The sequence below is a fragment of the Cucumis melo genome, chromosome 1 (assembly GCF_025177605.1).
Source record: "Cucumis melo cultivar AY chromosome 1, USDA_Cmelo_AY_1.0, whole genome shotgun sequence".
NCBI classification, from domain to species: domain Eukaryota; kingdom Viridiplantae; phylum Streptophyta; class Magnoliopsida; order Cucurbitales; family Cucurbitaceae; genus Cucumis; species Cucumis melo.
Genome location: NC_066857.1, coordinates 19246732 through 19318820, shown reverse-complemented (window position 1 = coordinate 19318820; position 72089 = coordinate 19246732). Strand labels below are relative to the sequence as shown.

Below are 72089 nucleotides of genomic sequence, written 5' to 3'. Positions count from 1 at the left end.
TGTTTTTGTTTACATGATTGTTTAGATTTGACTACTTAGAAATCGCAGCGAAAAAAAGGGAGAGAAAATGAATAAAGACGATAAAAAGAAATTAGATTTAGTTACACAAATCTAAACGACAAAAAAAAAAAAAAAGAGGAAAAGAAGAAAGATGATGGAAAGAAATCGCAACGAAAAAAAGAGAAAAAAAAAGAAAGACAATAGAAAAAAATTGCAAAAGATGGAAGAATAAAGATGGAATGACAAACCTGGAATGTTTAAAAATTGGCTAACTTTATAGGCTTTGTTACATCGACCGTAAATATTTTAGTAGTTTGTTATATTTATGAAAACTTACCATATTTATGAAAACTTACCATTTTCATATGATATTTTGGAAGTGTGTTTCATAATTTATTTTCCATAAATATGATAAAAACTTCAAGTTTAGATTTCTTTTTTTTTAATTACATATTTATCGTAAATAATCAACATCTTTTTTGTAATTATATGTTTACCCTGAATAAGTGAGAGAGAAGTAGTGACCGAATCCGTGACTAAAGTTGTGGAGGTTGATGGAGGTAAGCAGTAAAGAGGTAGAGTAGCTGACGACCATAGATTATCTGAGGGAGTGATAGTTGGTGAAAGAGAGATTTTTGTTTTGAATTTGATGCTACTATGAAGAAGAAGTCACTATTTTTTTTAAAAAAAAATCCAAGTGTATTGTTATAAAGTATATCAATTTAATCAAATGGATCGTTATCAAGATTATCAATAGTGTATCAATCAAGTGTATCAATTGTTGTTGATGCCTTTCTTTATTGGCTAAAAGTATATGGTTAAGTTCCCTAGCCCGTTGTAAAGTTGTTTTCATAGGTGTCCTAGAATAAGTTTCAAAATATTCTTGTCTCAGCATTTGTCATGAAAGTTGCAGATCTTGCAAAATATTTCTTTCCATATTTCCATTATTCTTCAAATCTATCTTGCTGAGTTATTTGCCTTTTCCAAAACTGTGTCGATTTATTTTGAGGATTGTTTCCTTGCTTTATTGTGTTATTTAGACTCAAGTTTCATTTGTTGCTAGGGTTGCTGCACATATTAATTCGTATTGTTCTTCATTGTATATTTTAAGTTTGAGTTTGAATCATTCGTTGGTTTGTGTGTAGCTACTGTTCTGGGAGTAGTTTGTAGAAGATGATGCTCCACACTATTATACTACATTACTTTAGAGGGAGCCTAAAGCCTACTCAATTTAGAAGGGAGTTCTCATTTACTTAGAGGAAGTGTAGCTAAGTTGCTCAAGTGAAAGGACTGAGGATTCACAAGAGAAGAGAAAAGATGACTTCAAGTGAGAGGGAGTCTCACATACTTAGGAGATTCCAAGTCATTCACTACTAATGGTTAGATACTTAGGAGGAGTCTAAGTTCTAAATAGAGGAAGTCTCACATCTAGGGGGAGCCTAGATGCTCATTGATTTAGGGTCTATTTGGATTGAATTAAGAAAAAATTGTTTTTGAAGAAACTCGTTTATATTTAAATTATTTTTCCTAAAAATTGTTTAAAATACACTTAAAAAAATCTATTTTGAGTGGCTGTCAAACACTTTTGTTTTTATCAAAATAACTTATTTTTTAAATTAAACACTTGAAATTGTAATCCAAACACACCATTAGCTTTACGATTGTCACTGTATTTGTAAGAATGTACAGATAAGTACAACGTAGTACTCTACATTTCTTTATTATCTTTTAGTTTTTTAAGTTAGATTTTGATTCTTGACTCAATCATGGGAAGAAAATAATATTAAGTATTGAAATATTTTGATGTCGAGTAAAATAATGATGAAAAGTGAAAAAATGAAGACAAAATTAACTTGATATCTTAAACTAACACTCGAGTTAACACTCAATTACCTTGACTCAATCATAATTGCAATAACAATGAGAGAAACACTCCCCCTTAATCAGAAGTCATCATGCAATAAGTTTACAAGCTTCACTTGATTGTCTCTAATCTCTCTTAAGTAAGAATCTCTTCACTCGTAGAACTTAGTTGTCAATCAAGATAACTCACCGCAATCTCTATCTCTATCACTATGCAAAATTGATGATCATCAACTTCAGAAAAATACTTCTTAATCAATATATTCAACACGGGCAACCCAGACAGAATAAAAAAAACAAACGACAGCCAAACTGAAATCGAAAAAGAAGGACCAAATCCCAACAACCAACCAAAGTTGAAACAGACCAAACAACAATAGATAAATAAATAAAGGAAGTGGGACCATAAGTCTCAACAAAGTCCCCCTTGGGACCAACTTTCTTTATTTGTCCAAGCAAGCACATTAGAAACCACCACTGGACAAACAAGCCCTTAAACCAGAGCAACTCTAGAGCTCACAGAGACAAAATAAAAAGACAAACCAACCAGGTAGAAAATAAGAACTAAACACAACCTAGATAGAAAGCATCCGTCTAACATCATTTAGAGAGAATAAATATATATATCCAAGCAACCCTTCATTCAAAAATAGAGAAAAAAAACACAACTATTAACAGAAGAGCCAATAAAATCCAGAATAAAAAAAAAATAAGCTAGAAGAAGCTAAAACAAATATAGAAAAAGCACTCCAAAACCACTACAAACAACTTCCACTCAAACCCAGAAACTACCACCCCTTACTTTCTGGAAAAATAAAGCTACGACATTCTCATGGTAACATGAGTTTTAAATACAGTTATTGGCCAGTAGTGATGGTCATTTATAATCTTCCATCATGGTTGTGTATGAAAAGAAAATACATGATGCTATGAATGTTAATTTCAAGGCTAAAACAATCGGGGGTTAATATAAGCACATACTTAGCACAACTAATAGAAGACTTGAAACTTTTATGGGAAAATGGTATTGAATGCTATGATGCTTATCGAGAAGAACTATTCAACTTAAGGTCAATTTTGTTATGGATAATCAATGATTTTTCTGCATATGATAACCTTAGTGGATGTATTGTGTTAAAGGGTATAAGGCATGCCTAATTTGTGGAGATAATACAAATTCTATAAGGTTAAGGCATGGAAGAAAATAGCATACCTAGGACATCGAAGATTTCTAGCACACGATCATGCATACTGACGACAAAAAAGTCATTCAATAGTAAAAAAGAACTTGGTACAATTCCAGAACCACTTTTTGGGAAGATCGTGTACTTAAAATTGAAAGATCTTGAATTTCCTAGGGAAAAGAAGAACCATAAGAAGTTGTTGATAAACAAAAGTGAAAAGATTTGTTAGAACATGTTATCTTCCTTTTTTGAGTTGCCATACTGGAAAGATCTTCATGTCAGACATTTTTTAGATGTGATGCACATTAAAAAAATGTTTGCATGAATATCTTAAGTACACTTCTTGATATTCCTGGTAAAAGTAAGGATGAGTTGAATGCTAGACGCGATTTAGTTGATCTAAACTTCAACCAGAGCTTGCCTCTATTAGTAGTTAAAAGAAAATATTCATTCCTCTCTGTGTATACTCTTACAAGGGAAGAAAAATGATGTATTTTGAAGACTTTGCCCGAAATGAAGGTTCCCGAAGGTTACTCTCCCAATAATAGAAACCTTGTGTCAATGACAGATTTAAAACTTAATAGTTTAAAACTCATGATTGTCATGTGCTCATACGATAGTTGTTTCCACTGCGAGAAGATCGGTGCTACCTAAACATGTTTGTTGTAACGCCCCGAAGCTCGAGGTAAAAATTTTCGCATTTTAATTGAATTTTTAATAATATAATATTAATTATATTAGTAGTAATGGATATTTTTGTCATTCAATTTTAATGTTAATATATTTTTTTCCTTTTACTATTTATTTAAAATAAATATTTATATCATTATTTAAAATTATTATATTTATTTAATAATAATATGTTATTATAAATTATATTTACTTTGATTAATATATATTATTATTGATTATTAATAGAATTAATTAATATTAATATTTAATCATTAATTATAATTATTATTATAATATATATATATATATATTATTATTATTATTATTATTATTATTATTATCTAAACTTAATATATTATATATATATATATATTTTTAAAAAAAAAGAGAAGAAGGAGAAACCCTAGCCGCGCCGCCCCCCCCCCCCCATCGATTTTTCTCTCTTCCGTTTTCTCCTCTCCAGCCGCGCGCCGCCCATCCATTTTCTCTTCTTCCTCCATCCTTTCCGTTCCGCCTCCAACCGCCAGCAGCCCATCTCTTCCTCCTCATTCTTTTCTTCTTCCGTCCGTGCGCCTTCGACGACCGCCGTCTCTCTCCATCCGCACTCACCGACGGGAAGCCACAGCGACAGCCGTCCACGACCGTCCTTCTTCTGGGTTCCGCGTGCACGGCCAGCCATCGGCCGTCTCTGCCTCGGTGGTGCGGCGTCGGCTGTCACCATACCAGCATCGACGTGAGGGCAAGCCATCGGCCTTCGTACCGCCGTCGTTCGCCGGAAGAAAGGACCCTCGAAACCGCGGCTACCATTTTCTTCGTCCAACCCGACCCGGCTCCAAGTCGGCTGTCCAAGCCGAGCCGAGATCGCTGCCAAGCCGAGCCGCAATCCCTGTCCAAGCCGAGCCGCGATACTTGTCCGAGCCGAGCCCTAAGCCGAGCGAGCCGCGAGCCGAGCCGCGAGCCGAGTGAGCCGAGCCGAGTTGAGCCGAGCCGAGGCCAAGCCGAGCCGAGCCACAAGCCGAGCCGAGCCGAGACCAAGCCGAGCCGAGCCGAGGTGGAGCCGAGCCGAGCCGAGCCGAGCGCCTTCAAGCCGAGCCGAGCTCCTTGTTTCACCAAGCCACCTAAGCCTTCCTTCCTCCGCTCCGGGTCACGGTGAGTCTTCGGTAAGGATTGTTTTCGATGAATTCTCTAATGTTGCTACACCTGATTAGAGCTTGAATATTGGAATAAGTTATGGCCCTACTTGTCTCCCTTGAAGGTAGTTCAGATTTGACACTTGGATTCTCGGGTCTCGCGGTAGGCCTGGTTGGAGATAGCTTCCTTTCCTTGGGTAAGTCAACGGTTAGCGCTTCTGACCTTTTTAAAACAACTGCTACTAAAGTCATCAGCTAAAACCTCGTGTTTCGTTAGGTGGATCTGTTGAGCGTGGATTTCGATCGAGGGGCATAACCGAGTTTCAGGTAAGGGTTTTCCTACTACTGGACCCCGAGTCCAGGCTAAAACCGTAGTAATCCACAGGGGATTACACGTTAGTGACTGTACTGAATATCTGTATGCGTGTTGACTGTTAAGTACTGATATTATTTTCGGTCTGATGAAAATATACTGTGACTGCTGTTTGTGGATTGAAATTATATGTTGATGGACCTTAAAGTTACGGTTAGTATGTATTAAACATTGGTCTGGATGTGGTTCATGGAGTTTGGACGGGGAAGGACAGTGAGTCCGGTTTTGGTTGGTTAGTCGATTGGGCCTAGGGTTTCCCTATTGGTGTACGAATTGGTAATGCATATAGCAACTGAGGGTGTAGATGTTTAAACCTATACTATCTGACTGACAAAGCCTATGGCGGGACTGTAATATGAATGCCGTTGAGATGTGACTGATGTAGATAGTTTAGTAAGGGCTGAGGGGTAACGGTTAGCTTCATCTATGGGGTAGTGTACCTTACGGATATGTACATCCTTCGGGAGCACTAGACTGATATGTGCATCCTTCGGGAGCACTAGACTGATATGTGCATCCTTCGGGAGCACTAGACTGATGTGTGCATCCTTCGGGAGCACTAGACTGATATGTGCATCCTTCGGGAGCACTAGACTGATATGTGCATCCTTCGGGAGCACTAGACTGATATGTGCATCCTTCGGGAGCACTAGACTGATGTGTGCATCCTTCGGGAGCACTAGACTGATATGTGCATCCTTCGGGAGCACTAGACTGATATGTGCGTTCTACGGAACCACTAGACTGTTATGTAGGGTACCCCCGAATAGGAAGTTAACTGTTGCTCCCTAACGGGCCCAGTAGTGGGTCCCTTACTGGGTATGTTTATATTCACCCTTTCTCTTCTTTAACTTTTCAGGTAGGGGTACAGCGAGGGGCAGACCGACGAGAGGCAGGAAGGATGCGTGAAGGCCATATGGACGCGTCTGGTTTTCTTTTCGCTTCCGCTATGTATTTTGTCAAGATATTTTGACTGTTATTTTGGACTGGTGACTTGACATTTTATTTCGTGATTTTCTTTTTGAATTATTTAAAATAGGGCCCGAAACTGTCTTTTGTAGGGTTTATACTGTTTTAATGAATCGTATCTGGTCCGTTTTAAATTTTACGATGAATGGTCGAGTTTTGGTATTTGGTAGTGACCTCAGCTTAGTCCGGAAAAGTTGGGTCGTTTCAGTTGGTATCAGAGCCTAAGTTTTAGGTTCTGTAGACTGACTTATAATGTGAGTCTGTGTTTTGTGTCCTTATGGCTGAAACGATCCTTGCCGTTCGTCAGGTACGCTCTCATGAAAGTATATGTATAACTCTACATGCATTACCTTACCTAAGTTAAACTGCAAATTCAATTACCAATTGTGACTAAAGGAAATTGTTGGTGGTTGTTAGGAAAATGCCACCAAGGAGAGGTGCACGAAGGGGTGGCCGAGGAGGCCGAGGAAGGGGAGCAGGACGCGTTCAGCCTGAGGTGCAGCCTGTAGCCCAAGCCCCTGACCCGGCTGCGCCAGTTACTCATGCGGACCTAGCCGCCATGGAGCAGAGGTTTAGAGATATGATTATGCAAATGCGGGAGCAGCAGAAGCCTGCCTCGCCAACTCCGGCGCCAGCTCCAGCGCCAGCTCCAGCACCAGTTCCTGCTCCAGCTCCGGCTCCGGTACCAGTTGCACCCCAGTTTGTGCCGGATCAGTTGTCGGCAGAGGCTAAGCACCTGAGGGATTTCAGGAAGTATAATCCCACGACGTTTGATGGGTCTTTGGAGGACCCCACTAGGGCTCAGATGTGGTTATCGTCCTTGGAGACCATATTCCGTTACATGAAATGCCCTGAGGATCAGAAGGTTCAGTGTGCTGTTTTTATGTTGACTGACAGAGGTACTGCATGGTGGGAGACTACAGAGAGGATGCTAGGCGGTGATGTGAGTCAGATCACGTGGCAGCAGTTCAAGGAGAGTTTCTATGCGAAATTCTTCTCTGCCAGTTTGAGAGATGCCAAGCGGCAGGAGTTTCTGAACTTAGAGCAGGGTGACATGACAGTGGAGCAGTATGATGCGGAGTTTGACATGTTATCCCGCTTCGCTCCCGAGATGATAGCGACCGAGGCGGCCAGAGCTGATAAGTTTGTTAGAGGCCTCCGACTGGACATTCAGGGTTTGGTCCGAGCTTTCAGACCCGCTACTCATGTCGATGCACTGCGCCTGGCAGTGGATCTCAGTTTACAGGAGAGGGCCAACTCGTCTAAGACCGCTGGTAGAGGTTCGACGTCGGGACAGAAGAGGAAGGCTGAGCAGCAGCCTGTTCCAGTGCCACAGCGGAATTTCAGACCAGGTGGTGAGTTTCGCAGCTTCCAGCAGAAACCTTTTGAGGCAGGGGAGGCTGCCAGAGGGAAGCCGTTGTGTACCACTTGTGGGAAGCACCATCTGGGCCGTTGCTTATTCGGGACCAGGACCTGCTTTAAGTGCAGGCAAGAGGGTCATACAGCTGATAGATGCCCGTTGAGAGTCACGGGGATCGCGCAGAATCAGGGAGCAGGTGCTCCACATCAGGGTAGAGTCTTTGCTACCAACAGGACTGAGGCTGAGAAGGCAGGCACAGTAGTGACAGGTACGCTCCCAGTGTTGGGGCATTACGCCTTAGTTTTGTTTGATTCGGGTTCGTCACATTCTTTTATCTCTTCCGCATTTGTGTCGCATGCCCGCTTAGAGGTAGAGCCCTTACACCATGTTCTGTCAGTATCTACTCCTTCCGGGGAATGTATGTTGTCGAAGGAAAAGGTGAAGGCATGTCAGATTGAGATAGCAGGCCATGTGATTGAGGTAACGCTGATAGTTCTGGATATGCTGGACTTTGATGTAATTCTGGGTATGGATTGGTTGGCCGCTAACCACGCCAGCATAGATTGTTCACGTAAGGAGGTAACGTTTAACCCTCCCTCGTTGGCCAGTTTTAAATTTAAGGGAGGAGGGTCAAAGTCGTTGCCTCAGGTAATCTCAGCCATTAGGGCCAGTAAACTGCTCAGTCAGGGTACTTGGGGTATCTTAGCGAGCGTGGTGGATACTAGAGAGGCCGATGTATCCCTGTCATCAGAACCAGTGGTGAGGGACTATCCGGACGTTTTTCCTGAGGAACTTCCAGGGTTACCTCCGCACAGGGAGGTTGAGTTTGCCATAGAGTTAGAGCCGGGCACGGTTCCTATATCCAGAGCCCCTTACAGAATGGCCCCCGCAGAATTGAAAGAACTGAAGGTACAGTTACAGGAATTGCTTGATAAGGGATTCATTCGACCGAGCGTGTCACCTTGGGGTGCGCCAGTCTTATTCGTTAAGAAGAAGGACGGATCGATGCGTCTGTGCATAGACTATAGGGAGTTGAACAAAGTAACCGTAAAGAACAGATATCCCTTGCCCAGGATTGACGATCTATTTGACCAGTTACAGGGAGCCACAGTGTTCTCTAAGATTGATCTTCGGTCGGGATACCATCAGCTGAGGATTAAGGATGAGGATATACCGAAGACAGCATTTCGATCCAGATATGGACACTACGAGTTTATTGTGATGTCTTTTGGTTTGACGAATGCTCCGGCAGTGTTTATGGACTTGATGAACAGAGTGTTTAGGGAGTTCCTAGATACTTTCGTGATTGTGTTTATCGACGATATCTTGATATACTCTAAGACGGAGGCCGAACACGAGGAGCACTTACGTATGGTTTTGCAAACACTTCGGGATAATAAGTTGTATGCAAAGTTCTCGAAATGCGAGTTTTGGCTGAAGCAGGTGTCCTTTCTGGGCCACGTGGTTTCCAAGGCAGGAGTCTCTGTGGATCCAGCTAAGATAGAGGCAGTCACCGGTTGGACCCGACCTTCCACAGTCAGTGAGGTTCGTAGTTTTCTGGGTTTAGCGGGCTATTACCGACGATTTGTGGAGAACTTTTCTCGTATAGCTACTCCTCTTACTCAGTTGACCAGAAAGGGAGCTCCTTTTGTTTGGAGCAAGGCATGTGAGGACAGTTTTCAGACCCTTAAACAGAAGCTAGTTACCGCACCGGTTCTTACGATACCTGATGGTTCTGGCAATTTCGTGATTTATAGTGATGCTTCCAAGAAGGGTCTGGGTTGTGTCTTGATGCAGCAGGGTAAGGTGGTCGCTTATGCGTCTCGTCAGTTGAAGAGTCATGAGCAGAACTACCCTACACATGATCTAGAGTTGGCAGCAGTGGTTTTTGCTTTGAAGATATGGAGGCATTATTTATATGGTGAAAAGATACAGATATTCACAGATCATAAGAGCTTGAAATACTTCTTTACTCAGAAAGAATTGAATATGAGACAGCGAAGGTGGCTTGAGTTAGTGAAGGACTACGATTGTGAGATACTGTATCATCCAGGCAAGGTAAATGTGGTAGCTGATGCCCTTAGTAGGAAAGTATCACATTCAGCAGCACTTATTACCCGGCAGGCCCCATTGCATCGGGATCTCGAGCGGGCTGAGATTGCAGTGTCAGTGGGGACAGTTACTATGCAGTTAGCCCAGTTGACGGTACAGCCGACTTTGAGGCAGAGGATCATTGATGCTCAGAGTAACGATCCTTATCTGGTTGAGAAACGTGGCCTAGCAGAGGCAGGGCAAACGGCTGAGTTCTCGTTATCCTCTGATGGTGGACTGTTGTTTGAGAGACGCCTCTGTGTTCCGTCAGATAGTGCGGTTAAGACAGAATTATTGTCTGAGGCGCACAGTTCCCCATTTTCCATGCACCCAGGTAGTACGAAGATGTATTAGGACCTGAAGCGAGTTTATTGGTGGCGTAACATGAAGAGAGAAGTAGCAGAATTTGTTAGTAAATGCTTGGTGTGCCAGCAGGTTAAGGCACCAAGGCAGAAACCAGCGGGTTTATTACAACCCTTGAGCATACCGGAATGGAAGTGGGAGAACGTGTCCATGGATTTCATTACAGGGCTACCGAGAACTCTGAGGGGTTTTACAGTGATCTGGGTTGTGGTGGACAGACTTACTAAATCAGCGCACTTCGTTCCGGGTAAATCCACCTATACTGCTAGTAAGTGGGCACAGTTGTACATGTCTGAGATAGTGAGATTACATGGAGTGCCAGTGTCGATTGTTTCTGATAGAGATGCCCGTTTCACTTCCAAATTTTGGAAGGGTTTGCAGACTGCTATGGGCACGAGGTTGGACTTTAGTACGGCTTTCCATCCACAGACTGACGGTCAGACTGAGCGTCTGAACCAGGTTTTAGAGGATATGTTGCGAGCGTGTGCATTGGAATTTCCAGGTAGCTGGGACTCCCACTTACATTTGATGGAGTTTGCTTATAATAACAGTTATCAGGCTACTATTGGCATGGCACCGTTTGAGGCCCTGTACGGCAGATGTTGTAGATCCCCGGTTTGCTGGGGTGAGGTGGGTGAGCAGAGATTGATGGGTCCTGAGTTAGTTCAGTCTACTAACGAAGCAATTCAGAAGATTAGATCACGCATGCATACCGCTCAGAGTAGACAGAAGAGTTATGCAGATGTGAGGCGGAAGGACCTTGAGTTTGAGATAGGGGATAAGGTGTTCTTAAAGGTAGCACCTATGAAAGGTGTCTTGCGTTTTGAAAGGAGGGGAAAGTTGAGTCCCCGTTTTGTTGGGCCATTTGAGATTCTGGAGCGGATTGGCCCTGTAGCTTATCGCTTGGCGTTACCTCCATCACTCTCGGCAGTCCATGATGTGTTTCACGTTTCTATGTTGAGGAAGTACGTGCCAGATCCATCCCATGTAGTGGATTACGAGCCACTAGAGATTGATGAAAACTTGAGCTACACCGAACAGCCCGTTGAGATACTGGCTAGAGAAGTGAAAACGTTGAGGAATAAGGAAATCCCTCTGGTTAAAGTCTTATGGCGGAATCACCGGATAGAAGAGGCTACGTGGGAGCGAGAAGATGACATGAGGTCCCGTTATCCCGAACTGTTCGAGGGGTAAAACTTTCGAGGACGAAAGTTCCCTAAGGAGGGAAGAATGTAACGCCCCGAAGCTCGAGGTAAAAATTTTCGCATTTTAATTGAATTTTTAATAATATAATATTAATTATATTAGTAGTAATGGATATTTTTGTCATTCAATTTTAATGTTAATATATTTTTTTCCTTTTACTATTTATTTAAAATAAATATTTATATCATTATTTAAAATTATTATATTTATTTAATAATAATATGTTATTATAAATTATATTTACTTTGATTAATATATATTATTATTGATTATTAATAGAATTAATTAATATTAATATTTAATCATTAATTATAATTATTATTATAATATATATATATATTATTATTATTATTATTATTATTATTATTATTATCTAAACTTAATATATTATATATATATATATATTTTTAAAAAAAAAGAGAAGAAGGAGAAACCCTAGCCGCGCCGCCCCCCCCCCCCCCCATCGATTTTTCTCTCTTCCGTTTTCTCCTCTCCAGCCGCGCGCCGCCCATCCATTTTCTCTTCTTCCTCCATCCTTTCCGTTCCGCCTCCAACCGCCAGCAGCCCATCTCTTCCTCCTCATTCTTTTCTTCTTCCGTCCGTGCGCCTTCGACGACCGCCGTCTCTCTCCATCCGCACTCACCGACGGGAAGCCACAGCGACAGCCGTCCACGACCGTCCTTCTTCTGGGTTCCGCGTGCACGGCCAGCCATCGGCCGTCTCTGCCTCGGTGGTGCGGCGTCGGCTGTCACCATACCAGCATCGACGTGAGGGCAAGCCATCGGCCTTCGTACCGCCGTCGTTCGCCGGAAGAAAGGACCCTCGAAACCGCGGCTACCATTTTCTTCGTCCAACCCGACCCGGCTCCAAGTCGGCTGTCCAAGCCGAGCCGAGATCGCTGCCAAGCCGAGCCGCAATCCCTGTCCAAGCCGAGCCGCGATACTTGTCCGAGCCGAGCCCTAAGCCGAGCGAGCCGCGAGCCGAGCCGCGAGCCGAGTGAGCCGAGCCGAGTTGAGCCGAGCCGAGACCAAGCCGAGCCGAGCCACAAGCCGAGCCGAGCCGAGACCAAGCCGAGCCGAGCCGAGGTGGAGCCGAGCCGAGCCGAGCCGAGCGCCTTCAAGCCGAGCCGAGCTCCTTGTTTCACCAAGCCACCTAAGCCTTCCTTCCTCCGCTCCGGGTCACGGTGAGTCTTCGGTAAGGATTGTTTTCGATGAATTCTCTAATGTTGCTACACCTGATTAGAGCTTGAATATTGGAATAAGTTATGGCCCTACTTGTCTCCCTTGAAGGTAGTTCAGATTTGACACTTGGATTCTCGGGTCTCGCGGTAGGCCTGGTTGGAGATAGCTTCCTTTCCTTGGGTAAGTCAACGGTTAGCGCTTCTGACCTTTTTAAAACAACTGCTACTAAAGTCATCAGCTAAAACCTCGTGTTTCGTTAGGTGGATCTGTTGAGCGTGGATTTCGATCGAGGGGCATAACCGAGTTTCAGGTAAGGGTTTTCCTACTACTGGACCCCGAGTCCAGGCTAAAACCGTAGTAATCCACAGGGGATTACACGTTAGTGACTGTACTGAATATCTGTATGCGTGTTGACTGTTAAGTACTGATATTATTTTCGGTCTGATGAAAATATACTGTGACTGCTGTTTGTGGATTGAAATTATATGTTGATGGACCTTAAAGTTACGGTTAGTATGTATTAAACATTGGTCTGGATGTGGTTCATGGAGTTTGGACGGGGAAGGACAGTGAGTCCGGTTTTGGTTGGTTAGTCGATTGGGCCTAGGGTTTCCCTATTGGTGTACGAATCGGTAATGCATATAGCAACTGAGGGTGTAGATGTTTAAACCTATACTATCTGACTGACAAAGCCTATGGCGGGACTGTAATATGAATGCCGTTGAGATGTGACTGATGTAGATAGTTTAGTAAGGGCTGAGGGGTAACGGTTAGCTTCATCTATGGGGTAGTGTACCTTACGGATATGTACATCCTTCGGGAGCACTAGACTGATATGTGCATCCTTCGGGAGCACTAGACTGATATGTGCATCCTTCGGGAGCACTAGACTGATATGTGCATCCTTCGGGAGCACTAGACTGATATGTGCATCCTTCGGGAGCACTAGACTGATGTGTGCATCCTTCGGGAGCACTAGACTGATATGTGCATCCTTCGGGAGCACTAGACTGATATGTGCGTTCTACGGAACCACTAGACTGTTATGTAGGGTACCCCCGAATAGGAAGTTAACTGTTGCTCCCTAACGGGCCCAGTAGTGGGTCCCTTACTGGGTATGTTTATACTCACCCTTTCTCTTCTTTAACTTTTCAGGTAGGGGTACAGCGAGGGGCAGACCGACGAGAGGCAGGAAGGATGCGTGAAGGCCATATGGACGCGTCTGGTTTTCTTTTCGCTTCCGCTATGTATTTTGTCAAGATATTTTGACTGTTATTTTGGACTGGTGCCTTGACATTTTATTTCGTGATTTTCTTTTTGAATTATTTAAAATAGGGCCCGAAACTGTCTTTTGTAGGGTTTATACTGTTTTAATGAATCGTATCTGGTCCGTTTTAAATTTTACGATGAATGGTCGAGTTTTGGTATTTGGTAGTGACCTCAGCTTAGTCCGGAAAAGTTGGGTTGTTTCATTTGTTATGCTATAACTAGGTTGTATATCTTTTTCAATTATGTATGCAACAAGGTATTATAGATGCACAACAATTAGACAAGTTGGAAGAAGATATTGTGGTAACATTGTGTTTATTTGAAAAGTATTTTTCTCCTTTAGTCTTCGCAATCATAATTCATCTCACAGTACACATAGTTAGGGAAGCCAAACTTTGTGGCCCTATATATCTTTGATGGATGTATCCCTTTGCAAGATTCATGAAAGTCGTCAAAAAATCTATGAGGAATAGATATCGTTCAGAAGGTTGTATTGCTGAAAGTTATTTAATAGAACAAGTTGTTGAATTTTGTTCTGATTTCTTATCTAGAGTAGATCCTATTGGGCTTGGGACTCGCAAGTCAAAAGACCATTTAGACACTTCAAATATTGGTAGATCGTTGTCCATGGGAGTCTCCTTCAAACCTGAACAAGAACTTCTACATCAATCTCGTCGATATGTCTTGAAAAATACAATTAATGTTCAACCATATATGGAGTAAGTTTATTCATTGCTTTCTTGATTGTTTTATTGACTTTTATTTAATTAATCTAACTATATTACAATGTTTGAATGATGACTACAAAGAAAACATATGAAGGCTTTGCAACTACAATATTATAATAAGTTTAAAAATCAGAAATGGCTTCAAGAGGAACATAATCGAACTTTCATACATTGGCTATGAGAAGAGGTATAGTGTTGAACCTAGTAATTTAGTTACACATGTTATGTGTTGAACTTGAAATAAGAATTATCGTGGTAGATATCAACTGAGCTTGAAGTTGTTAGTACAAGAGTTTTAGATAACTTCAGGTGGATTGCTCATGACCCTCATCCTTTTGTTATTATATATAGTAGTTATACAATAAATAGATGTTGCTATCACAAAAAATCTTGTTATTACATATACTAGTTATGCAATAAATAGTGGAGTTAGCTTAGTTGCAAAAATAATGCAAGTGTCTAGTTTTAAAGATAAAAATCTCATTATTGGAGATATGTCATTCTATGGAGTGATACAAGAGATATGGGAACTCAACTATAATACGTTTAATGTTTATGTGCTTAAATACGATTAGGTTCAGAATAGTGGTGGTTTTCAGATTGATGAACTTGGTTCTGCTTTAGTTGATTTAAATAGAGTAGGACACAAGTCAGACTCTTTCATACTAGCATGACAAGCAAAATAAGTGTTTTATGTTAAGGATCCAAGTGATGCTAGATGGTCAGTTGTACTTACTCCACCATAAAGAGACTTTGAAGATAGATATAATGACGACGAACTTGGTGATACAATGCTACAATGTGAAGGAATACCCATTGATATGTCAAATGTCGATTTAGATAATGACTGGAATGACAACATCTCAACATAAGATCAGATTGTGAAGGCACATGGATACCTACAAAATATTTAATGGTGTGTTTTCAAAATTTTAGATAATTAGTACCATAAGTTTCTCATGTTCATTCATCTCATTTCATTATTTATTGTTTAAAACTTGTATATCATGCTAATTATTTCTTGATTTTGATTGACAACCTTTGCATACCATGGATACCCATATCGACGATTGTAATGAAGAACTTGGTGTTGGTGAGTCGAATGCAATATTTGGTATTGAGGATGAGGAAAAAGAGATTGGTCCTGGAAATAAAACCCCAAAACAGATGAGAGGCCACGAGGAGATTGGTCCTGAAAATAAAACCCCAAAATAGATCAGAGGCCACGAGGATCTACTATTATGTTTGATGTAACTCGAAATAGAAGTTTGGGAGAGAAGAAGGTGGTGAGGTACAATGAAGACACAGTACTTATTGGTGAGAATGGAGACAAGTTAAAGTCTTTCATAGGGTCTGCGACACATTATCATGTCCCTATCACATGTACGTCTTGAAAAAGTGTGCCTGTCGAATCGAAAGATAAGATATTCACTATAATTGAGGTATAGTTGTTGATATGCTTATATTGATAATGTTGTTGATGTACGAACACTTTACTAAGTACTTTTAAATATTTAGGCCTCATTCTTCATTGATCTAGGAAAAACATTCTCCAAAGTACAGGCATTTTTTTCATCAGTTTAAGAACTGGCTAACAACAAAATACATTATGCAACAAAAAGATGAACTGCAACTCCTACAAGTTGCACTAGAAAAGTATTCATTCATTGATCAAAATCATTGGAAAAAATTTGTAAGGTCAAGATTATGCGTAATTTCAGGTATGAATAATTTTTATTGATCAAAAGCATTAGGAAGAATATTTGTTACTTTCTCACTAACAATTACATTTGAATATAGGAAACAAGACAATTGCAACAACATTAACAATCTAAGAACAAATACGACCATAGAATCTCGAGAAAAGGTTATGTCAATCTTAAGGAGAAAATGGTGAGAATTAATTTATATTCTTACAATTATTAAGTTTATCAAAGGTTATGTCAACCTTACTAAGATATTAGAATGTAGAATGAGGGTTCAAAAGAAGTCGACAACTCGAGTTAACAAACAAGGAGAGTATGATAATGATGATGTTCAGCAAGTCGTCCATAAAATAGTAAGACATTACTTGTAGATTACACATTTGAATTTTACATACATAAGCATTTATATAACTTAGATTATTTTTGCTATCTTTTTAGGATGAGATCTCAATAAATATAGATTTATCGTCCCTGAAAGGATGCTCTATTAATGATGTCTTAACCCAAGCATTGGGTACGAAAAGTACAATGGTCGTGTGCGTGGAGTCGATGGATATGTTACTCCTACAACTTACTTTCATAACGTCAAGAAAACATTAAATGTGAGGAGGAAATTCTATTGAGAATAAGAACTTCGAAGGCGAGTTAGTGAATTAGAGGCACGTATTCATGCAAATTTGTCTGCACATGAGAGTTGTTCAAAACCAAATTTCTTAGAGGTGATTGAGTTGAAAAAGCTTATGAAAAAGAAGAGTAAGAGAATAGATGTGGGATAGATGGAGAAACCAAAAGAGAATGAATCTAAAGGGAAGGAGGTGGAGCAGATCAACATAAATGACAATGAAGCAGAGTTCGATATCTTCAAGGTACATGATCCACTATTAAACTAACATGTTTAATATGTAGGTCTTATTGAATGTGAATGTTTTTGAATTAGGAGAGAGCCTTAATAAAAATGCCTATGGAAAGAGAAGTTGTGTGTGAATTGATATCGATTTTGCCAATAGCTTTGAACTCGATTCTCAGATATGCTACGAAGGTAATGGAGCAGGATTCTAGTATCACTATTCATTTTTTATGAGAAATCGATTTTGCCAATACCTGCTGGCATTTTTGGTATCACTTGCAAGAGTTCTATGCTTTGAGAGCACATCATTGACCTTTGTAATGTGAACGAAGTCAAAACATTTACATTGGTGGCCTATATGACGTAAGTCAATTTCATTTTTTTGCACCTAAATTTATGTATCTCGTTTACGAGTTTATAATATTTTGTAGGTACTTATATTCATTTGTTCTTGGTTCGAAGGAAAATGTGCAATACGTCTTTGTATATCCGTTCCTCATCTCTTCCAAAAACACACAAGAATCTTGAATTTGAAACTTGTGTAGTAGATTGATTGTATCAAAAGAAAACTAAATAGTTCTTGCTCCTTTTAATCCTGGGGTAAGTTAAGTTATTTTATCAGTTGCATTAAGAATAAAATAGTACTTATATTTTGTATAATTAGGGGTTATTGGGCACTGCTTGCCATAAATGCATATGATGATACAATATTTTACCTTGACTCACTAAGGATATCATCAAAATGAACTACAAGATATGTAACCGACACATAAGTTAATCTTCTATGTCATGTAGTACTGTTGATTCTAATGCGTGTACAATATTTTAAAATTTGAGCAATCTTATCTTGCCAAACTAGAGCAATAACGATGCTTCAGTCACAAAAGAACATTAATAAAAGTCGGAAACAAACTTTATGGTGAATAGTAAAGGCAAGTATAAACATTTAAATTCATTGTATTTTGTAGACTACTAGCAATTAGGATTCATTCGTTATTTTAAGTTGTTGTTTTAGTTTCCTCTACAAGTCAGGAGCACCGAGTATGGATACTACGTCATGAGGTTTATGAGAGAAATTGTGTCTAGGAAAAACATTGTCATATTGGATTCGGTATGTTATATATCAAACTAATTTTCTTTTGTAATTATCTAATTTTTTTATGCTTGAATTAGTTAGTTTGTTTTAAATTTGGCATGTTTATAGATTGATACATGAAGATCATACTCACTGGCTGAGTTAAATGAGGTGTGAATTGAGTTAGCTGACTTTCTAGGTTCGTAGATGTAATTGCGACTTATTTGTGATTTTGAAGTAGGAATTTTTTTTTTTTTTTTTTTGTGGTTGCCATTATGAAACTTTATGTATATAGATAATATAGACGGATTTTTTGAATTGCTCATATGGAGGGGGAAGGGGGTGGAGTTGATGGGTACAATTAAGAACACTGCCATATTGTTGATTGGTATACTTTTGAGATTAGATTTATTATAGCTATTGGGCTAATTTAGTTGATTGGAGGATGTTGAGTTGAATTCTTGGCAATCTGATGGAATTATTTATATTGGGATTGTAAATGATCTGCAACATTCATATATGTAATGTTTTTGAAATTATATGGTGAAAGATTTTATTTATATCGAGTTTTGAAATTATATTTGATGAATATTGTTGTTTATATATATTTATGAAACTATTGTTGGACCACTATACAGGACAATGGAAGCACACAATATAGGAATAAAAATATAATTGAATTAAAATTTTTTAAAAAGAATTCATAACATGCTTGACAGTATTAAAATGTCATAAAAAATTACATTCTTGATAGTTTTATAATGTCATAAATAAGTGCATTCTTAACACTTTTTCAATGTCATAAACAAACAATTTCTTGACATTATTAAATGTCATGAAAACTCATACTCTTAACGGTTTCTAAACGTCATAAACACCCATATTCTTGATAGTTTTTGTCATGGATACTCATACTTTTGATGATTTTAAACTGTAATGAACACTTATACTCTTGACAGTTTTAAACTGTCATGAAAATTTGAATACTTTCTGTTTATAAAATGTCAACGTTCACTATTCTTGACACTTTATCAACCGTCATGAACTTCAACTTTCTTGACACTGGCTTTAAGGATGGTTTTAAAATCGTCAAGAATGATAACTCTTGACAGTTTATAAACATCAAAAGAGTCTGTTTGTGTAGTAGTGTAGGGGAAGATGGGAATTAGATCTTCTTCACTCAACTTCAAGCTTTCACTCATTGACTGACTGGAGAAGATGATGAAAAACTTTATACATGGTGGAAAGGATATTCCTTCCCTCCACTCTCTAAGGTTCAGCCCATTTAGGCTGTGACACTTTTCTTGATGGTGGCGGATTTCTTTATATAGGTAGATTTCGATGGGAAATCTAATCTTCTGAACATGTTAGCGTCAAGAGTTGCCTCTGTGTAAAGACATATCAACTTCAACTACCACTTTTTTCTTCAAGCGAACCTCTTCTCCCCTTTTTATGTGGTCTTCTCGTCTAGTCTTTGCATGAGTTCCTTTGCGATATTCTAGCTTCTTCTTTTGTTCATAATCCTGCGTTAAGATACTAGAAATAGGGTGAAACAGGCTTGGGTGCTTATGTAAAGTGTATTTCCAAATATTTATGAATTTACAATATTAGTTACGCGTTTTGACACTTTTCTTATTTGTTTTGGTCACATTATTCTATCTAAAAGGCTATAATAACTTGTATTTCTACAAGTTATCAGTTGGCGTAGTTACAACCATCTTGAACAGGGGGTTTTGTAGTTGAACTTCCTTCATGGATGGGTTACATATCACAAACACATTTTGCTACCTACTCTAGTACCAAGTGAAAAAATGAGACTCAATTAACTTGATGACTTAAGTTAACACTCGAGTTAATAACCGAGGAAACAAATAGTAAGAATAACAATCAGAACAATAAACAATGGTAACCCAATTCAATGACATAACATCTACATATTTGAGGAGTCCTTGACCTATGGTAAAAGATCATATATTACTTTTTGATATAATTCATGAGTACAAAGTTATGATGCACAGTACATACATCATCACATATACTCAACATGTTGTACATAGTGACACTAATATATTGATATATAAATTAGAACAATGATCACTCATAATCACCATAATAACAAAGAGAGAAACACTCCCCTTTATCAAAAGTCGTCATGTAATAAGTCTATCAAGCTTCACTTGATTGTCTATGATCTCTCATAACTAAGAATCTTTTCACTCGTATAACTTAGTTGTTAGTTAAGTTAACTCATCACAATCTCTATCTCTTTGATCGTGCAAAACTGACAATCATCAACTTCAGAGAAATGCTCCTTAATCTGAATATCAACCATGGGAAACCTTGAACATAATAAGAGCTAAACAAACAACAATCCAACCAAAATTGAAAAAGGACCAAATCCCAACAAACAAGCAAAGTCGAAATAATCCAAACTAAAATAGATGGATAAATAAATAAATAAAGGGAGTGGGACCATAATTCTCAACAAAAAGTATGAGAAAGAGAAGAAAATAAGTGAAAAGATTGAATCTTTCTTAGTTCTTATTGGAGTTTTGATCTTCCGAACTATTGCATTAGAACTATTGTTATTAATAAGATTTGTAGTGCATAATTTGATTTAAGAATTTTTTTGTTAGTTAGCATGAAACTACCGGAATTGAAAAAAGTTAAAATTTTATTTTGATTGATTTTGTTGATGAATGAGTGGTTAGACTAATATGTGGTTTGTAAGGGTGGGAAAGTGGGAAATTCATATGCATATTTCAATGGTTTTTGTTTTTTAATGTCTTTGATTTTGTTGCATTATGCTATGCCTATATCCACCCTGTTTATATTTTGCGGTGCGAATAGTTGATTGTTGCAAGACCCTAAGGAACTTGATCTAAAAAATTTAAGGAACTTACTATGGATATTACATTAAGTGAAATTGGAAGTTATGAAATTTATTTGGTGTTAGATTAATTAGAATTCGAAGTTAAGGAATGTATTTGGTGTATTATGTTGGATTAATTAAATATATATACATGGGTGTGTATGTTTAATTAAAAAATATGGAGTTTGATAGAAATTGTTATTAATTAAGACATCAGAGCCCAAATTCCCGAGTTGTTTGAAGATTAAAACTTTCGATGATGAAAATTTCTTAAAAGAGAGAAGATTGTAATGCCCCCAAAATTAAGATAATTTTGAAGTTAATTATCTTAGTTTTGTTTAATTAAATTTAATTTATTAGGAGTTATTTTGAATTCATTTAATAAAAATTATTTGTTTTTGTGGAAATTGGAATTAATTAAATAATTTTTGGATGAATATTTAATTAACTAAAGGTTTTGGTGTGGTGTTTGTTGAGATTTTGATTAATTGTATGTTATGAGGGTTGAGTAAAAGTTGGGGTTTTCTTTTGTGACGTTGAAATTGAGTTAAAGTAAATAACTATGGATCTTATTTAATTAAACTGTAGATGGAAAATTTTGTTAGACATTTAATAATTTTATGTATACGTGAATATATATATATATATATATATATATATATATATATATATATATATATAATTATTATAGGAAATGAAAGATAATTATATTTGTTGAAATATAACAATTTAAAGAAGATGATATGTATTTTGGAGAAGGATATTTATTAAGGGAGAAAAAAGAAAATATTTATATTTTGGAAAAATATAATTATTTGTAAAAGGAAAATTATTTGAGAAACTTACATACATCTAACAAAATACAAAACTATTTACGACCCATGTAACAAAACCCATAAAGTTAGCCATTTTTTAAATATTTCAGGTTTGTCCATCCATTTTTCTTCTCTTCCTTGTAACGAAATCGTCTTCTTCCTCTTGCGATTTCTTTTATCATCTTCTTCCTACGACTCCTTTCATCGTCTTTCTTATTTTTCTCTTCTTTTTTTTCTACGATTTCTTTCCATAACCTTTCTTATTTTTCAATTTTTTTTACATCGTTAAATCTTTCCATTGTCTTTCTTCTTTTCCTCTTTTTTTCTCTGCGATTTCTTTCTATTAACTTTCTTTTTTTCTAATTTTGCAATTGTTGAATAAGAAATTTTGGAACCAATCACGAATTGCCACATCATTTACTAAGATAATTATATTTGGGATTAACTAAAAATTTGCATGTGTCTCAAATTAAATTTAAAGACAAATTGGACAATTCTAATGATGTCACGTGTCTTTATTATGACAATTAGGTCAAATTAATTATTTTGGTTCAATTAAATATTATTTAGTTAGGCTAAAATTCAATTGAGCCCAAAAATAAGTTTAATTTAGCCTAAAATAAAATATGACCCAAATCCATGTGATTGAGCCCATGGTATAGTCCATGGACCAGAACAGGCTCAAGTCCATAAAAGCCCACAGGGAACTCTATATATAGAGGAGTTCTCTTCATTTGTAAGGGTTGGAAATTTTTTACTCTAGAAGGTCTAGAGAGAATTCTCCCAAGAAATAGAAGCCTCCTCAACTCTTGAAGTCGACAACCCTCGAAGATTGAAGCTTCTTCGAAGATACAAGCTTTCTTCGAAAACTCCAACTTAAAGAACACCCTCAAATATTGAAGCTCCTTTGAAGATCCAAGCTTTCTTCGAAGACTCCAACTTCAAGAAAACCCTCAAAAATTCTACCCATTTCCTGATTCAGATATTGCTGACATGCTAGAGCAACTATTAGAGAAGCAGCTGATCAAACTGCCGGAATGTAAGCAACCTGAGCAAGCAGGAAAGGTGGATAATCCCAATTACTATAAATATCATCGAGTCATCAGTCACCCGGTAGAGAAATGTTTTATGTTGAAAGAGCTAATCTAAGGTTAGCTCGTGAGAAAAAGATCGAGCTAGACCTGAAGGAGGTAGCCCAAACAAACCATGCTGTAGCAATGATAATGTCAGAGGCTCTTTCGCCAAGATTGATTTTTGAGCAAAGGGAAAGCTTGGTCCAGTTCGGAACCTTCGAGCCTGTAGTGGTCCGATTCTATCAGAAAGTTGCACCCGAGGATTCTCAAGAAAAAGAAAGATTAATCGAAGAAGACAATGAAGGGTGGACTATTGTGACCCGCCGAAAGAAAAGAAAGTCAACTCCGAGCCAAAAAGAGCCTCGCTTCTCCAGAAATTATAGAAGAGGGACTAAGGCTCAAAAGAATAAGAAAAAGAAGAAGACTTGAAAGCTTAAGCTCATGCACGAGGAAGATAAGGATTTCCCTCGAACTCAGCGCTTAGTAACCTTGGCAGACTTCTTTCCAACAAGATTCCTTGGTGATCATCAGGATGAAAACCCAGGAGTTGTTGCATGTCATGCTATTAATGCAACCGAGGAAGAAAGCATCCCGCTAAGATCATTAGAGGAGGAAGGAGTGTCAAAAGACCTATCAAGGTTCAATGTGGATGATTTGTTATCACTTTTTCAAGAAACCAAAACCATCCTCATTAATGCATTATTGAATTCGGCACCATCAAGTTCGAGTGCTCCAACTGCGACATACGAGAGAACTCCTTACTGCATGTCTATAAACTGTAACGCTCCGAAAATTTAAGGTAAAAATTTTTCTCGTTTTATGTAAAGTGCAAGTTGATATAATAATAATATAATATTAATTATATTATTATTATTAATATTTATTTTATTTGTTATAATATTAATATTATAATTATTATTATTAATTAATATTATAGAAATATTATTATTTCTAAAACAATAAACATTATTATTACATAATAATAAATTATTATTTATTTAATATTAATATTATTAATATATTATTGTTATTACTTTATTATTATTATTATTATTTATATTTAAAATATATATTATTATTTAATTTAAATTATTAATATTATATATTTATTAAGAATTATATATATATATATATATATAATAAATTTTTTTTTAAAAACAAACCCTAGCCGCGCGCGTCCACCGCCCCTCCCCCCGACATCTTCTTCTTCTTCCTCCGTTCTTCGCCTTGACTGAAGTCGACGCCGCCACCTCTCAATCCATTTCCCGTCATCACGTGTCTCCGCCTCCGTCCCCATCTCCGTCGTGATCTCCGTCTCCGAAAAACGAACAGCCGCCGCGACCTCAGCTTTTCTTCTCCTTCTTCTCCTTCTTCTCCGGTGAACCCGAGCCCACAGTCGCAGCCGTGAAGCTTAACAGATCTCCGTTTCGCACCCAGCCAACGCCGCCGCCGCCTGCCCATTTGTTTCCACCGTCGGACGCCTCCCAGCGTCGTTTCGCCACCGCCGCCATCGCCGGAAGAGAGAAAGCCCTCCAAAAAAACCGTGCGTTCCGGTTCCAAGCTGACCCGACCCGAAACCACTTCCAGCCGAGCCGAGCGAGCCGAGCCAAGCCAAGCGAGCCGAACCAAGCCGAGCCGCGAGCCGAGTGAGCCGAGCCGCGAGCCGAACCAAGCCGAGCCGCGAGCCGAGTGAGCCGAGCCGCGAGCCGAGTGAGCCGAGCCGCGAGCCGAACCAAGCCGAGCCGCGAGCCGAACCAAGCCGAGCCGAGCCGAGCCGAGCCGAGCCGAGCCGAGTCGAGCCGAGAACCAAGCCGAGCCGAGCCGAGCCACCTAAGCCTTCCTTCCTCCATTTCGGTTCACGGTGAGTCTTCGGTAAGAATTGTTTTGATGAATTCCCTAATGTTACCTCGTCCGATTCGAGTTTGAATGTTGGATTAAGATATGGCCCTACTTTTCTCCCTTGAAGGTAGTTCAGAGTTGACACTTGAGTTCTCGGGTCTCGCGGTGGGCCTGGTTGGAGATAGCTTCCTTTCCTTGGGTGAGTCAACGGGTGACCTTTTAAAACAACTGCTACTAACGTCATCAACTAAAACCGTTGTGTTTTCGTTTAGGTTGATCTGTTGAGCGTGGATTCAATCGAGGGGCATAACCGAGTATCAGGTAAGGGTTTTCCTACTACTGGACCCCGAGTCCAGGCTGAGAACGTAGCAATCCACAGGGGATTGCACGTTAGTGACTGTACTGAATAACTGCATGCGTGTTGACTGTTAAGTACTGATATTATATTTTGTCTGATGAAAATATTCTGTGACTGCTATTTGTGGATTGAAATTTTATGTTGGTGGACCTTAAAGTTACGGTTCAGTATGTAGTAAAACACTGGTCTGGATGTGGTTCATGGAATTTGGACGGGGATGGACAGTGAGTCCGGTTTTGGTTGGTTAGTCGATTGGACCTAGGGTTTTCTCTATTGGTGTGCGAACCGGAAATGCATATACCAACTGAGGAGGTAGATGTTTAAACCTATACTATCTGACTGACAAAGCCTATGGCGGAATTGTGATATGAATGCCGTTTGGATGTGACTGATGTAGACAGTTTAGTTTGGACTGAGGGGTAACGGTTAGCTTCATCTATGGGGTAGTGTGCCTTACGGATATGTGCGTCCCTCGGGAGCACTAGACTGATATGTGCATCCTTCGGGAGCACTAGACTGATATGTGCGTCCTTCGGGAGCACTAGACTGATATGTGCATCCTTCGGGAGCACTAGACTGATATGTGCATCCTTCGGGAGCACTAGACTGATATGTGCATCCTTCGGGAGCACTAGAGTGATATGTGCATCCTTCGGGAGCACTAGACTGATATGTGCATCCTTCGGGAGCACTAGACTGTTATGTAGGGTACCCCCGAATAGGAAGTTAACTGTTGTCCCCTAACGGGCCCAGTAGTGGGTCCCTTACTGGGTATGTTTATACTCACCCTTTTCCCTTCTTTAACTTTTCAGGTAGGGGTACAGCGAGGGGCAGACCGACGAGAGGCAGGAAGGATGCGTGAAGGCCATATGGACGCGTCTGGTTTTCTTATCGCTTCCGCTATGTATTTTGTCAGAATATTTTGGCTTGTGATTTTGGTACTGGTGACTTGATATTCTTATTTTGTGATTTTTTTTATTTATTTAAAATAGGGCCCGAAACTGTCTTTTGTAAGGTTTCTAATGTTTTAATGAATTGTATCTGGTCCGTTTTAAATTTTATGTTGACCTCAGCTTAGTCCGGAAAAGTTGGGTCGTTACATAAACTTCTTAGATGAGGATTTACTATTGGGATCTAACTTCATAATAGACCCTTGTATGTTTCTGGATATGTTCGAGAACAGAGAGTCGACCGAATTCTCGTCGATAATGGATCGGCTGTCAACATAATGCCAAAATCGACTATGAGGCAATTAGGCATCTTAATGGAGGAACTCTTAAATAGTAAACTGATAATTCAAGGTTTCAATCAAGGCAGCCAAAGAGTAATAGGTATGATACGGTTAGAACTCATAATTGGTGACCTGAAGGCTAGTGCATTGTTTCGTGTCATAGATTCGAGGACCACTTATAAGTTGTTACTCGGTTGTCCTTGGATTCATGGAAATAAGGTAGTAACATCGACACTGCATCAGTGCTTTAAATTTTATCAAGATGGTGTAAAGAAGGTTGAAGCCGACTCTAACCCATTCTCAGATGCTGAATCTCACTTTACAGATGCAAAGTTTTATTTAAAGAATGACAGTAGCCCAGAAGCCGTGTTTGTAGAAGTTCCTCTTGTAAACAGAGAAGATAATTTACAGCTGAAATCACTTGCAAGCAAGGAACCACATAAAAGTATAGGAACCTTCCATTCTGGAAAGAGTGAGTCGTCCACAAGCACCACAAAAAGTGTGATCTTGATGGATGAAAAGACTTCAAACCCACCGATTTTTCACTATGTCTCCCTGTCGAGGCGCAAGAAAGGCGAATCACCATTTGTGGAGTCCCCACAAGGCTTGAAAGTTGATGACATTGAAGTCCTAAAAGAAAGCTTCACTACACCGCTTACCAAAATAACTAAGCAAGAAATAAAGATAGACCTAACAGAAGCAAGCTTGCCTCAGAGGCGGATGAAAGACGGGTTCGACCCCAAGGCTTACAAATTGATGGCGAAAGCTGGTTATGACTTCACAACTCACACCGAGTTTAAAAGTTTGAAAATTCACGAACAACCTAAGCTTTCCTCAACCCAAAAGAAGCTGTTACGGAAAGGACATGCTATACCCATGTCAAGAAAATGACTCGGATACAAGTCGCTAGAGTCAATTCGTATAACTAGAAAGGGGAAGGAAAAAGTGGTTGACAGCAATCATATAACTGTAAAGGAGGTCGATAGCATGGAAGAAAAAGAAGGTGACAGTCAAAGAACCTCAACATTTGACCGAATTAGTCCACATGTTGCACGCGCCCTAGTATTTGAAAGACTAAGCGTGACAGAGGAAGAAAGAAAAGATCATCAATCAACATCTAACCTTGATCGACGATCGCCCTTTGAAAGGTTAAGCATAACTAAAAAGAAAAATGAAACACCTCGTGCTCCAATCATTAATTGACTTGGGGATGGAGGCTTACATGTCCAGACTGATTTTAGCATAGACACAAAGAAGAAGGAATCAACATCTCGCGTGTCAGTTTGGCGCCGAATTAAGCATATAAACGTCGAGAGTCACCATGGTAAGGAGTTTCCTTGTGAGGTAAAGGGAGAAAGAGAAATTCGTAGCAATATTCCTTCCCGAATGAAAAGAAAAACTTTTGTTACTCTCAATACAAGTCAAGGTTCCTTGAAAGTGAAAAGACATGATGTTATATTAACTAATCCTGAAAAGGAAGACTCAGAACAAGGAGAAGGTGAAATCTCATGTCATCACATCACCATTCTTGAGGAATTAGAGATTGAAACTCCTGAAGAAGATGCGAAAGATGCCCCCACAGAGTCTAGAGGATGGTGGCCAATCTACCATAGACGAGCTAAAAGAGGTAAACCTTGGTACAATAGAAGAACCACGCCCAACTTTCATTAGTGCATCTCTCTCTAGTGAAGAGGAGGGTAAGTACATGAGTTTGCTTACAGAGTATAAGGACATTTTTGCTTGGTCGTACAAAGAGATGTCAGGACTTGATCCAAAGGTAGCAGTCCATCATCTTGCAATTAAACCAGGGTATCGACCGATTAAGCAAGCACAACGACGTTTTCGACCAGAGCTTATTCCCCAGATCGAGGTTGAAGTCAACAAGTTGATTGAAGCAGGATTCATTCGCGAAGTCAAATACCCCACATGGATAGCAAATATTGTCCCTGTCAGAAAAAAGAACGGGCAACTTCGTGTTTGTGTAGACTTTTATGACCTGAATAATGCGTTCCCTAAATATGATTTTCCTTTGCCCATCACAGAAATCATGGTTGATGCAACTACTGGACACGAGGCACTATCCTTTATGGATGGGTCGTCTGGATATAATCAAATACGAATGACACTTTCAGATGAAGAAATGACAGCCTTCAGGACCCCAAAGGGAATATATTGTTACAAGGTGATGCCCTTTGGATTAAAAAATACCGGTGCCACTTATGAACGTGCTATGCAAAAAGTGTTTAACGATATGCTACATAAGTATGTCGAGTGCTACGTTGATGACCTTGTGGTCAAATCCAAGAGACGACAAGACCATTTGAAGGATCTAAAAGTTGTGTTCGACCGCTTGCGAAAATATCAGTTGAGGATGAACCCTCTCAAATGCGCGTTCGGTGTAACTTCAGGAAAGTTTCTTGGCTTTATTGTAAGGCATCGAGGGATTGAGATAGACCAGTCCAAGATTGATGTCATTCAGAAGATGCCAAGGCCAAAGAGTTTTCATGACCTAAGAAGTCTCCAGGGACGATTGACTTACATTCGAAGGTTCATCTCCAACCTGGCTGGTCGGTGCCAACCTTTTCAAAAGTTAATGAGAAAAGGAGAAAATTTTGTGTGGGATGAGGCTTGTCAGAATGCTTTTTATAGCATAAAGAAATACTTGCTCAATCCCCCAGTATTAGGAGCTCATGTACCTGGCGAGCCATTAATATTGTACATTGTTGCACAAGAAAGGTCTCTAGGTGCATTGTTGGCGCAAGAGAAGGAGAAAGGAAAGGAATGTGCTCTCTACTATCTAAGCAGAACTTTAGTTGGGGCTGAAGTTAACTATTCTCCCATTAAGAAAATGTGCCTTGCACTTTTCTTTGCCATCGATAAGTTGAGGCATTATATGCAGGCCTTCACGGTTCATCTAATAGCAAAGGCAGACTCTATAAAGTATGTTCTGTCTAGGCCGATTATCTCTGGACGCTTAGCCAAATGGGCGGTTATACTCCAGCAATATGACATTGTCTATATTTCCCAAAAGGCGATAAAAGGACAAGCGTTGGCAGATTTTCTGACGAACCACCCAATTCCTTCAGACTGGAAGTTATGTGAGGATTTGCCAGATGATGAAGTTTTCTTCACGAAAATGGTGGAACCTTGGACTATGTATTTTGATGGCGCAGCGCGAAGGAGTGGTGCGGGGGCAGGCATCGTCCTCATTTTTCCTGAAAAACATATGTTGCCTTATAGCTTTGCGCTTGCTGAATTGTGCTCAAACAATGTGGCTGAATATCAAGCCTTGATAATTGGCTTTCAAATGGCATTAGAAATCAGAGTATCATTCATAGAAATTTACGGCGATTCAAAGTTGATAATCAATCAACTCTTGCTTCAGTATGACGTGAAACATGAAGACTTGAAGCCATACTTCACTTATGCTAGACAAATGATGGAAAGGTTTGACAGTGTGATGCTGAAGCATGTCCCTAGAATAGAAAACAAAAGAGCAGACGCATTGGCAAATTTAGCCACTGCCTTGATGATGCCGAATAACGTAGCTCTAAATATACCACTTTGTCAACGATGGATTATGCCTCCACTTTTGCCTGAATGTCAGGAAGCGAACGTAACGACATCTCATTTGATTAATGAAGAAGATTGGCATCAACCCATCATAGAGTATCTTGAGCACGGAAAACTTCCGAAGGATTCTCGTCATAAAACTGAGGTACGAAAAAGGGCTGCACACTTTATTTATTACAAAGGAACTTTATATCGCCGTTCTCTTGAAGGACTCTTTCTTAGATGTCTTGGAAAGGAAGAGTCGATAAAAGCTCTAGAGGAAGCACATGCAGGTGTCTGTGGAGCAAATCAATCGGGACCAAAGCTTCAATTTCAGTTGAGAAGAATGGGCTATTATTGGTCTAAGATGGTTCAAGATTCAATGGACTATGCAAAGAAGTGTGAAGCTTGTCAATACCATGCAAACTTCATACATCAACCTCCAGAGCCTCTACATCCAACTGTGGCTTCTTGGCCGTTTGAGGCTTGGGGACTCGATCTGGTTGGTCCTATTACACCAAAATCATTAGCAGGACATTCTTATATCCTTGCAGCAATAGATTATTTCTCAAAATTGGCTGAGGTCATTCCTTTGAGAGAGGCCAAGAAGGAGAACGTGGCAAACTTTATTCGTACCCATATCATCTATCTATACGGTATTCCTCACCGGATTGTGACAGATAATGGAAGACAATTCTCCAATAGCATGATAGATAAATTATGTGAAAAATTCAAGTTCAAACAAAGCAAGTCATCTATGTACAATGCAGCTGCGAATGGCCTAGCAGAAGCATTCAATAAGACGTTATGCAATCTTCTAAAGAAAATTGTCTCCAAGTCGAAGAGGGATTGGCAAGAAAGAATCGGTGAAGCATTGTGGGCTTATCGAACCACTCATCGCACTCCTTCCCCTTGAAAGAGAAATTCCATCATTAAGAATGGCAGTGCAAGAAGGGTTGACTACCGAAGACAATGTCAAGTTACATCTTCAAGAGTTAGAAGCACTTGATGAAAAACGATTAGAAGCTCAGCAAGCATTGGAATGTTACCAAGCCCGAATGTCTAAAGCTTTTGACAAACATGTAAAGCCCCGATCATGTCAAGTTGGTGATTTAGTGCTTACAGTAAGAAGACCTATCATCACAACAAGGCATACGGGAAATAAATTTACACCTAAATGGGATGGACCCTATATTGTCAAAGAAGTCTACACAAATGGTGCATACAAGATTGTTGATCAAGATGGATTAAAAATTGGCCCAATCAACGGCAAGTTTCTTAAGAAATTTTATGCTTAACGTCATTATGTAAAAAAAAAAAAACAATTGAACTACGTTATGACTTGATCCCTAATATTTTAATTTCTAAAATGAAATTAAAATTCAATTATCTTATGTTAAAATTGGTCATTCCAAATTGTTAAAATCAAATCAAACCATCATCAAACTTAAATTTTATCCTCAAATTAAAGTAAATTCTGGATAAAACCTTAAATTTTTCTAAATTAAGGATTGGCCATATCCCAACTATTATTTCAAATTTAAATCAAACTCATGTACTAAATTCATAGTTTGATTAATTGGATATGTCAAATTGAGCAAAAAAAAAAAGCTCATATTTGGACTTTAAATTTATCTTTTCGAGATTGACCCACTCATACACGTTCATAAATCTCGAAAGGGGACATTTGTTGAATAAGAAATTTTGGAACCAATCACAAATTGCCACATCATTTACTAAAATAATTATATTTGGGATTAATTAAAAATTGGCATGTGTCAAAAAATAAATTTAAAGACAAATTGGACAATTCTAATGATGTCACGTGTCTTTATTATGACAATTGGGTCAAATTAATTATTTTGGTTCAATTAAATATTATTTAGTTAGGCTAAAATTCAATTGAACCCAAAAATAAGCTTAATTTAACTTAAAATAAAATATGCCCAAATTCATGTGATTGAGCTCATGGGTATGGGCCATGGACCAGAACAGACTCAAGTCCATAAAAGCCCACCAGGGAACTCTATAAATAGAGGAGTTCTCTTCATTTGTGGGGGTTGGAAATTTTTGACTCCTGCAGGTCTAGAGAGAATTCTCCCAAGAAATAGAAGCCTCATCAACTCCTGAAGTCGACCACCCTCGAAGATTGAAGCTTCTTCGAAGATACAAGCTTTCTTCGAAAACTCCAACTTTAAGAACACCCTCAAAGATTGAAACTCCTTTGAAGATCCAAGCTTTCTTCGAAGACTCCAACTTTAAGAACACCCTCAAAGATTGAAGCTCCTTTGAAGATCTAAGCTTTCTTCGAAGACTCCAACTTCAAGAACACCCTCAAAGTTTGAAGCTCCTTTCAAGATCCAAGCTTTCTTCGAAGACTCCAACTCCAAGAACATCACGTGCTTCGCTTCCTCAAATCAAGCGTAAGCATCCAGTCGATAGAGAATCAAAAGATCAAATTCTAGAGATCGGACCACATCGCATCAAATCAACGTAAATACAACATCAATACAAGTTCAACTCCAAGAATCAAATTTCTTCCGAAATCTCGTGTGAACAGCGATTTCTCTCAATCGTCTTTTCTTATTTTTTGATTCTTTTTTACATTGTTTAATATTTTCATCGTCTTTCTTCTTTTTTGATTCTTTTTTACGTCGTTTAATCTTTCCATCGTCTTTCTTCTTTTCCTTTTTTTTTTGCTATGATTTTTTTCCATTGTCTTTCTTCTTTTCCTCTTCTTTTTTTACATTGTTTAAATTTGGATAACCAAATCTAAACGACCGTGTACAAAAAAATTGTAAAATCTAAAAATCGTATATAAACAATCTTGAAAAAAATCATTTAGATTGGAGTAGCCAAATGTAAACGATCGTGCAGAAAAAATAAATCATTGGTAGACAAATCTAAACAATCGTGTATCAAAAGAATTAAAAAAATTGTTTAGCCAAATTTAAACGACCGTATAGACAAATCTAAACCATCGTGTAGCAAAAGAATTTAAAAAAATTGTTTAGCAAAAAATTAAAAAAATCGTTTAGCCAAATCTAAACAACCGTGTAGACAAATCTAAACGATAAATCTAAACGACCATGTAGACAAATATAAACGATCGTATAAAAAAAAATAAACGATCGTGTAGCAAAAGAATTTAAAAAAATCGTTTAGTTAAATCTAAACGATCGTGTACCAAGTTTTTGAAAAAAAAATCGTTTAGATTTGGGTCCCCAAATCTAAAATATCAACTCTAAACGATCGTGTAACCAAATTAAACGATCGTGTAACAAAATTAAAGGATAGAATTGAAAAAAAAATTGTAGCCATATCTATACGATCGTGTACCAAACAATAGCCAAATCCAAATATAAACGATCGTGTAACCAAATATAAATGTAACCAAATTAAACGATCGTGTAACCAAATTAAACGATAGAATTGAAAAAATAAATTGTAGTCATATCTAAACGATCGTGTACCAAATAATAGCCAAATCTAAACGATCACAAATATATTACACGCGCGTTGTTAGCGGCGTAGTTGACGGGGCATTTTTTGTATTTTACATGGTGGGCCTCTGGACTTTTTCCGTTTTCAGAATTGTTCTATACAGTGTAAATTACTTTGCGGCTTTTTTATATTTTTGAAAAGACCCCTAATTATTTTGGAGAAAGATAAATAATAATTAAATATTGTGAATAATAATTAATTATTGTGGAAGATAATTAATTATTTTGGAGAAAGATAAATAATAATTAATTATTGTGGAAGATAATTAATTATTTTTTAGAAAGATAATATAACGCCCCAAAATGAGGTAATTTTAATTTTAATTATCTTAAGTTTAATTTTGACCATGTTGAAATTTTTTGTTGTTACTAGAATTAATAATTGAAATTATTTGATTTTGTAGAAATTAGAATTAATTAGATATTTTGGAAAAATATTTAACTAATTATTTGAAATTTGGAACTCTTGGTGGAAAATTGTTGATTTAGGTGAATTTTATTGGTTGATTTAATTTTGGTGGATTTGGGGTAATTATATATATATATATAATATTAAGGGAATGATGGATAATTATATTAGCTATAATATAATTATTAAAGATCGGTATATTATTTTGGAAAGATAAAAGTGATGTGAGTGAGGAGAGAGAAATAATTGATGTTATTTTTTGGATTAAAAAAAAAAGATAAAAAGGGGATTGGATTGGTATTAAATGAAGAGAGAAGATTGGATTTTGTTTTGAAATATGGAAAAATAAGAAAAGAAAATAATAGTAATAATTTTAATTACTATTATTTTCATTAAATAGGCTACTGGGCAAGCGTGCATTATTCTTCATCTTCTTCCTCACTCACAAAACCCTAACCCTAGCCGCTGCCCCATACTCCGCTGCCCGTCGTTCAACCGCCGCCTTGCTTGATCTCTTTCTCCATTGTTGTGTCTCATCAGCTCTGCCTCTTGTTTCGGTCGTAAACCAGCGTGAAAGCCGGTCGTTGATCTCTTTGTTTGCAAGATCGTGGCCTTCTTCGTCTTCGTTCATAACCATCACCGACAGTGTCGTCATTAGCTCCAATTTTTGATCGTCGCATGTTGTCAGTCGTTTTAGTTGCGTCTTTGCATAAGCTGACCTACACGCACGCCCTACCCGAGCCCAACCTGAGTCGCACGCGTCTCTTCGAAGCTGCCTCTTAACTGTGTTGTAAGCCGCTTGATCCATCTCTCATTTTTGCGCGAGCTAAACACTCCTACTCGAGCCGAGAGTGAGTTATCAAGTCAGTTTCCCCTTTAGCTGAGCCACCAAGCTTATTTTAGCATTCTACCACCTATTTTGATGAGTTTTGGTAAGTTTTGATTGGGTTTTGGTATGCCAATCAAATATTAATTATTTGAATCCTAAATATTTAATTTTGGATTAATTTGGTTAGATTTAACTAAAAGTTTTGAGTTGTGAAATTTTTCCAACCAAGGATAAATTGGATTCGACCTCAACTTTGGGTAAGTTGAATTAAATGGTTTTTTTTTTTTGGGTGTGTAAGCAACCATTAAATTTAATATCTTAGTTATTTTTCCTTACTGTCTAGGATATTTAATCTTGGGAAGCTGACTGCTACTATTAGAAATAATTTCATTAAGCTAATCTCTAGGTAAGAGATTCTTCTAGTAGACCCTCATACTGAAGTAAGAGTTTGCATGTGATATTCTTATTATGCATTGATGTAGCCAAAGTTCATAATGTATTGATGTTGATGATGAATGATAGTTATGACTGAGTTTATGTTGATGATGATGATTGATAGTTATGACTAAGTTATGTAGATGATGATGATTGATGATGTTAATGTTAATGCATGAAATAGTAATCTCATGATTAAGAATACTATGATTAATATTCATGTCATCCTTATCATGTTATGTTATGCTACATGCTATGGATAGGGTGTCTAGTTAACTTTATCTATTAGAGTCGTACCCACATGGATGTCCCTTGGGATCACCACCCTTTTATGATTGTGTAGTCCGACGGGATCACCAGTCCAGTATGAGATGATATGTATATGAGTGACTTGACGGGACCATTCACAGCCCGATTGTCTTAGTATTTCCTTCGGGTCCATTAAAGACCAGTTTATCCTAGTTGTTCCTTTGTGTTCACCGAAGACCAATTTTGTTCTAGGTGTTCCTTTGGGGTCACCGAAGACCAATTTTATTCTAGGTGTTCCTTTGGGGTCACTGAAGACCAGATATGTTCCTATAGGATCACAATTTGTGCATGTTCAAGAACGTGCCAGTTTAGGGGACTACTTTATAGAACTTTAATAGGAAGTTAACAGACACCTAGCAGGACTAGTTGTACGTCCCTTACGAGTATATATTTGTACTCACTCGTTAAATGTTTAACTTTTCAAGCAAAGGTATAGGTAGAGGTAGAGAAAAGCTAGCGGATGACAAAAAGTGACCGTGACATGCCATATGGAAACGTTTTGCTTTCGTTGTTAAGTTATTAGTTTTGATTTCAGTATTTATGTACTTTTTTTATCACTCGTTTAAAACTAGATAGAGCTTGAGCTAGGATTTTATTTTTGAGATTTATTCCTACTTACATTAATTTATTTATGTGTACTTGAAGTTTTGATTATGAAAATTTTAGTTTATTTTTCATTTTTTTAAGAAAGTTTTTATTTCTTTTAAGTAGTAATGACCTCTGCTTAGTATAAAAAATTGGGTCGTTACAGATAAATATTGACTTCAGAAAGAAGTTGATATGATTGGGTAAATAAAAAAAGAGAAGGAATTGGATTTATTAAAGAGGAAAGTTGATAATTATATATTGAAATATAATTATTTGGAAAAGGAATGTACCATCCCAAATTTTTAAGGAGTTTTTATTAATTATGTTAAATTATTTCGGTCTTGTATTAAGGATTGGAATTAAAAATTGTTGGGTTAAGATAATTCATGTTGGAATTTATGAGTGATTTATTGGAGAAGATTTGGTTGATTAAAAGAATTGAGGATTTAAGCTAATTTGAGATCTCAGAGGGAAAAATTTGGTTTTGGTGGAATTGGATTTAATTGAGTATATACATACCCCATGTATATATATATTAAATTAGTAATTTGGATTTTTGGTGGAATATGATATTAATTATTTGGTTTTGTTTAAATAATCAATATGAAAAAATAATGTTAATTATTTGACGGAATATAATTATAATTATTTGGAAAAGAAGATAATTCATGAGGAGAGAGATGGTTGATTTGATCGGATGAGAAAAAATGATATATTTATTCAGAAGAGAGAATAATGGTTTAAATAAATATATATGTTTACTATATATTTTGGTGAGAGAATAATAATAATTATAAAGAAGTATTGTTATTATTATTAATGATTATAAATGCCTAAGATTTTGTGCATTTAAGAAATTTATTTAGGAAAGATAATGAGAATATATATATATATATATATATATATATATATAATAAAAGGAAAAGGAAATAATAATAATAAATGTTATTGTTATTATTTGAGTTTATAAATAGCATTGGAATGCTTAAGTTAGAAAAAAAAAAGAAAAAGAAAACGGTTTTTAATATTCTTCATTAAGATAACCCTCTACCGCTGTCGCATCGTCATCCATGCGTTGAAAAAAACCATCCCCGTCATGTTGGTGACGCGTCAGGAATCTGTCATGAATCTGTCTCCCAATATATTTCTTCCGACGGTCTTCCCGACATCTCTTTCAGTGTCGGTAACTTAATTTATGACGTTATTTACACTTCTTCTGACGTGTTTGTGCGTCGTGAGTGGCTCTACTTCTTGAAGTGTATTATTATAATTTCAATAAAGTGTTATTGATTATATGATTAGTTTTGTTTTAATAACCGAAATCCAATAAACTAACATCTTAAGTTGTTTAATGAGCCTTGAGTTGTATGTAGAGACATATAGGGATCGATGTTGGAGATACAGTTTAAATAGTGTATAGTATAGAGATAAGGCTTATTACCTTATATATCTTAATAACACTATGAATATAATCCACTTTGTATTTGATACAAATGCAATGATCCAATTCTTTCATGCGTAGGTGATATTCGAGTGGGGGTATCCTATGTTATGAGTTTACAAAAGATCAGATCGTGAAATAGTAACCACTAAACATAACTTCATTAACTAGTTAGGTTTTTATTTCATTATGATGACTTAAGTAACTTAGTATTAATCCTGAGTGTATTATTAACTTTTGTTCACCCAAGGGATTGTTTTTTGACTTGTATGGATGAGAGTGGCCAAATTGCTAAGTCAATAAGCTTATCATTTTGGGGACAAGACTGGGTGGCAAACTGGAAACTTAATCACACAAGATAGAATTCACTCATTCCTGACTTTAAGGTAAGTAAATGAGTGTTCCCCTAAATACTGTCTTCGAGACTTAGAAAAATAATCCAACTATCTCTATGGCACGAGAGAGATTTCTGTTTACTGGTTGGATCATAAATTGGTTGTTCACTAGAGGAGCATTGGTATTTATGGACTAGAAGTAACCTTGGGTAAAATGGTAATTTGACCTAGCAGGTGTTACGGACATTTGCGAAAGACTAACTTACTATTATTGGTCTATATCCATGCACACAGATATATATCTACAATGAGAAGACTTCAGCTGTGAGTCTTTAGTGGAGTATACACACAGCTAACGAATATTGATTAATGTGGTTAATGAGTTTAGTCACTTAATCTCACATCGTTATAATTTCTGATCTATAAGTCAATTAGGTCCTCTTCATATAGCACATAAAGAATAATGAGGTTAATATGCATTGATTGTAACATAAAATGTTAAATTGAATTAGGGATTTAATATAATATATGGATATATACGTACATTATACGTACATTATAATATAAAAAATTTATTATATAAATTTAATTTTAGATATGATTCAAAATTAATTTATAAGAATAAAATATGTGAATGAGTTCAAATATTAATTTAATGTAAACTAAATTCATATTAAAGCTATAAATTAGAATTTAATGTGTATGTAATACAGATCAAGACTATAAGTTATGAGAGAAATTTATAGTTGAATATGATTCATATTTGGATTAAATTAAATATAAGTTACGTAAAGATATTTAATTTATCAATTAATTAATTGGAGAATTAATTTATAGTTTAGTTTAATTTGATTAAATTAAATTACTTAAATTAAAAACATAGATTAGGCAAGAGATATTCTTTTAAATATGATTTAAATGAATTATTAACTAAATATGATTTAATTAATTGATTAATTATTAATTAATTTATTTTAAATTAAAGTAAATTAATAACTTCCTTACATAGGAGTTATTTAGAAGATGCGGAATACTTTCCACGTATCCCGATCTCTCTTTTCCTTTTCATCTTTAAGAAAAGAGAAGTTAGTAACGAAAGAGTGAGACTGAGCAATTCTCGAATGAACTCAAACTCTTAACATAATATCTCAGAAAGAAAAACATTTTTTCTTCCTTCCCAAACCTAGATTTGGTTCCCACAAGCCATTAACCTCAATCACTTAGTGGATATATAAGTGGGTCTCCAAATGGTTGTGTTCATGTTCTTCAATTTGGCATTTAGTAGAATTCACAAACGACAACATAAGTAAGGTTTCCTTTTCTTTATAATTTCTATTTTATGCCAAGCATGATTAGCCAATTAATAATATTTTCCAGTAAGTTTGTTTCTGTATATTTGTTGATGTACTAGTTTTCCTAATTTCTAACTAAATTCAGAAAAGATTCTATTAAACATTTAATATAAGTTACATAAAAACTTTTTACTGGTGGACGAATGTAGTTAAAAAGACACCTAACATTTTTTTCTTAAATCAAAGTCCGTTATTCATTTTGCATCTTTTAAGAAAAATAAATAAAGTGAAAATCACACAAAAGTGTCATTTTCCCCCTCAAAGTACAAACATATTAAACAACTATCTTACTCCGTAAATCAAGAAAATCCATTTCTAAAAAAAGATTCCTAAATTTGAGATCTATAAAATAAAGAGAGCGTCAACAACAGTAAAAATGGATGTACCTTCAATTAATCGAGAGTAGGAACGATTATACATGCAGATAAGTAGAAATAGTAAGAACACAAACATTATTAACCCAGTTCAATGACATTGCATCTACGTCTGGGAGGTCTTTGACTTCTTGTGGAGATTTTATTACTTTGAAATATAAATCATAAGTACAATCTTATGATGTTAAGTATAGACTGTTTACATTCAAAACTTCACTCTATACTTTCAATTATACAATTTTACTAAAATAAAATCTATGACTATCATGACTCAAAGATGGTCAAGATATAATCTCCCCCTTAATCTTTTATCTCATAAATCAACTGATTAAGAATTTGTTGGTGGAGATCTCCACCTTAATTGTGTATCTCATCAAGCATCTTGATTAAGATATAAATCTTCTCTATCACAATGAAGTTCTTTGATTTTCGTACTGATGATTACCTCAAATGTTCTTCCCAGAACATCACAAATATATATCAAGCAAGAATCACACACTTGTTGATGTTACTTGCTTGCTTGACAAGTATTTTGTTTGCAATACCTCCCTTTGTTGGTTTTCTCTCTTTTTTTGTATCTCTTTCATCAATTAAAGTTGTATATATAAAAAACACTAAAGATCTTTGCTAGTTCTGAAGATAAAGGAAATATAGGATATTCCAATATCATTTAATAATATCTCACGATAAGATAACTAATTAAAATAATATTTTATATTAAATATCTTTTAATAAAATATTCTCTTCAACTATGCAGGGCTTATTAAATAATAATCTTCTGAACAAATATCTTCTTAAAAACTAAAGATGGGTCCATAGCAAATCTAGCAATCTCCCTCTTAAGACCGGCTTCCTTTATTTGTTTAGAGATGCACACTTAGAATTGCTTATTACCAATATCATTTCATAGAGTAGAAAATGATTGCAGAACACACCCAATCACAAGATAGCCACACTAGAAAAGCAAAATATCATCCAGCCAAGCTTTTCACAAATAAATAAATAAATAAATACAAGAAAGATATATCAAAATCTAACAAAAGTCAAGTAGCACTTTTTACCCATCACAAAACTATCATATTAGTGGTCTTCAATTTAAATCTCGGTTCTTCCCCTTGCATGTGGACAAATAACTAGGAAGTGGGAGAAGACTCAGAATAGAGTCAATAGCAACTTGTCGACTAATGAGATTACCCATCACCTCATTCATACCTTGAATAGTAATACTGAGAGATCGTGATTCATTAGACAAAAGATGAACCATGCGAGAAGCTAACTCATGAGAGAAATGTAAACCAGAAGAGGGAATATTTAGATTTGTAGCTGAAGACTGAGAACCAAGTCGAGGAGGACTAAAGGTTGGTGGAAGATCTTGAACGTGAATCCCTTGAAATAGCTTATAGTTAAGCATTATCGTTTTAGAAGAAAGTTCTCTCACATCAGATTTAGTTAGTATATCAGAGTGTTGAGAGAGCAGAAAAGTTAACAACAATCTAGGAAAGCATATGAGAATGTTTATCCCAAAAGTATCCACATGTCTCAATGATACACAAGGTCGCCAACATCAACTTGTGAACTTGTTTCCTACCAAATATAAAAGATTTGTTAGTGTAATGGAGACAATAGATAAGTGAGAAGTAGGATGCCAATTACTATTACCAATTCTATGGAGAATGGTATACTTAAGACTGAGCTTCATAACCGAAAATTGCCAATCAGAAAGACACTGTCGAGTAGATTCACCTGAAAGCTCTAGAGGCAGCTATTATAAGGTTTGAAGAATAGCCAAAAACCCAGAAGAAAGTGTATTCTTCAAAAATGAATTTATAAGAGCTGGATAAATAGTAAAGCATTTACCTCTAACATGAACTTTCTGGTATTCAGGTGTCCTATGATCATTAAAATCCGTAGGTAGATTTACAATAAAGTCTCTGATCAACTTTGGATAAAATGGACCAACACCAGTGATAGTAGGAAATAGGCCAACATCAGAGATGATATCAAGTATTGCAGAAGACAAACAATGTTGATTAGAAATAACTGCCTCATCAGCAATATGTCTTTAGACCATATACTTTAATTTGTGCACTCAGTCTTCAGAGTGGAAAGAGATACCTTCAATAGGTATAGCAGGCACATTTAGAAGAAGTTTACGTCTCAATTCTTTGGTAGTCACTATTTTCTATCCTCTTGCAAGTATTCTAAATTGCTTATTAGACATCATTAGAACTGGTTCAGAAGCAGTAGGTAGAACATCAGAAGCAATGTTTTTACCTGAAGTTGATTGATCAAGAACAGAAGATTGATCTTGTGGAGCATTAGAGGCAGTGGACGGTGGTGGTGGAACTAAGTCAAGATCGGGTTCATTCTGAAATGAATCTTTTGGTACATTGGAGTCAGGACTATCAGAAGCATGGTAAAACTCAGCAAATAAGTCTTCAATGTCTCATCATTAGACCGAGCAGGTTTAGATGACAAAGGAGCAGATGTATTCTATGTTTTGCTAGTAGAAAAAGCTTTATGACTTGGGGGAGGAAAGTTAAATAATTCTTAATATAGTTCATCTATGTTAGATGATCTTCCAACCTTAGGCTTCTTATTAGATAGATCAGAAACATCTTCTTTACACATAGGAGCTTTACCAGAAGCTTTCATCTTCAAAACATCAGATAATACTACATTGTCCTCATCAGATGACTCCAAGTCAATAGCAATGGTCTCTATAGACTTAGAATCAGAAATAAGAACCTTAGGCCTTTTTTTATGAGAAAAATTACCAAACCTGGAAGAATAACTCTGAGTATCAGTGACAGTCGATGGCTTAAATGGAGATTTTGTTGTTTCTTTGCTCGAAGCAGCCACAAATTCTGCATGTAGAGACTTAGTAAACTCAGATGAAGAAGACGATTTTGTAATCTCACTTACACGACGCAATCTTTTATACTAGATGATGCGCAGGAATCTTCTTGATTCTTTTAGGTTTTGAACCAGGTGCAACAAGGGAGGAAGGTGTCAACATTGGAGAAAATATGGAACGATGCTGCATTTTTTGTGTGGATACCATTAAAAAAATCTGCTCTTCCTATAAAGCACAAGAGAAGAACACAAAACATCTAACGATGTTGAGTAAGAAAGCAAAGAGGAAGCAACGATCATAATTAGTTATTCAAATTCAAATAACATCCTTGTGAGCTAGGTAATTCTGACCAAGCCCAATAACAATAATCAGTCGAACCATATACCATTATCATTAATTGCTATTGTTGAAATTGACACACTCCAAGTCCAACTCTAGAATTTTCAAATAAACCTACTTCTAATGATTTTGTTAGAATAGATGCTAGCTGAACAGAGCTACGAACATGCATGCTCAAGAGAGATTTCCTTAAATTCAACTACTCTCGAATAAAATAGTGTTGAATATCAAAATGTTTGATTAAACTATGTCGAACTGGCTTTTTAGAAATATTAATCACACTCATATTATTGCAATACAGAAGCATTGTCTCTTGAGAAATATTATATTCAGATAGCATCTATTTCATCCATAACAACTGGGTACAACTACTACCAGAAACTATATATTTGGCCTCAGTTGTAGACAGAGAAATACAATTTTGTTTCTTCCTAAACCAAGCAATAAGATTATTTCCTAGAAAGAAACATCCTCCAAAAGTACTCTTCCGATCTTCAGCACATCCAGCCCAGTCAGCATCACAATACCCTACTAGAACTGAAGTTCTATCGAAGGAATACCAGAGATCGAGCTCCATTATTTATGATACATATTTTAGAAAGCTTTTAGCATACCATAGATGTGACTCTCAAGGATCTACTTGATATCTGACACATACTTCAACTGCAAATGCTATATTAGGATGACTAGCCATTAAATACAACAGGCTCCCGATGATACCACGATAAAAACTTTCAACAACTTTCTTTCCATAACTATCTTGAGATACTTTGAGTTGTGTTGCCGCAAGAGTTCTTTTTTTTTTTTTCTTTTTCTTTCTTTCTTTTTTTTTTTTTTTTTTTTTTTTTTTTTGTTGCTTTGTGAGAGCATACTTCTTGATTACATTTTGAGCATAATATTCTTGAGAGATAAAAATTCCAATATTGCACTACCTAATTTGAAAACCCAAGAAAAATTACAATTCTCCCACCATGATCATTTCGAATTCAGTCTTCATAGCTCTACAAATGTTGCTATTATAGACTAAGGTTGGCCTCCAAAGATTATATCATTTACATAAACTTGAACAACTCTTGAGCCTTCTTCTTAATAACATAGTCTTGGCATTACCACCACATGAAAAACCTTGAATTAATTGAAAGGTGGAAAGTCTATCATATGAAGCTCAAGGCGCTTGTTTAAGCCCATATAGTGCTTTGCACACATAATCTGGGTTAATAAGATCAGATAAATCCTTAGGTTGAGCTACAAATACATCCTCTAAGATATATCCATTAAGGAATGCGGTCTTGACATCCATATGGAATAACGTGATCTGTGTCACACACGCAAGACTGAGTAATAATCGAATAGCTTCCAACCGTGCAACAGGGGCAAAGGTCTCTCCGAAATCAACTCCCTCAATCTAAGCATATCCCTGACCACAAGACAAGCTTTATTTTTAATGACATTTCCTTTCTCATCATTCTTATTTTTAAAAATCCGCTTTGTACCAATAATATTAGCGTTTGATGGTCTTGGTATTAATTCCCAGACTTGATTTTGTTCAAACTGAACTAGTTCCTCTTGCATAGATTTTATCCATTGTTCATCCTTCATAGCTCCAGTAACATTTGTAGGTTCTACTGTAGAAGTAAAATAAACATTTGCACTCATCTTGGCATAGTTAGGTCTGCTCTTCTTTCTTGCAGTAATCCCACTGCTGATATCTCCTATAATGCTACTAGTTGGATGATTTTTCTTGATGCGAGCTGAGGGCACAAAACTTTATTCTTCAGTAGATTTGGTTTCAACATAGTTAATATCTGAAATTATGGGAGAAGCTTTTGGTTTATTTTCAGTAGGACATTTTGAGTAAAAAATATTATAGTTCTGTTTTGGCAAGGGCACTCCATGAATAGCTTCTACATTAATCATCTTGCATATTTTTTATATGCTTATATGCCCAAGACGTTTATGCCATAACATAGTTTCATTAGATTTTGACCGATTGCACTTGAGGTTGTTATCCGAATGATAATAATTATCAGAAAGTCGCGTTCCAGTCAATACTGTATTCTTGTCAGAATCTAATACTTCACATTTGTCTTTTGAAAACTGTACTCTGAACCTCTTATCATAAGGTTAACTAATACTAATAAGATTTGTGGATAATTCCTCTAAGTAGTCTAACATCATGGAGATTTAGAGTACCAAGCCAATCAATATAACTCTTACTGATAAATTTTCCTTGAATAACATCGCCAAAAGTAACTTCTCCAGTTTTACTTTCCTTTAAATCTGTGGAAAAGAGAGAGTTTCCTATTATGTGCCTTGAGCATCCACTAATCAAAGTACCAATCTTCAGAGTTGGTGGTACAGATAGAGGTGGAAACCACATTACCAGCAAGTTGTTTGCTTGACTCTTTCACTCTCCATATCTGTTTGATGGGAGTGCTTAAAGATGAATCACTTCTTCTATACTAATTGTTTTCGATCTTGCTAAACGCATGTAACTTGTAACAGTATCGTCTAATATGCCCAGGTTTATTACAAAAGTGACAGACCCATTTAATTGTTGCCTTAGTCCTCTTCTTAGCACGAGTAGCCTTAGGTTATACGTTTTTAGGAATATGATCTTGATCAGTGTCTTGTGCAGTTTGAATAAAAACAGTGGATTTTCCCTTAGTTGAAGAACTATTTTTAGAAAAACCTATACCCTTTTTGTCATTCTTTATTTTTTTCCTACTCAGAATGTCATTAAGACTATCATTTCTTGAGGACAAAAGCATCATTGATTTTTTTAATGCTTCATAGTCGCTTTAAACATTTTCCAGTTCCAGTTTTAGAGTAGCAATAGTCGACATCAATCTATAATTATCTTCACATAAGTTTAAAATATGATCATGTTAAAGTTTCAACACTTCTTAATCTTCCTTCCATAAAAATATAATTCTCCAAATTTGAAGAGGAAACCATAGCTACTTTTTCAAGAGAAATAGGTAACACTTCGCTATCCAATTCACACTTTTCTGCAGAAATAGAGGACAGTTTACTATCTGTCATTATTATTTTTTCTTCTTGCTCACAGCTGATTAGAGCTCTTCCAAAATCTTTATAGTCATTATCAGTAGATGTCTTTTTATCATATAAAGTAATAACAAGCCCTTTTTTCTTTCTTTTTAGATAAGTAGCACACTCTGCTTGATAGTGCTTGAAGCCTTCACATTCATGACATCTGACACTATTACCAATCTGACTAGTACTTCAATCACTACCCTTCCATCGGAACACATCAAATAAGCTTGATGATCACGTGCCAAAAGTTTTGGAATTTGAAGATATATTAATCAGTTTGAACACATTCTGATCTACACCATTAAAGTTTCCAATAGACACGCTTCATTTTCTTCTTTAGACCAAGTTATCTCTGATTTAAAAGTAACTTTCCCAACAGTATCCTGAGTGGAAGGATGTTCCCACTAATAATCACAGCTTTCTAACACTTATTGTCAATAGATGTTATGAATGCAATCATCCAAGCTTTCCAGTAGCCATAGTTCGCTCCAATCAGAATAGGTAGTCTTGTTGTTGAGGATCCTTCACGAAGAGACTCCATGGAGTGTAGAAAACTTTGCTCTTATACCAAATGATAAAATAAGGAGAGCTTAAACAACAGTAAATATGAATGTATACCTTCAGTTAATCAACAGTAGGAACAACTATACGTGCAGATAAGTAGAGACAGTAAGAATATATACATTGATAACCCAGTTCGATGACACTGCATCTATGTATGGAGGGGTCTTTGACCCACGAGAGAGTTTATTACTTTGAAATATAAATCATAAGTGCAATCTTATGATGTTAAGTATAGAGTTTCTGAATTCAAAACTTCACTCTATACTTTCAATAATATAATCTTACTGAAATAAAATCTATCACTATCATGATTTAAAGATGGTCAAGATAGAATCGCCCCCTTAATCTTTTATCTCATCAATCAACTGATTAAGGAGTTGTTGGTGCCCCTTAATTGTATATCTCATCAAGCATCTTGATTAAGATATAAAACTTCTCTATCACAATGAAGTTCTTTGATTTTCGTACTGATGATTACATCAAATGTTCTTCATAGAACATCACAAATATATATCAAGCAAGAATCATATACTTACTGGTTGATGGTACTTGCTTGCTTGATAAGTATTTTGTTAACAATACTTCCCTTTATATATTGGTTCTCTCTTTTTCCGTATCTCTTTCATCAATTAAAGCTATATAATATTTTATATTAAATATCTTTTAATAAAATACTCGCTTCAACTACCGAAGCATTCTTGAATAATAATCTTCTAAACAAATAAACCGAAGACAGGTCCGCAGCAAATCTAACAAGATCTACATCACGAAAATGCCCAATTTGCAAAAATCTCATTAGCAAGTCTATTGACTAATTTATTAAAAGAAGTCCTGTGCAAAATTTTTCATTATTAGAGTTTTAATTTGGTACCTAGAAGTGAGATTCTTCTCTCCGTTAAATTATACCTACACTGTCGTCTATCAATATATACCTACACTGTCGTCTATCAATATATACCTACTAGATATAAATTAATTACACATGCTATTTCTGTTCGATAATCATTCTTAAACTTATAAAATATAAATTGTTTTCTCTTATTTTTAATATGATTGAGTTCTTATGTACACCTGGAGAATGTGCAAAACTATTGTATATGAAAACTACCCTTTTAACATTAATATTTGTAAATTGTTTAGCTATTTAGTTGACTACTCACTAATTCTGTATATATTAAAATAAAACTTGTGATATGCATGGAATATTAAATTTATCAGCTAACGTGGTTTTAATAATATTTTTTATACCCAATAGATCTAATATAATGTATATTTTAAAGTGTTTTAATTCTCTAGATTAAATTCATCGACTTTCAAATTAGCTAGATTGAAACATCAAATTAAAATGATTTTTTATGTATGTATATATGAAATTTAAATGTGTGGTTTCTTCGCTTATATCTTTATTTTAGTCAAATTACAACTAAATTGAGTTAAAATTTGATAAATGTTTCAATTTTTGTATTTTTTAGAGTTATTAAGTTGCTAACCTATAAATATCAACTTGGTTCTTCATTTATAGCATCTCATCCGTATAGAAGAGTTCTCTCATTTCTTTGGTTCTTTCTTTAATTAAATTTTGTTCATGTCTTGAGTTGAGAACAAGTATTCAAGAGTTATATTAGATTCAAGTAGTTTGAACGAGGTTGAAGTTCTATTAGAGTTAATCAATGTATCTTGTTGAGATGAACATTGTAGTCTACTTGCAAGTTCGTACAGAGTGACTAATTCTCTTCAAGACAATGCTTTTGAATCTACAAAGGTTTTGATGTTTTTTCAAGTCTTTAATTACTTTCATATATAAGCCTGACCATAAGATCATATGGCTCATTGTGGAGTCTGTAATCAATTTATGTGTGTATTTAATTTATACACATATTCAATTTTTCAACAGCGTAGTCTAACCGATAGTAATAGATTGGTGTTAACTTGTGATATCAGATTATGAAAAGTAGATCTTATTCTTATATCATAATCAATTGATAAGATGGTATTCATCCATGTAACTTGAAGGAAATATTGATCCTATCCGCCAAACACTTGGAGGTTGTTTGGGAAGTTGAAGTAGTGCTATTATAGTCTGTAATGTTAAAATAATCCATATTTGTGTTGTGCATATATTATTTTAGTCTAGGTTATAAATAGTTTGTGTTTGTGGTGCATCTTATTTTAATTTTGGAATTACAAATGAGGAAGCCAGGGAAATGATTACAAAATAATAAACAATTTAAACAATGAGAGTTTCAAGAAGCTTGCCATAAGAAGAGATAGGGGAAGGTAAGACGGAGAAGGAGGCTAAGATCAAGTTGAACCTACTAAAAACTACAAAAAGGAAGAATATTACTGTCTAAATAGTTTTATGGTAGCTAATTGTGGATTATAATAATTGAAAACATCAAGATTATATAGAATACCACTCTTCCCAAGGTAAGTTTAGGGCTAAATGTCCTCTTAGAGTCTATCACTTTTATATGTATAAGTCAACACAAGAGCTAAATATGAATAAAAGATTAAGATAATGAGAGAATAGAAGTTAATATATTATTGAAAGAGTGATCACGATAGAAGTAAAATTAAAGAAAATTTAAAATATAAAAGAAACAACCTACTATGTTTACACTATGTTTATAATATTGATTATATTTGCAAATATTTTACGAAATTTGATCATTTTCTATTCACACATTTTCTTTTAAGGTTGCACCGCCTCGTTAGTGTTCCCATAAAGAGAGTAGTTGGTTGAGAGTAGCTAAAAAGTGTAGGTTTGAGAAAGATTTAAGGTTATGGTAATTAATGTTGTGGCTTTTGGACGTAGGTACTTACATAGATTAGTCAAAATTATTTAATAGGAAAACTATAATAAGGAAATAAGGGTTTCTTTTTTTAAAAAAAATATAACACTTTAAAATATTTATATTCTATAGAACAATTTTGAAAACGAAACAAAACTCACAAGCACACAATGAAAAATACAAAAAATATCTCAATCAACATTATGATTAATTGGCCACACGCACGCATGAGTAATATTCTTTTAAACGATCATATATTGTAGTATAAACGAACGATCTACGATCGTTTATGTTACGATACACGATCGTGTAGTTCTTTTTAACGATAGGAAAAAGGGCTTTAATTTTAAACTGTAACGCCCTGAATTTTCGAGGTAAATTTTTTATCATTTTATGTAATCTTTCGGAAATTTAAAATTTTGTAAAATGATAAAATAATAATATAATATTAATTATATTATTATTATTAAGTATTATTATCATTATAATTTAATATTAATACTTTTATTATTATTTAATATTAATATTAATATTATCATTTAATATTATTATAATTATTTAATATTAATATTTTATTATAAATTATTATTATTTTTATTTAATATATATATAATAATATTTTTTTTATTTTTTAAAAACCCTAAAGAATCGCGCGCCCCCCCCCCCTCTCTTTCGAATTCTTCTTCTTCTTCATCGTCTTCCGCTTGCGAACGCCGCCGCCGTCTCTCCAGCTTTTTCTCTTCCGCTCGCGTTCCGTCGTCGTCCCATCTCTGTCTCCGTCCGCTGTCACCGTCCTCTGTCCCCATCTCCATCTCCGTCGGTGTTCTTAGCTCCACCGTTCGTTCGCCGCATCCACCATCCGCACGTTGCGCCGTCTGCCGTCCATCTGCAGCCGACGACTCTCTCTCTCTTCGTCTCTGCCACCGCCGGCGGCTTCTCCCTTCTCATCTCGTGTTCCCGACGCAAACAGAACACCGAGGGTAGCGCCGTCGTTGCCGGAAGGAGGAAGGAGTAAACCGAGCCGCGAAATGAAGCCGACCCGAGCCACGAATCCGAACCGAACCGAGCCGCGAGTCGAGCCGCAAACCGAGTTGAGCCGAGCCGCGAGCCGAGCCGCAAGCCGAGTTGAGCCGAGCCGTGAGCCGAGCCGCAAGCCGAGTTGAGCCAAGCCGCGAGCCGAGCCGCAAGCCGAGTTGAGCCGAGCCGCAAGCCGAGTTGAGCCGAGCCGTGAGCCGAGCCGCAATCCGAGTTGAGCCGAGCCGTAAGCCGAGCCGTGGACTGATCCATGTCGAGCCGAGCCACGAGCTGGCCAACCCAAGCCGCGAGCCGAGCCGAGCCGAGCCGAACACCTCCAAGCCGAGCCGAGCTCCCTGTTCACCGAGTCACCTAAGCCTTCCTTCCTCCACTTCGGGTCACGGTGAGTCTTCGGTAAGGATTATTTTGATGAATTTTCTAATGTTGCTACATCCGATTCGAATTTGAATATTGGAATAAGATTTGGTCCTACCTTTCATCCCTTGAAGGTATTAAGGAGTTGACGTTTAAGTTCTCGGGTTCTGCGGCAGGCTTGTTTTGAGATAGCTTTCCTTTCCTTGGGTAAGTCAACGGATGTTGCTTAGGACCATTTAAAATGACTCCTACTAGTATCATCGATTAAAACCTTCGTGTTTTCGTTTAGGTGGATCCGTTGAGCGTGGACTCGATCGAGGGGCATAACCGAGAATCAGGTAAGGGTTTTCCTACTACTGGACCTCGGATCGAGGCTGGAAACGTAGTAATCCACAGGGGATTACACGTTAATAACTGTACTGAATAAATGCATGTGTGTTTGACTTTAAGTATCGTTGCTATGTTCTTGTCTGATGTAAAGGTAACGCGACCGTTAGTTGTAGCTTGGGTGCCATCAGGTGTAAGGAATAGCGTACGGATAGGCATCGATGCCGGATGATCGGTATATTGTAGTTATATTAATGGGCTACGTTGTAGAATGGAATTGTATGTCGATGGACCTTAAAGTTTTACGGTTAGGTACGTGGTAGCCTTCGGTCGAGACATTGATCATGGAGTTTGGTCGGTGAAGGACGGTGAGTCCGATTTTCATTGATTAGTTGACTGGGTCTAGGGGTTATCACAATGGTGTGCGAATTTGAAATGCGTATAGCATCTGAGGATGTAGTTGTTTAAACCTATACTTTCTGACAGGCAAAGCCTATGGCGGAATTGTAATACGAATGTTGTTGGGGTATGACTGTTGTAGACGGTTTAGTATGAACTGAGGGGTAACGGTTAGCTTCATCTATGCGGTAGTGTATCTTACGGAAATTTGCATCCTTCGGGAGCACTAGACTGATATGTGCATCCTTCGGGAGCACTAGACTGATATGTGTATCCTTCGGGAGCACTAGACTGATGTGTGCATCCTTCGAGAGCACTAGACTGATATGTGCATCCCTCGGGATCACTAGACTGATAGGTGTATCCTTCGGGATCACGAGACTGATATGTGCGTTCTACGAAACCACTAGACTGTTATGTAGGGTACCCCTGAATAGGAAGTTAACTGTTGTTCCCTATCGGGCCCAGTAGTGGGTCCCTTACTGGGTATATTTATACTCACTCCTTTTCTCTTCTTTAACTTTTCAGGTAAGGGTACAGCGAGGGGCAGACCGACGAGAGGCAGGAAGGATGCGTGAAGGCCATATAGACGTGTCTGGTTTTCTTATTGCTTCCGCTGATGTATTTTGTTAGAATATTTGGTTTTGTGATTTTGAGTTGATGACCTGAGTTTTTATTTGAAACTTTTGTGAGTGTGATTTAAAATAAGGCCCAAAACTGTTTTTGTAATATTTCCAACGTTTTAAGGAATCGTAACCGGTCCGTTATGAATTTTGTGTTGTGTGGTCGAGTCTTAGTACTGAGTAGTGACCTCAGCTTAGTCCGGAAAGTTGGGTGGTTACATAAACGATCATGTTGACCATCCTAAACGATCGTGTTGACTATGGTAAACAATTGTTTAAATCATATTCACATGATCATGTAGCTCTTTTTAAACGATGGGAAAAGGGCTTCAAATTTAAACGATCATGTTGACCATGTTAAACGATCACGTTGACTATGGTAAGTGATCGTTTAGATCATATTAACACGATCATGTAGTTATTTTTAAGTGATCGGAAAAGGATTTCAATTTAAACAATCATGTTGGCTATAGTAAAGGATCGTGTTGACAATGATAAACGATTGTTTAGATCATGTCAAAATGATATTTAAACGATCTTGATATTCTCGAAAATATGAGGAAGATGAGGTAGCTTCCAAGTATCTTGATGAAAACGGTGAAGATGAAATAGGAGATTTAAACAAAAGAATAAATCATTTAAAAATAGAAGAAAGACAATGTGGAAGAGAAAATGAAGAAATCAATCTTAAAGAAAAAGAAAAAAAATGCCACAATATTCAAGAGCAAATTTGGAAATTATAAAAATATTATAGTGACTTGATGGGCTTTTGCTTTCTGTTACAAGGGCGGTGAATATTTTTATGTTTTGTTACGTTTATAAAAATCAACCCGAAACTATTTTTGTAATATTTCCAACGTTTTAAGGAATCGTAACCGGTCCGTTATGAATTTTGTGTTGTGTGGTCGAGTCTTAGTACTGAGTAGTGACCTCAGCTTAGTCCGGAAATTGGGTCGTTACAGTTGGTATCAGAGCCTAAGTTTTAGGTTCTGTAGACTGACTTATGATGTGAGTCTGTATTTTGTGTCCTTATGGCTAAAACGATCCTTGCCACTCGTCAGGTACGCTCTCATGAAATTATATGTATAACTCTATATGCATGACCTGACCTAAATTAAACTGTGAAGTAAATTATCACTTATGACTAAAGGGATCATTGGTGGTTGTTAGGGGAAATGCCGCCAAGGAGGGGTGCACGTAGGGGTGGTCGAGGAGGCCGAGGGAGGGGAGCAGAACGTGTTCAACCTGAGGTGCAGCCTGTAGCCCAAGCCACTGACCCGGCTGCGCCAGTTACTCATGCGGACCTAGCTGCCATGGAGCAGAGGTTTAGGGAGTTGATTATGTAGATGCTGGAGCAGCAGCAGCCTACCCCGCCAGCTCCAGCACCAGCTCCTGCTCCAGCTCCGGCTCCAGTACCAGTTGCGCCTCAGGTTGTGCCGGATCAGTTGTCAGTAGAGGCCAAGCACCTGAGGGATTTCAGGAAGTATAATCCCACGACATTCGATGGGTCTTTGGAGGACCCCACCAGGGCTCAGCTGTGGTTATCATCTTTGGAGACCATATTCCGATACATGAAGTGCCCTGAGGATCAGAAAGTTTAGTGTGCTGTTTTCATGTTGACAGACAGAGGTACTGCATGGTGGGAGACTACAGAGAGAATGCTAGGTGGTGATGTGAGTCAGATCACGTGGCAACAGTTCAAGGAGAGTTTCTATGTGAAATTCTTCTCTGCTAGTTTGAGAGATGCCAAGCGGCAGGAGTTCCTGAACTTAGAGCAGGGTGACATGACAGTGGAGCAGTATGATGCGGAGTTTGACATGTTATCCCGCTTCGCTCCCGAGATGATAGCGACCGAGGCGGCCAGAGCTGATAAGTTTGTTAGAGGCCTCCGACTGGACATTCAGGGTTTGGTTCGAGCTTTCCGACCCGCTACTCATGCCGATGCATTGCGCCTGGCAGTGGATCTCAGTTTACAGGAGAGGACTAACTCGTCTAAGGCCGCTGGTAGAGGTTTAACCTCGGGACAGAAGAGGAAGGCTGAGCAGCAGCCTGTTTCAGTGCCACAGCGGAACTTCAGATCAGGTGGTGAGTTTCGCCGCTTCCAGCAGAAACCTTTTGAGGCGGGGGAAGCTACCAAAGGGAAGCCGTTGTGTACCACTTGTGGAAAGCACCATCTGGGCCGTTGTTTATTCGAGACCAGGACTTGTTTTAAGTGTAGGTAAGAGGGTCATACAGCTGACAGATGCCCGTTGAGACTTACAGGGAATGCACAGAATTAGGGAGCAGGTGCTCCACATCAGGGTAAGGTCTTTGCTACCAACAAGACTGAGGCTGAGAGGGCAGGCACGGTGGTGACAGGTACGCTTCCAGTATTGGGGCATTACGCCTTAGTTTTGTTTGATTCGGGTTCGTCACATTCTTTTATCTCTTCCGCATTTGTGTTGCATGCCCGCTTAGAGGTAGAGCCCTTACACCATGTTCTATCAGTATCTACTCCTTCCGGGGAGTGTATGTTGTCGAAGGAAAAGGTGAAAGCATGCCAGATTGAGATAGCAGGCCATGTGATTGAAGTAACGCTGTTAGTCCTGGACATGCTCGACTTTGATGTAATCCTGGGTATGGATTGGTTGGCCGCTAACCACGCCAGCATAGATTGTTCCCGTAAGGAGGTAGCGTTTAACCCTCCCTCGATGGCCAGTTTTAAATTTAAGGGAGGAGGGTCAAGGTCGTTGCTTCATGTAATCTCAGCCATCAGGGCCAGTAAACTGCTCAGTCAGGGTACTTGGGGTATCTTAGCAAGCGTGGTGGATACTAGAGAGGTCGATGTATCCCTGTCATCAGAACCGGTGGTGAGGGACTATCCGGATGTCTTTCCTGAAGAACTTCCAGGGTTACCTCCTCACAGAAAGGTTGAGTTTGCCATAGAGTTGGAGCCGGGCACGGTTCCTATATCCAGAGCCCCTTACAGAATGGACCCCGCAGAGCTGAAAGAACTGAAGGTGCAGTTACAAGAATTGCTTGATAAGGGATTCATTCGACCGAGCGTGTCACCTTGGGGTGCGCCAGTTTTATTTGTTAAGAAGAAGGATGGATCGATGCGTCTATGCATTGACTATAGGGAGTTGAACAAGGTAACCGTTAAGAACAGATATCCCTTGCCCAGGATCGACGATCTATTTGACCAGTTACAGGGAGCCACAGTGTTCTCTAAGATTGATCTTCGGTCGGGATATCATCAGCTGAGGATTAAGGATGGTGATGTACCGAAGACAGCATTTCGTTCCAGATATGGACACTACGAGTTTATTGTGATGTCTTTTGGTTTGACGAATGCTCCGGCAGTGTTTATGGACTTGATGAACAGAGTGTTTAGGGAGTTCCTAGATACTTTTGTGATCGTGTTTATTGATGATATCTTGATATACTCCAAGACGGAGGCCGAACATGAGGAGCATTTACGTATAGTTTTGCAAACACTTCGGGATAATAAGTTGTATGCAAAGTTCTCGAAATGCGAGTTTTGGCTGAAGCAGATGTCCTTTCTGGGCCACGTGGTTTCTAAGGCTGGAGTCTCTGTGGATCCAGCTAAGATAGAGGCAGTCACCGGTTGGACCCGACCTTCCACAGTCAGTGAGGTTCGTAGCTTTCTGGGTTTAGCAGGTTATTATCGACGGTTTGTGGAGAACTTTTCTCGTATAGCTACTCCTCTTACTCAGTTGACCAGGAAGGGAGCTCCTTTTGTTTAGAGCAAGGCATGTGAGGACAGTTTCAAGAACCTTAAACAGAAGCTAGTTACCGCACCGGTTCTTACTGTACCTGATGGTTCTGGCAGTTTTGTGATTTATAGTGATGCTTCCAAGAAGGATTTGGGTTGTGTTTTGATGCAACAAGGTAAGGTGGTCGCTTATGCTTCTCGTCAGTTGAAGAGTCATGAGCAAAACTACCCTACACATGATTTAGAGTTGGCAGCAGTGGTTTTTGCTTTGAAAATATGGAGGCAGTACTTATATGGTGAAAAGATACAGATCTTCACGGATCATAAGAGCTTGAAATACTTCTTTACTCAGAAGGAATTGAATATGAGACAGCGAAGATGGCTTGAGTTAGTGAAGGATTACGATTGTGAGATACTGTATCATCCAAGCAAGGCAAATGTGGTAGCTGATGCTCTTAGTAGAAAGGTATCACATTCAGCAGCACTTATTACCCGACAGGCCCCATTGCTTCGAGATCTTGAGCGGGCTGAGATTGCAGTGTCAGTGGGGGCAGTCACTATACAGTTAGCCCAGTTGACGGTACAACCGACTTTGAGGCAAAGGATCATTGATGCTCAGAGTAACGATCCTTATTTGGTTGAGAAACGTGGCCTAGCAGAGGCAGGGCAAGCGGTTGAGTTCTCCATATCCTCTGATGGTGGACTTTTGTTTGAGAGACGCCTCTGTGTGCCGTCAGATAGTGCGGTTAAGGCAGAATTATTATCTGAGGCTCACAGTTCCCAATTTTCCATGCACCCAGGTAGTACGAAGATGTATCAGGACCTGAAGCAGGTTTATTGGTGGCGTAACATGAAGAGGGAGGTAGCAGAATTTGTTAGTAGATGCTTGGTGTGTCAGCAGGTTAAGGCACCAAGGCAGAAACCAGCGGGTTTATTACAACCCTTGAGCATACCGGAATGGAAGTGGGAAAATGTGTCCATGGATTTCATTACAGGACTGCCGAGAACTCTGAGGGGTTTACAGTGATTTGGGTTGTGGTGGACAGACTTACCAAATCAACGCACTTCGTTCCGGGTAAATCCACCTATACTGCTAGTAAGTGGGCACAGTTGTACATGTCTGAGATAGTGAGATTACACGGAGTGCTAGTGTCGATTGTTTCTGATAGAGATGCCCGTTTCACTTCCAAATTCTGGAAGGGTTTGCAGACTGCTATGGGCACGAGGTTAGACTTTAGTACAGCTTTTCATCCACAGACTGACGGTCAGACTGAGCGTTTGAACCAAGTTTTAGAGGATATGTTGCGGGCGTGTGCATTGGAATTTCCAGGTAGCTGGGACTCCCACTTACATTTGATGGAATTTGCTTATAATAACAGTTATCAGGCTACTATTGGCATGACACCATTTGAGGCCTTGTACGGCAAATGTTGTAGATCCCCGGTTTGCTGGGGTGAGGTGGGTGAGCAGAGATTGATGGGTCCTGAGTTAGTTCAGCCTACTAACGAAGCGATACAGAAGATTAGATCACGCATGCATACCGCTCAGAGTAGGCAGAAGAGTTATGCAGATGTGAGGCGGAAGGATCTTGAGTTTGAGGTAGGGGACAAGGTGTTCTTAAAGGTAGCACCTATGAGAGGTGTCTTACGATTTGAAAGGAGGGGAAAGCTGAGTCCCCATTTTTTTGGGTCGTTTGAGATTCTGGAGTGGATTGGCCCTGTAGCTTATCGTTTGGCGTTGCCACTATCACTCTTGATAGTTCATGATGTGTTTCATGTTTCTATGTTGAGAAAGTACGTGCCAGATCCATCCCATGTAGTGGATTACGAGCCACTAGAGATTGACGAAAACTTGAGCTATACTGAACAACCCGTTGAGGTGCTGGCTAGAGAGGTGAAAATGTTGAGGAATAGAGAAATTCCTTTGGTTAAAGTCTTATGGCGGAATCACCGGGTGGAAGAGGCTACATGGGAGCGAGAAGATGACATGAGGTCCCGTTACCCCGAACTATTCGAGGAATAAAACTTTCGAGGACGAAAGTTCCCTAAGGAGGGAAGAATGTAACGCCCTGAATTTTCGAGGTAAATTTTTTATCATTTTATGTAATCTTTCGGAAATTTAAAATTTTGTAAAATGATAAAATAATAATATAATATTAATTATATTATTATTATTAGGTATTATTATCATTATAATTTAATATTAATACTTTTATTATTATTTAATATTAATATTAATATTATCATTTAATATTATTATAATTATTTAATATTAATATTTTATTATAAATTATTATTATTTTTATTTAATATATATATATATAATAATATTTTTTTATTTTTTAAAAACCCTAAAGAATCGCGCGCGCCCCCCCCGCTCTTTCGAATTCTTCTTCTTCTTCATCGTCTTCCGCTTGCGAACGCCGTCGCCATCTCTCCAGCTTTCTCTCTTCCGCTCGCGTTCCGTCGTCGTCCCATCTCTGTCTCCGTCTCCGTCACCGTCCTCTGTCCCCGTCTCCATCTCCGTCGGTGTTCTTAGCTCCACCGTTCGTCCGCCGCAGCCACCATCCGCACGTTGCGCCGTCTGCCGTCCATCTGCAGCCGACGTCTCCCTCTCTCTTCGTCTCTGCCACCGCTGGCGGCTTCTCCCTTCTCATCTCGTGTTCCCGACGCAGACAGAACACCGAGGGGAGCGCCGTCGTTGCCGGAAGGAGGAAGGAGTAAACCGAGCCGCGAAGTGAAGCCGACCCGAGCCACGAATCCGAACCGAACCGAGCCGCGAGTCAAGCAGCAAGCCGAGTTGAGCCGAGCCGCGAGCCGAGCCGCAATCCAAGTTGAGCCGAGCCGTAAGCCGAGCCATGGACTGATCCAAGCCGAGCCGAGCCGCGAGCTGGCCAACTCAAGCCGCGAGCCGAGCCGAACACCTCCAAGCGGAGCCGAGCTCCCTGTTCACCGAGCCACCTAAGCCTTTCTTCCTCCACTTCGGGTCACGGTGAGTCTTCGGTAAGGATTATTTTGATGAATTTCCTAATGTTGCTACATCCGATTCGAATTTGAATATTGGAATAAGATTTGGTCCTACCTTTCATCCCTTGAAGGTATTAAGGAGTTGACGTTTAAGTTCTCGGGTTCTGCGGCAGGCTTGTTTTGAGATAGCTTTCCTTTCCTTGGGTAAGTCAACGGATGTTGCTTAGGACCATTTAAAATGACTCCTACTAGTATCATCGATTAAAACCTTCGTGTTTTCGTTTATGTGGATCCGTTGAGCGTGGACTCGATCGAGGGGCATAACCGAGAATCAGGTAAGGGTTTTCCTACTACTGGACCTCGGATCAAGGCTGGAAACGTAGTAATCCACAGGGGATTACACGTTAATAACTGTACTGAATAAATGCATGTGTGTTTGACTTTAAGTATCGTTGCTATATTCTTGTCTGATGTAAAGGTAACGCGACCGTTAGTTGTAGCTTGGGTGCCATCGGGTGTAAGGAATAGCGTACGGATAGGCACCGATGTCGGATGTTCGGTATATTGTAGTTATATTAATGGGCTACGTTGTAGAATGGAATTGTATGTCGATGGACCTTAAAGTTTTACGATTAGGTACGTGGTAAGACTTCGGTCGGGACATTGATCATGGAGTTTGGTCGATGAAGGACGGTGAGTCCGATTTTGATTGATTAGTTGACTGGGTCTAAGGGTTATCACAATGGTGTGCGAATTGGAAATGCGTATAGCATCTGAGGATGTAGTTGTTTAAACCTATACTTTCTGACAGGCAAAGCCTATGGCAGAATTGTAATACGAATGTTGTTGGGGTATGACTGTTGTAGACGGTTTAGTATGAACTGAGGGGTAACGGTTAGCTTCATCTATGGGGTAGTGTACCTTACGGAAATGTGCATCCTTCGGGAGCACTAGACTGATATGTGCATCCTTCGGGAGCACTAGACTGATATGTGCATCCCTCGGGATCACTAGACTGATAGGTGTATCCTTCGGGATCACTAGACTGATAGGTGTATCCTTCGGGATCACGAGACTGATATGTGCGTTCTACGGGACCACTAGACTGTTATGTAGGGTACCCCTGAATAGGAAGTTAACTGTTGTTCCCTATCGGGCCCAGTAGTGGGTCCCTTACTGGGTATATTTATACTCACTCCTTTTCTCTTCTTTAACTTTTCAGGTAAGGGTACAGCGAGGGGCAGACCGACGAGAGGCAGGAAGGATGCGTGAAGGCCATATAGACGTGTCTGGTTTTCTTATTGCTTCCGCTGATGTATTTTGTTAGAATATTTGGTTTTGTGATTTTGAGTTGATGACCTGAGTTTTTATTTGAAACTTTTGTGACTGTGATTTAAAATAGGGCCCGAAACTGTTTTTGTAATATTTCCAACGTTTTAAGGAATCGTAACCGGTCCGTTATGAATTTTGTGTTGTGTGGTCGAGTCTTAGTACTGAGTAGTGACCTCAGCTTAGTCCGGAAAGTTCGGTCGTTACATAAACGATCATGTTGACGATGCTAAACGATCGTGTTGACTATGGTAAACAATCGTTTAAATCATATTCACATGATCATGTAGCTCTTTTTAAACGATGGGAAAAGGGCTTCAAATTTAAACGATCATGTTGACCATGTTAAACGATCACGTTGACTATGGTAAGTGATCGTTTAGATCATATTAACACGATCATGTAGTTATTTTTAAGTGATCGGAAAAGGATTTCAATTTAAACAATCATGTTGGCTATAGTAAAGGATCGTGTTGAAAATGATAAACGATTGTTTAGATCATGTCAAAATGATATTTAAACGATCTTGATATTCTCGAAAATATGAGGAAGATGAGGTAGCTTCCAAGTATCTTGACGAAAACGGTGAAGATGAAATAGGAGATTTAAACAAAAGAATAAATCATTTAAAAATAGAAGAAAGACAATGTGGAAGAGAAAATGAAGAAATCAATCTTAAAGAAAAAGAAAAAAAATGCCACAATATTCAAGAGCAAATTTGGAAATTATAAAAATATTATAGTGACTTGATGGACTTTTGCTTTCTGTTACAAGGGCGGTGAATATTTTTATGTTTTGTTACGTTTATAAAAATCAACCCGAAAGTAAAAAAGAAAATGTTAAGAATTAAATTGGAAAATGTTTGATCTAGGGTGGGCGCATTACATCTTTATCCCTCACTAAAAGGAAAAAGAGTATTGAATAAATGAAAACGAAAAGAATTTGTTAGACATCAAAATTATGAAACAAGCACGGATGCTACTCCAAGACAGCATATATTTTTCAAAACATAATGTCCCACCAAATCTCATTACCAAAAAAAAATAAACCAAATCTCATTACCAAAAATATAATCGGCAATGAAAAAAACAATGGGGCAATAAAATAAATAATAAATACACTATAAATCTCACCGTTGTTGTATTTCAATATCCAATCTTTCAATTTTCAAAAGAAAATTTCGTCAACCAATCTCCCTTTTCATCTCTCCCAAAATGGGTAGCCGGAAAGATGAGATCTCTCCAACTTCCGGCCTCCAAATTCCGTTAATTAATCCCCACAACCGCAAAACCAACCATTTTCCTTTTCTCTGTTCACTCATCGCTTCCATGGCTTCCATTTTGGCTGGTTACGGTCAGAAATTCTTACCTCCCATTTCTACAAATCTCTTCAATTCTGTTCTCATCTTCTTTGTTTCTCCACAATTTTGTTCTTCCAAACAGATATCGGTGTCATGAGTGGAGCTGCAATCTTCATCAAAGACGACTTCAAAATCTCCGATGTACAAGTCGAAGTTCTTGTCGGAATTATCAATCTCTATTCAATTCTCGCCGCCGCCGCTGCCGGCAGAACCTCCGATCGTATTGGCCGCCGTTACACAATTGTTCTCGCCGCTGGTTTCTTCGTTGTCGGCGCCATTCTCATGGGGTTCGCCCCAAATTATGCTTTCTTGATGTTTGGCCGATTCTTCGCCGGTGCCGGCATCGGATGTGCCCCGTTGGCTGCTTCTGTCTACACCGCCGAGATTTCTCCGGCATCCTCTCGCGGTAGCTTATCTACTCTTCAAGAGGTCAACCTTGAATTCTCTGTTTCTGGAGTTTCAATTTTTTTCCTCTGTTTTCACTGTTTGAACCCATTTTCGCTGATTTGTTATAGGTGTTAATTAATTTGGGTATTTTACTTGGATATGTTTCAAATTACGCATTCTCCAAGCTTCCCATTCATCTGGGGTGGCGATTTATGCTTGGAATTGGTTTGGTTCCGTCGTTGTTTTTGGCCGTCCTCGTGATTCTGGTGATGCCTGAATCGCCACGGTGGTTGATAATGCAAGGCCGTGTTGGTGAAGCGAAACAAGTCCTCATCAAAACCTCTGATTCCATCGAAGAATCTTTACACCGCCTCGCTGACATAAAAAGCGCCGTAGGAATTCCACCGACTTGTGAAAACGACATCGTTCATGTCCCAAAACTTAGCATTCACGGCAGTAGCATTTGGAAAGAGCTCTTCCTCCACCCCACGCCGGCCGTTCGTCACATCATAATCACCGTAGTGGGTCTCCATTTCTTCCTAGAATCCACCGGCACGGACGCCGTCCTTCTGTACAGCCCAAGAATCTTCGAAAAGGCCGGAATCACATCCCCCGACCAAAAACTTGTAGCAACGGTGGGAGTGGGCCTAACAAAGACTCTTTTCGTCTTGATGGCGACCGTGTTATTGGACCGAATCGGACGACGACCGTTAGTTCTAACGAGCATTGCAGGACAAACGATATCGTTAATGGTTTTAGGAACAGGGCTGACGATAATGGAGAAGTCGGAGGAGCGAATGAGGTGGGCAGTGGGGATGTGTATTGCCACGGTGTTATCGGACGTGGCGTTTTATTCAATTGGGATGGGGCCCATGGCGTTCGTCAGCTCAGAGTTTTTTTCGTTGAAACTACGGGCTCAAGGGATGAGCGTGGGGGTGATGGTGAATAGACTAGTAGGAGCAATAGTTACAATGACGTTTTTGTCACTGTCTAGTGCTATTACTATTGGTGGGGCTTTCTTCTTGTACGCGGGTACTGCGTTGCTTGCTTTGGTGTTTTTCTATGTTGTGTTGCCGGAGACATATGGGATGAATTTGGAAAATGTTGAGGGGGTTTTTGGTAATTTGACATGGAAATTCTCAGCTAACGAGTAGGATTATTATGATACTATCTATATAATGATGTGGTGGAAGTGAATGCAAAGTGATGACTATGATTGAAGATTAAAAAGTGTGGATATGTTGCTTTTGAAATATCTCTAAACATATACTGCACTGTTGATTGTTGGTTAGTCTATTTCAATTAGGTATCTTCTTTTTGCCGATGATTCATACCAAGACAAAATTGAGATCACTGGAAGTTGATTAGTTGGCGTGGACAAAATCAAACTTCTGCTATTGTTCGTAATGAATTTTTCAAGATACATATTTATAGTTGTATTCTGTCATGATTTTTTAAGGTTTAGTTTTTGTTGTGAGATTTTAGACAAATATGTAAGATCTTTTCTTAATATTTAACGTTACTAAAACTGGTTTGTCGTGAACTTTCTGATACCATCCAAACATGTGGGATGTATTGGAGGAGTCAAAACATAGTGGGATCTATGTTATTTAGATTTTATAAATTTTAATTAACAAATTTACCTTTAATATTTCATATCATTCTATTTACTGTTAAAAATTAGTTATTAACTTTTTAACTAATTTGTAATTAATTTAGCCGTATTTCCAAAAATATAACAAATGGTCAAAATATTTATAGCGCATCCAACGATTTTTAAAATGGATAAAGTCACGCGTCCACCATAGAAAATACTAAAAATGTCATGTCAACCACGCCGTCGACAATGTGCGCGTAATATATTTGGTACATAATCGTTTACATTTAGTTATTGTTTGGTACACAATCATTTAGATTTTGTCGTTTAGATTTGGCTACAATGTATTTTTTCAATTATATTGTTTAATTTTGTTACATGATTGTTAACTAATCGTTTATATTTTTTTTTCCAAAACTTGGTACACAATCGTTTAAATTTGTCTACACGACGATTTCTTTTTTTACACGATCGTTTACTTTTTTTACACGATCATTTACATTTCACTACTTCAATCTAAATGATTTTTTTCAAGATTCTTTATACACGATCTTTTAGATTTTGCTATTTTTTGTACACGGTCGTTTAGATTTGGTTATCCAAATTTAAACGACATAAAAAAAAAAGAGAAAAAGAATAAATATGATGGAAAGAAATCACAAGGAAAAAAAAAGAGAGAAAAACAAGAAAGACAATTGAAATAAATCGCAACGAAAGAAAAAATAAGAAAGACAATGGAAAGATTAAATGACATAAAAAAAGAATAGAAAAAGAAGAAAGACGATTGGAAGAAATCGCAGCGAAAAAAAGAAAAGGAAAATAAGAAAGACATGAAAAAACTCGCAGTGAGGAAGAAGACGAAAAAAATTGTAGCAAGAAACAAAAGAAAAACGAAAGGACAAACCTGAAATGTTTAAAAAATGACTAACTTTATTGCCTTTGTGGCCATAAATAGTTTGGTATTTTGTAAGATTTATAAAAATTAATATTTAATTTTAAATATTTTTAATAATTAAATTAATTCTCTTAATATAAATTTATTAAGGTGTTAAACCATTAACTAATATAAAATTATTTGGTAGCACTAAAGTTTAACATAGGACTACCTCATTTATTCATCTCGCATCAATTAAGCAATTCTTTTTTTTCGCTGAAACTTCTGTCGATACCGCAAGAGCTCATACTCACTCTCATTCATTCACTACCCTCTAGACCACATTGAACAACGTAGCTAACTTTTAGATATTAATTAAGGGAAATTATATCATATGGTAAAAAAAAATTTTAAAATCTGCTCATAACAACTTTTTTTCCTGTTGCAATATAATTGATCCCAAATCGTAGAGATTTTAGTCCTTATTTGAGATTGATTTGAAGCATAAAACATGATTATAGAAATGTCTTAATCGGGGTTAGTAAAACAAATTATTTATTAATCTACCCAAAAATCATTTTATAAATTTATTTGATGAATAAAACTAGTAGATATCAACTTTTAGACAACTTTCCAAAAAAAATTAATATGTTACTTTTCTGAAATAATTGTATTAGGATAGTTATAAATCAAATATTGATATGAAAATAAATGAAATGATTAATCAACTTTGTTTCTATTATTAAACGATACTAATATATACTTAATTCTACATGTATATGGAGATTATAATGCGCTTTAATTAGATTAGAGGATGATCATGAATAATTCATATATAATTAATGACAACTAAACAAGAATTATAGCAAAATTGTTACATTTGAAAAAAAAAAACCAAAGTGTAATTTGTTACAGCCTACTTACTCCCACAATATGTGAAATTGTGAAAATCGATGAAAAAGTAATATATTCAAATCCCATAAAGATCATAAACACCATCATTCTCACCCACTTGTGCTACTAAAAGAAAGAAGAAAGAAAACGTTCCATAAAAGTGCAGATTAAAGAACAAAACTATCAAAAGTAAATGGAGTTTGGAAGATTGGCTTTTTGGTAATTTCGCTACAAGTTCTCGATCAAGGAGAAGGATATAAATGAGGTAGGAAATCAATTGAACAAAAATACTTCTTGTATACTAGGTTGCAATTTGCATCTATCTAATTTTTCTTTTTTTTCAAAAAAAAAAAAAAAAAACAAAACAAAACGACATGAAGATTGATATAGTCTATATTGTACCCAAATTAATTAATTAATTTTAAAGTAAAAGCATAACTTCTATTTACGAACATAAGTAACCATTTATAAGTCAAATATATGTAGGTGTAAAAACGAGGTGCAACCGGAATACGAATGTCTAGAAATATAATATTATATAATATACATAAATAAATAAAAAAGAATATGGAAATTAAATATAATAAATGAAGAAATACAGAGTAAATGGAGGATTAATTGTATCCTTAAACTCACCAAAGGTCACTATTCATAGGCAATTTGGCAAGTAGGATGTGAGTTCTAAGTGTCTGTAAAACACATGACATGGACATCTACACTATTATATTATTATTATAATACTCCCCCTTAGATGTCCATTATATATATGAAATATGCCTCATTTAAACCTTACTAGAAAAATTCTATAGGAAAAAAGTCCTAGTGAAGGAGAAAGAGTACATATTTCATATATATTTCACAATATTTTTACTCTGATCCCTTTGTAGAAACATCACTTTAGGTCTTTGAGCTACCGCATACCTATATTGTGTTTCAAAGCTTTCAGTTGGTAAAGTCTTTGTAAATATGTCCACCAGGTTATCTCTTTAGAACTAATTTGTTGTACACTGATGTCAACAGTTTCTTGGAGATCATGAGTGTAAAAAACTTTTGATGAAATATGTTTTGTTCTATCTCCTCTAATATATCCTCCTTTGATTTAGGCTATACATGTTATGTTGTCTTCGTATAAAATTGTTGGAAGAATTTCACTAGAAGACAAACCACATGATTCTCGAATATGTTGAGTCATCAAGCTTAACCATATACATGTTGAAATTTATGTCCTAAAACTCGTAGTTTATAGTTTAAAATTATATTTTATTCAATAAAGTGGTTATTGAGAACTTAGTGGAAATTGAATATTATAATCTTGAATCCAATTAACTAAAATCACGAGGCTATCTAATGTAGACTTGAACTTTATGTAGAGACATATAAACGTGGATCAAGTTCAAGTATATAGCTCAAACGATCTATAATGTATGAATAAGGTTGGGCGTTTTATTTTGGAAACACTATAGATGCGGCCCGCTTTGTAGTTAGTACAAACGATATGATAACTACTACAAAAACAAACCCTGTTAACGATTTTAAAACCATCATTGAAGCTAATATCAAGAAAGTCAAAGTTCTTGACAGTTGGTAAAAACGTCAAGAATAATGCACGTTGACAGTTTAAAACCGTCAAGTAAACAAATTTTTATGACAGTTTAAAATCGTCAAGAATATGAGTATCCATGACAAAAACCGTCAAGAATATGAATATTTATGACATTTAATACCATCAAGAGTATGCTTTTTCATTTCATTTAATAACCGTCAAGAAAGTGATTATTATGACATTTAAAAACCGTCAAGAATGCAATTGTTTACGACATTTTAAAACCGTCAAGCATTTTTGTATTTTTTTTAATTGTAATTCAATTATATTTTTGTTCCTGTATTATACTCTCATTGGTCCTGTATAGTGGTTCAACAATTGTTCCATAAATACATATAAACGACAATATTCATTAAATATAAAACCTTTCACCATATCATTTCCAAAACTTCGCAAATGTTCATATCATTTACAAAACCAATGTAAACAATTCCATCAGATTTCCAAGAATTCGACTCAACATTGTCTAATTAACTTAACTTAGCCCAAAAGTATATCATCTATATACATTCAGAATGGCTACCACAACAAAGTTTTAGAACAATTAAGCTCTTATGAATAATTCACCTATCAACCCCCCATACGAACAATTCACCTATAAACAATTCAACTCTTATGAACAATTCACCTATCAATAAAGTTTCAGAATGGCTACCACAACAAAGTCTCAAAAGTATACTGATCAACCCCCTCCTTCATATGAACAATTCAAAAAATCAACCACAACAAAAAGTTTCCTGATTCAGAATCACAAATAAGTCGCAATCATATGTACGAACCCAAAAAATCAGCCAACTCAACCCGCACCTTATCTAACTCGACCGAGTATGGTTTTCGTGTATCAATCTTTAAACGTGCAAAATAAATGAATTAGTATTCATGAAAGTTATTATACCCACAAAAGAAATAGTTTGATATATAACATACAAAATTTGGGATGACAATGCTTCCCTTATTTACAACTTCTCTCATAAACTTCATGACATAGTATACATACTCGGTGCTCCCGACTTGTAGTGGACACTATAAAAACAACAAATTAGAATAACAAACTAATCCTAATTGCTAGTAATCTACAAAATGAGGTGGATAGCATTGAATAATAAGCAAGCGTTTTCCAACTCAGCAACTCAGAAACAACCTCTTCCAAAACATAGTAAAGCCCCAACTTCCTATATATGTACCACCACATAACAACTATTATATAGTCACTAAATGCTTTTAAAGTCGATAGTTCCAAATTGTGATTTCAAACATTCTAATATTTCATGTCTTGGCCTATCGAGAAAGAAAATATTGTCCTTAGGAAGGCGAGAAGGGTGTTCAAAGAATTCAACTCACTTTAACCTCAAGACCGTTTGGTTTCTCCCCTTATAAAGTGCGCTTATTGGTATGAAAATAAAAGACTGTTGACCTCTAAAAAGGTTCCATAGAAGAAACAGAGCAAAAATGACCATGAGATTTCAACAACAATTAGGTTGAAAAATTGCGAAGGGCAATTTCCTTTGTCTATGCTTGACCAAAGAGTACACCAGTAAAAGACAATCTCTTAAACATGTAAAAACCCGACTCCAACAATAAAGTCCACTTATTACTCCCTCCATCTTTAACTGTATTGAAAACAACTTTACTTTAAGAATCAAAAAATACTCATTGTCTTCCTATGAGTTATAACTACATGAGAATGGCAGTCCTTCTAGTGTCTGTTGGGTTTTTGCTCATCCTCAGACAAGGAATATTTCCAATTCAAAAAACCAATTTGTCCAAAAAAGGAAAAAAAAAAAGAAAAAAAAAGAAAAAAAAAAGAGAAAAAAAAGAAAAAAAGAACAGTTTAAGAAGGTAGCATATATCCCAATCCATAACAAGATAACTACGATGAGTAAAAGGATGTGAAGCTCTCGTGAAAAGAAGAAAGAAACCATGATCCCCATTCAGCGCTTAAGAGGAAGGTTTTTATCAGCATGCTCCAGACAGTAATGTAACATATGAATTATTGTCAACTCTGTGACTGGATCATACCTATCTGCTAGCACAATGGAGTATCATTATTTGTTATTATTGAAAAAGAAAAAAATTTGAGAAATGATTCCAATTCCAATTTCAGTGATATCGAATGAAGCTTTAAAAAAAAGGAAAAAAATAATAAAACGAATGAATAAATACATGAATCAAATTTCATAATGATAATGGACACAATATTTTGATTCCTGAGATGTTAAATATTTGTTTTATCGACGGAATACCTAATAGATTTCCTAAATGACCACGTACACGAACACGGTCCACAAAGGAAAGTAGATCTCGTGAGTTAAAACAACAACTGGTGTATCATTTATTAGTAGAATGAAAATAGTTATTCTTTCTCACTAGCATAGCAACAGGAAAAGAAAAAGATAGAATGAAGTGGAAGAAAGAAAAAGATTAGACATACAACATGCAACTATTGTGAAATGTGTGATAAATACCAAACTTTACTCGACAAAAATAGTTTGGTTCTTGTCTTTCAAATGTGGAGTATGAATGTATACATATTGATAGGTTACAACATGTCCCCAAATAAAAATTCTCATTACTTGTATGTTAAGCCAAGTTGAAGATAAAGTAGGAAAAAAAAAAGCTCAGCGAGAAAAGAAAAAAAAAGCCCATACTCGTTGGTAATGAGTGTAGCTCAAACTAAACATGTGCATATAGGGATATATTTAGAGTAATACTGTAAATATATCAATTTTTACTAATGGTTAAACATAAACTTCAGCACTTTGTCCCATTCCTATAATTTTTTTTTGGACAAATTGACCACTGACCATTTTCACAATAAGCAAATAATATAGAATTTCCCAAATTTTTCTAAGATCAAGATAGGCTAATTAATCATCATATTGATAAAAATCAGTACTCAAATTATAAATATATTCTCTAAATACAAAATATTTTAAAAAAGGAATCATCATAGTTTAACACGAATAAAATAATTCCAAATTCTTCCAAGAAACAAGAATATTTTTAAAGAAATCATTTGGTACTCTTATTAACACTACTACAAATATGGGTTTTAACGACGCAAATTTTGCGTCATAAAGACTTTCAACGACACAATTTTCGCGTCATTGAAGCCACTATCAAAAAAGGCTATTTAACGACACTTTGAAAAACGTGTCATTAAATATGCTTAGATGACACCAAAATTGTGTTATTAATACCTTTACCTTGACGCAATAAATATGTCACCGTTATCTATAACTCGACACCAATATATTGTCATCAATACCCTTATATTGACGCAAATCATTTGTCACCGTTATCTATACCTTGACACTAATATATTGTCATTAATACTCTTAAATTGACGTTTTAAATGTGTCACCGTTATTTATTACTCGACACGAATTTATTGTCATTAATAATCTTATATTGACGCTTTAAATATGTCACCGTTATCTATACCTTAACACAAATATATTGTCATTAATACCTTTATATTGACACTTTAAATGTGTCACCCTAATCTGTCACTCGACACAAATATATTGTCATTAATACTATTACATTGACAATTTAAATGTGTCACCGTTATCTATCACTCGACACCAATATATTGTCATTAATACTCTTATAACAACGTTTTAAGTGTGTCACCTTTCAATATAACTCGACACTAATATATTGTCGTTGTAAATATTTCGTTACACAAAATTGTTGTCAAGAAATGTGCTTTAACGACACTGTTTCTGTTTAATAAAAGCTAATATGTCGACACATGTTTGGTGCCGTTATTCTTTATTTTCGCAACACATATTTTTCTATCATATATTTCTTCTTTCAAAAAAATTAAATACTAAATTTTAGCATTACCCACATATGTTTGGAAAGATATTTATATTGATAATAAAAAAATATAACATACATTATCGGTAAAGATTTTACAATAATCCAAAAGATAAATTTACTGTAATATTACATGTATGTGTGACCTAATCTAATCAAACTGACGCATAAATGAGAACTTGATCGATACCATGGTCCGTGAATTCTTCAACTACCTACAAATTTGAAGAAAATGAACCTTAGCCAACATTCATTACGGAAAATGCATAAGCATAAGCATAAATATTAAGTACATGCCAAACAAAAATCACCTTCTTAATAAGCAGACCAATAAACTTTTCAAAATAAGCGTCAAAGTTCATACAACCAAGGTTTTTATTAAAAGACCCATAAGGAATGCAAAAGATTAAAAAAAAAAAAACACCGACTACATAAGCATAAGCATAAGCATAGTATATAAATGTTGCAAATATAAGTTTTGATTCAATCTTTACAGTCCAAGCAATGTTCTAGTTTGCATCAAATTGAAACTTAGCATAAACTTACCCTTAGCCCCCCTCCTCCAAAGTAAATACAAAACAACATGATTCCTATAACATATGTCTAAGCGAATTGAACAAAATAGCTTTTCAATGACTACCATAAGTGCAGAATAGTTAACACAACGAAGTATCAAGTTCCTAAATACGTGTCAACATGATTCCTAAAACATACGTCTAAGCGGATCTCACAAAATAGATTTTCAATGGCTACCACTGCAGGATAGTCAAAGCAATATTCCTAAATACATGTTAACATGATTCCTAAAATAAAATAGTTAAGTTACACTACAAAACATAAAACACGCTTACCTCTTTCTTTTACTAAATCTCCACCTCCATATCTTGATTACCCTCCATAGAGGCTTTTTCTTTCTTGCAAGTTCGGAAGCCCTAATAATGAATAGCAAACTACATAAGTTATACAATTATTATTTCATATGCAAATATATTAACTCATTTTTTGATTCCTAACGGAGTTCATGATAGATTAAGTTAACGTCATTTTCAAAGTTATTCCAAGAACAAAAGTTGCAACCAATGTTATGAGAAAACAACAAACAATGTAACAAATAACAAACACTTTAAAATTTTACATACTCCAAAAATCCAAATAATATATAAAATCCAGTTGCAAAATAAGTAAGTTTCAAAACTTTCTTACCATGAAGATTGGGAAGTGTTGCTATCAAAGATCTCTTGTAGTTCCTCTTCTATCAAATTCAACCCAAAAAATCGAGTAAACAATATATTGATCTAAATAATCATTGTTTTTTCCTGGGAACCATAAAACAAGAAAACATCATCATTGACATTCAACACATAAGCAAATCTTTAATGGCTTAAATTGAGAAGTCCTAGTTTTGTATCTTATCCTCTTATAATTTTAAATTTAGTCTATCACTATTCGTAAATGTCAAAATTAGATGATAATGAAACTTACATAGCATGATACTTCATAGATCGGCAGAAGTTTGAAAAAGCAAAAAAAGTCATCTAAGTGAGGAAAAATGAAATTTTTTTACTAATTGAAAAATGTAATATACTTTTTGCAAGCCAAGAACCATAAAATCCATAAATGAACATTATTCCTTTCCATCTCAAATTTTTATATCCATATGACAAAAACCAAATGAATTTTTCATACATTTTGCAATTATAGAAATTGAAAAATAAATAATAATAATAATAATAATAATAATAATAAATAATAATAATATTAGCAAAACAATGTGAAATATGACAAATATAGGTTGGAAAATAATACAGGTTGGCAAATGATTTGACAAATAATACAGCAAACAATATAGTTGACAAATAA

The 72089-nt window shown here is 36.8% G+C and overlaps 2 protein-coding genes across 2 annotated transcripts; both read left to right on the top strand.

The window, feature by feature from the left end:
* Positions 1–27775: 27775 nt before the first annotated feature.
* On the top strand, positions 27776–30673 carry LOC127148478 (uncharacterized). Its single transcript, XM_051082235.1, has one exon. It carries the CDS (start codon positions 27776–27778, stop codon positions 30671–30673), a length of 2898 nt encoding a protein of 965 aa, XP_050938192.1.
* Positions 30674–60868: 30195 nt separating this feature from the next.
* LOC103489601 (polyol transporter 5-like) lies at positions 60869–62948 on the top strand. Its single transcript, XM_017044842.2, has 3 exons — positions 60869–61042; positions 61132–61478; positions 61565–62948. Exons 1-3 carry the CDS (start codon positions 60904–60906, stop codon positions 62588–62590), a joined length of 1512 nt encoding a protein of 503 aa, XP_016900331.1. The 5' UTR covers positions 60869–60903; the 3' UTR covers positions 62591–62948.
* Positions 62949–72089: the final 9141 nt, after the last annotated feature.

Excerpts from the sequence above, each read along its gene's own strand:
- LOC127148478 (XM_051082235.1), top strand. The coding sequence starts at position 27,776 with ATGCCCCCACAGAGTCTAGAGGATGGTGGCCAATCTACCATAGACGAG.
- LOC103489601 (XM_017044842.2), top strand. The coding sequence starts at position 60,904 with ATGGGTAGCCGGAAAGATGAGATCTCTCCAACTTCCGGCCTCCAAATT. Across the intron at positions 61,043-61,131 it reads TTCCATTTTGGCTGGTTACG|ATATCGGTGTCATGAGTGGA; the intron begins GTCAGAAATTCT and ends TCTTCCAAACAG. Across the intron at positions 61,479-61,564 it reads GCTTATCTACTCTTCAAGAG|GTGTTAATTAATTTGGGTAT; the intron begins GTCAACCTTGAA and ends GATTTGTTATAG.